This window comes from Mus pahari, chromosome 5, assembly GCF_900095145.1.
Source record: "Mus pahari chromosome 5, PAHARI_EIJ_v1.1, whole genome shotgun sequence".
NCBI lineage: Eukaryota > Metazoa > Chordata > Mammalia > Rodentia > Muridae > Mus > Mus pahari.
In genome coordinates this window covers 144897423-144960640 of record NC_034594.1, presented here as the reverse complement: position 1 = coordinate 144960640, position 63218 = coordinate 144897423, and the positions used below count along the sequence as shown (strand labels likewise).

Sequence of the window (63218 nt, the reverse complement as noted above, 5' to 3'; positions counted from 1 at the left end):
GTGTGTGATGTGTGTGTGATATGTGTGTGTGATGTGTGTGTGATGTGTGTGTGATGTATGTGTGTGAGATGTGTGTGTGTGATGTATGTGTGTGTGATGTGTGTGATGTGTGTGTGATATGTGTGTGATGTATGTGTGTGATGTGTGTGTGACATATGTGTGTGTGATGTGTGCGATGTATGTGTGTGTGATGTGTGTGTGTGATGTGTGTGTGATGTATGTGTGTGTGTGTTTAGGGACATGTGTGTCATGGCATAATTATGGAAGTAAGACAGTAAGACAACATCTTTTTGGAGTCCTTCCACCATGTGAGTCCCAGGGATCAAACACAGGTTATAAGGCTTAGCAGCAAGCACCTTTCCCTCTGAGCCATCCTGCTGACCCCATACTTTATATTTTGATACAAGATTTCTCACTGAGACAATCTTGCTGGACTGGCTAGAAAGTAATGGTTAAATCTCAATCTACCTCCAGACCCACCCACACAGGCTCTAGAGTTATAGAGTTTTTACAAGGGGGTGGGTGGGAGTAGGAGGTTGGAGATCTGAATTGCACCAAGCACTTTCCATCTCCCCAGTCCCAACCCCCAAGAAAGACAGACTTCTTAATGTTAGAGTGCCCTGAGATCATTCATAAACACCCTCGCACACAAGCTCGGCCCGGCCCTTGCATGTAAGTACATCTAGTCTGGTGGTTCCCAGATGTCTATCTGACTGCCCCCTGACTTTAACCAAGATATCAACATCTCAAACTTGGTGGGATCGATTCTAGACTGTCTTCCTCCCTAAATCTATCCCTTCCCGGCTCCAGTTCAGTGAAGGACATCACTAACCATCTCGTTTATCAAACCAACAGCCTTTTTCCTTCTCCTTCGACTGGGCACGAAATCCATCAGCAAGTCCTGATGGTTCTCGCTCCAAAATACACAAATGTGTGCTAAACCCAGCCGTCGCTTCTACTTGAGTTTAAGCCACTGTCTTAGGGACTCTATTGCTGGGATAAAACAGCATGACCAAATGCAACTGAGGAAGAAAGGGTTCATTCCATTTTGCAGCTATAAGTCCATCACTGAGGGAAGCCGGGATAGGAACCCAGGGCAGGAACTGGAGCCGAAGCCATGGAGGAATGCTGCTTAGCGGCCTGCTCCTCTGGCTGGTACCGCTACTTCCTTATATATCCCAGGACCACCGCCTCCCCACTCACAGTGGGATGGTCCCTCTAACATCCGTCACTAAGAAAATGAACTACAGATGGATTTTATGGAGATATTTTCTCGGTTGAGGACCCACCCCCCCCTGGCTCTTCCCAAATAACTTCAACTCGTGTCAAGCAGACACTAAAGTAGCCAGGACAGCTACCATCATGGTCTCTTATCTGGGTATTGCAGTAATTTCCTGTGGGTCCTTGCAGGATCCACGTTCTAGTAAGCATCTACAGTGATTCTGAACGCCGCCCTTCTTTCTTACCTATTTTTTGCAGTGCAAGGGATCTACCCTCAGGGCTTGCACATGCTAGCACACTAGACAAGAGCTCCACTACTGAACCATACCCCATTTTGTTGTCGTGTTGTCTGTTTGGTTTGTCTGGACAGTTCTGGTTTATTGAGACAAGATCTCATTATGTAGCCCAAGGAATCATTTTGCCTCCACCTCCTAAGTATGGGGACCACAAGCATGCAGCATTATACGCAGCATCAGAGCAGTGTGTGTCTGGAGGGTGCTTGCAGGTGCATATGCACGTTCAAATCTCTATGTGTACGCGTGTGTGGGTGTGAGTGTACAGGTGTGCGTGCACACTCGTGTGAAGGCCTGAAGCAGATGATAGGAGCCCTCCTTAACCGATTTGCACTTTATTGAAGTTTCTCACTGAACCTGGGGCTCTCCGATTCCACCTGGTCTAGCTGGCCAGTTTGTTTCAGGGATTCCCAGTCACTGCCTCACAGTGTTGGGATTACAGGTGGCTGGCCACACTCTCCTGGCTTTTTCCTGGGTGCTGGGGGTCTAAACTCCTTTTTTTCAGCTTGTGCAGAAAAAAAAAAATGTGATCCACTGAACTGTCTCCCCAGCCTCCAGAGTATGAGACAACCTCCTGAGTCTGTTCAGTGCTGCTGTTCATACACACGCTTCAGAGGTGAGCACTTGGTATTGGACAGCCGTAAGGAAGTGTATCCAAGGGAAAGACCAATTCTCCCTCTCTCTCTCTCAGCAGACATTAATTGCCTGTGGCTCGTTATCTAGGGGGCAGAGCCTTATGAAAAACAGAACTCTTTTCTATTTAAATCTCTCCAGTGGCTTTTTATTAGGCATGAGAAAAAAATAAAAAATAAATACATAAGACAAAAACAAGTGGTGAATTTCTCACCATGGCCCACAGGCAACAGGGTGAAGTCAAGCCTTCCTTCCACCCCAGGGTTGTCTTCCCACTTCCGGAATGCCAGCCAGGTTCATCCTCCCTGAGAGCTGCTGCCGAAGGGAGAAAGCAAGAAGGGAACCCGAGGGCAGGTTAGTGGTTCTCCACAGCAGGCGACCAGCTCCCATGACCCCACCCCACCCCCAGCTCTCCCTTTCCATCGCTAGGTTTTGTATTTCCAAGAGCAGAGCTAACTATTGAACTGGTCTTCAAAAGAGCAACTCCTATTAATTTGAAGAGTTCTTCCTGGGGTTTGGTGGGGGTCTTTTGTTTTTTGTTTTTTGGGGGTGTGGTTTTTTTTGTTTTTATTTTTTGTTTTGTTTTGTTTTTTTGATGTTCCCTGGCAACTTAGCAGTTTAAATTCAGTCTCCCCTCCCTCCCCCTCCTCTCTCTCTCTCTCTCTCTCTCTCTCTCTCTCTCTCTCTCTCTCTCCTTCCCTCCCTCCCTCCCTCCTTCCCCTTTCCTCCCCTTTCTCTATATTAATTAGGGGCACTTAAAGCAAAACCTTAATTGCACAAAATTCAATATGACATTTTCCTACATGCACCCAGCTGAGCTCTGTGGTTCTTCTGTGTGTAGTGTTTCAGGGAACATCTATGGTTTCATAGTCGCTGGACCGATTTAGGTTCCCACCGACCGTGAATCGGGCTTCTCTTCCCCTCCACATATTCCCCTGTACTTCTGTCTCCTTTTTAGTTTTGATGGTGACAATGATGAGGGGCGAGTAGGGTGCATGTTTGCCGCAGTGTGCGGAGGTTTGTGGAGTTCTCTCCTTCTACCTACACATGGGTCCTGGGGGTCAAGCCCAGGTCATCAGGCTTGCAGTTAGTGCTTTGACCCCTTCATCTGGGACTTTTGCCCACTGAGCCATCTGGCCAGCCCCTATTTTCTTTAAAGATTTATTTATTTATTATATGTAAGTACACTGTAGCTGTCTTCAGACACTCCATAAGAGGGTGTCAGATCTTGTTAGGGATGATTGTGAGCCACCATGTGGTTGCTGGGATTTGAACTCTGGACCTTCGGAAGAGCAGTCGGGTGCTCTTACCCACTGAGCCATCTCACCAGCCACCCTATTTTCTTTATGATAGACAGTCTGACGAGAGTGAGATAGAATTTCAAGGCTGTTTTGATTTGATTTCCCCAATGGTTGAGGATGCTGAACATTCTTTCATGTATTTGTTAGCCATTCACATTTTTTCTATGAAGGATTAAAAAACAATTAGACACCAATAGAACAAATAACCCAATCAATAAGTGGGCAAATGCATTGGATTTAGTTCTCAAGAGAGAAAGTGTATGTGGCTAAAAATTAGGTTTTTTAACTGTAGAAATTAAGAAAGTTCATTAATGTTACCAGAAGAGAGCAAACACCAACCTATCCATAAACCCTTTGATCTATAGTGGTGACCTGCCTACATGATATGCTGGTGCAGCAGCGGTGCAAAAGCTGTGGAAGTAATCAACCATGACCTGACTGGATCCAGGCAGAGATGAGGGAAGGGAAACTATAATCAGAATATATTTTATATAAAAAAATATATTTTCAATTAAAAAAAAAGGAGAAAGTCCATTGAAAACCTGCAATGTGAAGCCCGTAATCTGAAGACTTGGGTCCCTGTATACTGGTCTCCCATCAGTCTCCCAGCATTTTCAAGATAGGATACCAGTAATGGTCATGAGTGTGGTCAATAGCTGGACGGATTCCTCGGCTACAGAGCTGATCTTTTCTGAGACCAGTCCCAATGGTGAGCTCTGTTCTTGAAAATTTAAAGCCTAAGATAGAAATATAGAAACTGGGGATCTCTGGAGCTTCTCCCCTGGTGTGGAAGTCTGCAAACCACCCAATTTCTCCTTTCCACACTTGCTCGTTCACGTCTTTCAAGTTTATTAACTGCCCTGTAGCGTTTAAATACATCCTTTAGCTAAAGTTAGGTTCTGTAATTTATAATCTACAAGGCCTTAGAAGGAACGTCATCTTTTTTTTTTTTTTTTTTTTTTTCCGAGACAGGGTTTCTCTGTATATATCCTTGGCTATCCTGGAACTCACTTTGTAGACCAGGCTGGCCTCGAACTCAGAAAGAAGGAACATCATCTTAATTCCTTTAATTATCTGTCACCTAGAGTTTAGTGTCATGAGCTCTTTTCTTAGCGATGACTATTGGCTACCCCAGACTGTCTATGAAACTCAGCATTAACTTAGCACATGTGGAACAGTTTAAGATGTACCTGTGTGTGCGTGTGCGTGTGCTTGCACTCATGCACACGAGGGCACATGCGCTTCCTCCCCAAGCCCTTCAGCACCTTTCGTCTTTTTCAGCCTTAAGCCTGGATCCCTGCTCTCCCTTGCTGCTCACAATTCATTTTCCCACACACTCGAAGTTTTTGTGAGAGAATTGGGAACTCTCTTTGTATACACAACAGGGCCCTGTGCGTGCAAAGCCAATAAATCTGAGTTCTAAAAAGGCATCTCCTCTCTCCAAGGAGGATCTCTCATGTCTGTGTCTTTCCCTTGTCTCCTGTTTTATTGTCCCTTGTAACTCTAATCATCAAAGCACTGGCTTAACCTCCAAGAGGTCAGGGATTCCTTTGATTAGAGCTACAGACATTTTCCTAAGGGGGGGAAAAAATGAAGCCATGTGCATGTAAAATTATGCATAACAACCAGGATACTGGGATTCTAATTAATAACTACATTCCCAGCTGTATCAGTTCATTTTGGGGCCTGACAAGAAAACACTCAAAGCAAGCTAACTATACAGAGGCAAGAGGTTTCTTTGGCTCGGCTTTGGTGACCACCCTGGCTGGGTCAAGTCAAGTCACGCCAGGAATGTAGGTAAAGGAGAGAAGTCACACAGTAGGAGCCAAAGAGGAGGGAGGGTCCCACAGTCCTACCAAGGGACGGCCCCTATGTCCTAAGACTTCCCCCAATCTCCATCTCCAGGTTCCCACCACACCCCACGGCCACAGAAGGCTGAGGTTCTGACCCTGGAACCTTTAGTACATGGGTGGAACCAACATCTAAACTGTAACAGAATCTAACAGCCCCCTAATCCCTTTTTTCTCTAGCAATACCCCTGCTGATAAAACAAAACTGGTTTCTCCCTCCTGGGGTTTATTACCCTGATAAGAAAGAACAACAGAAAGTAAAGCACTGCAACATTTACAGACAGTCACGCTTAGAAGTCACTAACTGGCTCCCCCATTAATAACCCCAGGACAAACACTTGTAATTTCCTAGATTACAGTTTACCTCACACAAGCTGCATCTTAAATGCGTTCCTTGGTAGGGAGTCATTCTTGGGCCCTGGCTGAGATTACAAAACAGCCAAGTCCTACCAGCAACAGACTTCACAAGAATTTCTTAGGTGGTTATTTCCTGGGAAGATTATCATAGTGATTAATCTCATCGACTTCTCCTTGTCACTTTCGGAGGGTGACATTTTTGGCCTTGTTCCCAGCTTCTAGAGACCTTGTCAGTCTAAAACCTGTGGCGTCTTACGGGCCATCTCTTCCTTCTAATTAGAAAAAGAGTTTTTGAAAACATTGGGGCTCTCTGGACTGCCTTCTCCAAGATAAATTCGAAAAGAAATGGTAGGGAGAAGAAAGATGGAAAGAAAGAAGACTGGGTAGACGAGGAAGAAAAAGAATCATAAAACTGCATACAGGTCAGAAACTGGACAGTTCTGTGGGTTGTTTTTCTTTTTCTTTCTTTCTTTCTTTCTTTTTTATTTAAATTTATGTCTATGAGTACACTGTCACTCTCTCCAGACACACCAGAAGAGGGCATCAGATCCCATTACAAATGCTTGTGAGCCACCATGTGGTTGCTAGGAATTGAACTCAGGACCTCTAGAAGAACAGTCAGTGCTCTTAACCACTGAGCCATCTCTCCAGCCCCCCCCCCTTTTAACCAGTCCTTTAAAAAACAAACAAACAAAAAAACAAAAACAGCCTTTAACCTTGTGGAAGGTAGAATTATTTCCTCTGAACTTATTTATTTACTTATTTTGGCAGGCTCAGTGGTTAAGAGCACTGCCTGTTCTTGCAATGGTCCTGAGTTCAATTCCAAGCAACCACATGGTGGCTCACAACCATCTGTAATGGAATCCAATGCCTTCTTCTGGTGTGTCTGAAGAGAGCAATAGTGTACTCATATAAATACATATAAATGTGTTTATTTTTGTCAACAAATAGTTTTTAAAAAATTATTTTGGCAGTTAAGTTAAAGGAAAGTATGAGACATACATAGGCTCACTCACAAGTGGTGCTCAACAAACATCACATACAAACACTCACACACTCACACACCACACACACTTCACTCACACACACACACCATATACATACCACACACACACCACATACATACCACACACACACTCACACATACACCACACACACACACCACACACATACACATACTACACACACACACCCTCACACACCACACACACCCTCACACACCACACACTCCACTCACACACACACCAAATACCACATACATACCACACACACACTCACACATACACCACACACACATACCACACACACACATACACACACACTCACACCTTCACATACCACACACATACTCACACACCACACACACTTCACTCACACACACACCACATACACACACTACACACACATACACACACTACACACATACTCCCACACACTCACACATACCACATACATACCATACACACTCACACTTACACCACACACACATATACCACACACATACACACACTCATGCATGCACATACATACCCACACACATTGTCCTCAGGAGCTAATCTACTCTGAAAGAAATAAGAGCCCAATGAAATATAATAATATCTCAAAAATATTAGCCTGACACCCATATTTTTCCTTCCTAGTTAACCTCTCCAGTCTTTATAACTGGAGTTTTAATAACTCAAAAGAGGCTTGTGAGTTAGGCCTTGAAGAGTGGGTGGCACCAGGTCTGAAAGCCAGGAGACAGGCAAGCCCACTTGACAGAGAGACAGCACAAATGAGGGCTTCACACTGGGGTCATTCCCGAAAACTGCATTACCGGGCGAGCCAGAGCGAGGCGGAGGGAGGGAAAGCGGTGGGAGACAGAAGGCGGCTGCGATGGAGGCAGCGGTTGGACTTCTTGCAGGTCACGGAGCCTCCCCGGGTGCTTTCTTCAGAATGGTGACAGGAACAGATGTGCCTTAGAAAGCCGACTGTGGCGGCGGAGGGGAGGATGGATGAGAGGTGGGATGAAGGGCAAGAGAGACGGAAAGCGGAAAGCGAGACCAGTCAGAGTTATCGATTCTAGGTGCGGGATAATGAGGGCCTGCGCTGGAGAACTGGCAACGGGCGATGGCAAGATGCCAGCGGGCTCCGGAGACATTAAAGGGTAGATCAGACAGGATTTAGTGACTGATTAGACGGGGGCAGGGTAGTAAGAGAAGGAATAGGAGGTGATTATAAACTCCTAACTTAGAAAACTAGGCAGACCCTGATGGCATTTGGAAATGACAGGCAGTAAGAAAGTGCTTTCTTTCCCTTTGCACAGCTGTCACCATGGACGCCCTGTGAAGAACTCAACTGTCCCCACCTCCCACTTGACATACTCCTGTATAACTCAATTCAACAAACCGGGGAGAGTAGGTGGAGCTCCCCAGTAGCTCAGTGTCGTTGGCTACTCTCCTCCATCTTTGCTTGGGTCTGTGAAACCCCTGGAAAATAAGCAAGTAAGAGACAAAACCAGTCCTTCTAGAACTCAAGGCCTGGATGGCATAGTCACACACTGAAACCACAGGACAAGATGACCTGTACTGTAAAATAAAAGTGCTGTACCAGAGGGTGCTTTGCAAAGGTCACCCTTAAACATGAACTGGCGAGAGAGACAAGAATGGCATTTCACCGCAGGAGCAGCAGATGTTTTCAAAGCGTGAAGAGACGGTAAATTTGGGTAAGGTGGTTGGGATGAGGTAGATGAAGCAGAACAGGGAAGAACCAATCATAAAGGTTGGGTGAGGAGCAATGGCTTAGTTGGTGGAGTGTTCCCCTAGCATGCACAAAGCCCTGGGTTGTAAGTCGTGGATCAGGAGTCAAGATGATTCTTGGCAGGCTGGAGAGATGGCTCAGTGGTTAAGAGCACTACCTGTTCTTGCAATGGTCCTGAGTTCAATTCCCAGCAACCACATGGTGGCTCACAACCATCTGTAATGGAATCCAATGCCTTCTTCTGGTGTGTCTGAAGAGAGCAATAGTGTACTCATATAAATACATACAAATACATTTTATATATATATATATATATATATATATATATATATATATATACACACATGTATATAAAAAGATGATTCTTAGTGATACACTGAGTTCAAGGTCAAGCTGGGCTACATGAAGCTATCTCTTTTTTTTTTTTTTTTAACGGTTGTGGTGATTTGAATAGGTATGGCCCCCATAGACTCATGTGTTTGAATGCTTGGCTCACAGGGAGTGACACTATTAGGAGGTGTGGCCTTGTTGGAGTAAGTGTGGCCTTATTGGAGGAAGTGAGTCACTGCGAGGGCAGGCTTTGAGGTCTCAGAAACTCAAATGCGTTCTCTTCCTGCTGCCTGCCGACCTGGGCGTAGAACTCTCAGCTCCTTCTCCAGCACCTTGTCTGCCTGCGTGCCACCATGTCTCTTGCAATGATGATAATGGACTAAACCTCTGATCTGAAAGTCAGCCCCAGGTAAATATTTTCCTTTCCATGGTTTCTGTGGTCACGCTGTCTCTTCACAGCAATGAAACCTTAACTAAGACAAAGATCATGTTGATTTTGTAAAGGTTTGTTTAATCACCGACATCCCAGCTACGGCTTCCCCTCCATTCTCTCCTGTCCCATCCACACCCCTTATGTTTCTCTTCAGAAAAGGGCGGGCCTAAATGGATACCAACCAGCCATGGCCTATCAAGTTGCAGTAAAGCTTGGCACCTCCTCTTCTATGAAGGCTGGACAAGGCAACGCGGTAGAAGGAAAGGGTCCTGAAAGCAGGTAACGAGTCAGAGACAGCTCCTGCTCCTGCTGTTAGGAGTCCCACAGGAAGACCAAGCTACACAACTGTAACAGATGCACAAAGGGTCCAGGTCCAGCCCATGCAGGCTTTCTGGTTGATGGCTGAGTCTGTGTGCTTTCTCGTGATTTCCTTGATCCCTCTGGCTCCTACAATCCGCACCCCCTCCATAGGATTCCCCAAGCTCTGCCAGATGTTTAGCTGTGGGTCTCTACATCTGTTTCCATCAGTTGCTGGTTGACGCCTCTCTGATGACAATTGGGCTAGACAGCAATCTATGAGTATAGCAGAATATCATCAGGAATCAGTTCGTTGACTTTTTCCCCCATACATGTTTGGTTCTCTGGTGGGTCTCTGAGCTATCCAGCCTCTGGCTCCTGACTCCCTGGGCAGTATCAAGGGTGGGCTCCCTCTCATAGCATGGGTCTCAAGCTGGACCAGACATTAGTTGTCCACTTTCAAATTTCTGCACCACCTTTACCCCAGCACATCTTGTAGGTTGGACAAATTGTAGGTCTAAGGTTTTACGGCTGGGTTGGTGACTCAGTTCCTCCACTAGAAGTCTTACCTGGTTACAGGAGATGGCTGTTTCAGGCACTGTATCCCCCATTGCTAGGAGACAGATTTTAAAAAGGAAAGTTTTTAAAGCCACTGCTATTATCCAGTATTAAAGGAAAGCAGATAACATCTTAGTGCCTATCTATCCCAGGTTCTACACTGGCTTTATCCAGACCGAGGGTGGATTAATTATGTGTACATTTATTTCAGCCATTGAATTGTGAGTTACAATCACTTTCCCCATCAGTTGACTGTATCAGACTATGAAATCCTTGAAGGGAGAACTGTTATTTTTATCGTCTTTATTCCCAGAGCCTGAGTATGTAACCAAAGTTGATACCCAGTACTATCTATTATATGAATGAATAAATCAATGAACTAATTTTTCTTTCCTGCACTTCCAGACTTCTACAGCCTGGTGTATCATTTTCTGTTCACTATAGCATTTTCTGTTCACCAGAAGAAGGAGTGAGAAACGTCCTGGAAGATCTGGGTTCCAGTCCTACTAGACATACTATCTTGGACCTTGGACAAAGCATACATGTTTTTAGTAATTTATTGATTTTTGGAGGGGGGATATATGCCACAGTGCATATGTGTAGGCCAGAGGACAGCTTTCCCAAGTCAGTTCTCTTTGTAGTGTTTGGGTCTTGAGGATTAAGAGGTCAACAGAATGACATTTGAAGTTTCATACATGTGAAGTGCCTATGTCAGTCTCATGCAGGCTCTTTGGTTGGCAGCTCAGTTTCTGTCTGTCCCTATGGGCTCAGGTTAGTTCTGTGGGTTTTCCTTGACCCCTCTGGCTCCTACAATCCTTCCTCCCCATCTTCCGCAGGATTCTCCAAGCTCTGCCTAATGTTTAACGGTGGGTCTCTGCATCTGTTTCCATCAGTGGCTGGGTAAAGCTGAAGTGGAACTTTCTGGTTTCTTTGGAAACTCAGTTATGTCATATGAGGTTTTGTCGGGGCAAATAGGTGAGAGGATGTTTTGCTGAAGCAGACACAAGTGAGAAGATGTTTTGCTGAAGCAGACATGTGAGAGGACACGTGATGCTTAGAAAGACTATAAAGACTCCACAGACAGTGGAAGGTGGCTCTGGCGTTGGTCAACCATGTAGTGTGTCACTGACCTTTGCTTGTCACGACCTGGTAGAAAGTAACTCACCAAAGACCTTCTCGTGATATTCCAGAGGCTTCTGGACATTTCTTCCGACTTGGGCCGATTAACAGAGCCTCTCGGGCCATTGCTAATTCATGAGTGGTGATTGGTGAGTGGACTGGACTGCAACTGCTGATTCGTGTTGGTGTTTTGCTAGAGGATTGGAATCACCCCAAAGAACTATTTCTGAACAGGTCCACAACCCCTGCTTCCTATTAATCTTTCTTTTCCACTACCTCTGGTGGCTGGTGGGCTAGAAGGGAGGTTGAAGCATTTAAGAATCCATATTGAAGAAGGTTTTTGAAAAATCTAAGCCTATGTGAATCATCTCTGGTGACAACTGGGCTAGGCACCAATCTATGAGTGTAGCAGAATATCATGAAGAGTCATTTCATTATTTTTTTTCCCATTTGTGTTTGGTTCTATTATGGGTATCAAAGGAGGAGTGATGGGGAGGAGGGAACATTGGGAGAAAGAGACTGGGAAGAGGGAGGGAAAACTTTGGTTGGGATGTAAAATAAATAAAATTAAAATTTTAAAAAAATCAGTCAGTGATTAAACATACCTTTAAAAAATAAACATAACCTTTGTCTCAGGGTTTCATTGCTGTGAAGGCATTACAACAGCAGCCCTCATAAAGGAAAATATTTCATTGGGGCTGGCTTACAGTTCAGAAGTTTAGTCCATTCTACACAAGTGACATTTCCCTAGGAAATCTGCCATTTTCATGTAGCATTAAGAGAGACTTGCATAATAATCAGAAAATAAAGAACCAGGATCAGAGGTGCCAGGGTCCAACTCTGGCCTTGTGTCAACCAGCTCTTTAGTTCTGGAAAATCACTTGGTTCTGAGTAGACTTTTTTTTTTAATCTGTAAAATAAACATAGGAACATCCTCGCCCAAGCCTTTATCCACCCTCATCTTAAAAACCACAGTATATTTATGGGAGCTTAATGGGGGTCTCACATAAGGTTTTACTAACAGAGTACGTTTCTAGTGTTATTGCTATTCTCCAAAAGCAGAACATTTATTTTATTTGACTCATCTATCACCATATTTGACACATGGCAAGGATCTATAAATAACTGCCAAGAGAATGGAGAGCTAAGAAGGTTAAAATGTTCCTTTGTGAAATGAACTGAACCTCAAATATTCATGCTCCAAATTATTTTAAATAGTCACTGTAAGTGTCATTTCACTTTAGATAGCAGACACTGCAATTAGCAGTGTGTCTGCACAGCTAGAAACATTGCCATTTAGTCTGGGTTTTATTCACCATAATGAATATGAATGCATTTTGACTAAATGAATGGTTCTGCTAGAGCGGTGCTGAATAAAACGTGCTCATGTTATTGTGATACTTCTGACCCAGGCAGAAGACATGTGCTTCCATCCACAAAGCACTAAGCTTTGAACGACAACCTCCGCCCCCAATACAACACAATGGAGAAAGAAGTGCTCTGCAGATTGGAGGCCCAAGTCAAACCTCCACTGATTAGTGCCAGGCACTGGTGGTACAAGTCTTTAATCTCAGCACTTGAGAGACATAGGTGGCAGATATCTGAGTTCAAGGCCAGCCTGGTCTACATAGCTCCAGGACAGCCAGCGACATAGTGAGACCCTATCTTGAAAAAAGTTAATATGCTTGTTGTTCTTGTGTTGGCACTAAATATTGAAGGCAAAAACAAAAAACAAACAAAACAAAACAAAACAGTCAAATCTGATCAGTAAATGGGTTAATGAATTGAACAGCAGTTCTCGAAAGGAGAAGCGAACGGATAATAAACCCTGAAAGGGAAATGCAAGTTAAAAGTGAGGCTTGTCCCCACCCCAGACAAAATGGCTTAAGTCAAAAAAAAATGAACGCAGATGAGGAGACAGACATCTGGGACAGTAACTGGGGCAGCTACTGAGGCATCAGGATGCGGGTGTCTCAAACGGAAATACAGCTGCCAGAGGAACCAGCTATCCCACTCCCAGGTCCAACGTCTTATTCTACAGAGATATGGCTTTATTTTACAGATGGAAAACAATATATCTAGATGTGAAGATCTTGCTCAAGATCTAACCTAAGCTCTTTAGTTTTAGATCCACGCTCTCTTAGGGTCTTAATCAACCTAGAACACTCTTTAAAAAAAAAAATCTGGCCTTTATTTTTTAAATTTATTTATTATTATTTTATTTACATTTCAAATGCTATCCTGAAAGTTCCCTATACCCCACCCCCGCCCCCCTACCCACCCACTCCCACTACTTGGCCCTAGCCTTCCCCTGTGCTGGGTCATATAAAGTTTACAAGACCAAGGGGCCGCCTCTCTTCCCAATGATGGCTGATTAGGCCATCTTCTGCTACATATGCAGCTAGAGACTCGAGCTCAGGGGGTACTGTTTAGTTCATATTGTTGTTGCACCTACAGGGTTGCAGCCCCCTACAACTCCTTGGGTACTTTCTCTAGCTCCTCCATTGGGGGCCCTGTGTTCCATCCAATAACTGACTGTGAGCATCCACTTCTGTGTTTGCCAGGCACTGGCATAGCCTCACAAGAGGCTGCTATATCAGGGTCCCTTCAGCAGAATCTTGCTGTCATGTGCATTAGTATCTGGGTTTGGTGGCTGATGATGNGATGNATNCCCNGNTNGGGTAGTCTCTNNATAGTCCATNNTTTNATCTTAGCTCTAAATTTTGTCTCTGTANCTATATCCTTTCATGGGTATTTTGTTCCTTATTCTAAGGAGGAATGAAGTATCCACACGATGGTCATCCTTCTTGGTTTTCCTGTTTTGCAAAATGTATCTTGGGTATTCTAAGTATCTGGGCTAATATCCGCTTATCAGTGAGTACATACCTAGTGACTTCTTTTGTGATTGGGTTACCTCACTAAGGATGATATCCTCCAGATACATCCATTTGCCCAAGAATTCCTAGAACACTCTTCTAACCACATGGATGCTTGTTATACAAATCAGCATTGCAGTGTATATTTGTCTTCACCCTGGTCAGAATGGCGAAAGCCAAGAAAATGGATGCAGGTGAGGTTGTAAACTGTTGTGACAGTAAACTGGGGCAGCTGCTGTGGCCATCAGGATGCTGGTGTCTCAAACAGAAATACAGCTACCAGAGGAATCAACTATTCATTCCTAGGTCCAAAGTCAAACTAGGACTTTTAAATTCTTCCACAGAGATCCTTGTTCATTTTTGTTTATTGCTGCACAACTTACAATGATTTAAAAAATGGAACCAGTGAATAAGGAAAACGTGATACATACACACACTGGAATTTTATTCAGCCACAAAAGAAACTGAATAAACATAGGGAATTATGATCACATACTACCTGTAGCTTGATTTACCAGATCTAATTCACTGATTTGACTTCTTAGGCTGGGTGAATGGAGGGAAAGAACAGTAACAAAGATATAATACAACTAGGTACAAGAGGATGTAGTGACAATTTGGGATTCTTTAAGATACAGAAAAAGTCTACGCATGTGCTTCTGTTTTAATCTCAGGTGTAAGGATATGGGGCTGCTTCTGACTCCAGCAGCTATGATTTGCCTCATGTAGACCCATGGTTTTGTCAACTACAGATAGTTTCTGAGACTGTGTGACATTTGTTATTCTGGGATCTTTTCAGAGGGTGTATAAATCCTAGGGCCCCAGAGGCAGGGTTGGTTGCGGTTTGTTAGTAGTAGTACTCAAAGAAAGATTAAGTTATCCTCTAATTAGGAAATTCAATTCAGGAATCTCACACACTCTCTCTCCTTCCTCTATCCTTTCTCTCCTATCTAGTGATGGGAGTGAAACCAGGGGCATAAAGGGTGGGAAAAAGAACCCACAAAGTAGCAAAAACCAGCTACAAGAGGATTTGCATGTGAAAAAAATTAGTAAATATCTAGAAGTCACTAAGAGAAATGTTTAAGAACAATAGAAATGGGCTTGAAATTAAGAGCCCTTGCTGGTCTTCCAGAAGGCCTGGGTTCCTTACATTTGTAATCCCACTGCCAGAGGAGCCAATCTCTTCTTTTGGCCTCTGAGAGCATCCAGCACACAGGAACATGGTAGAACTGAACTGTCCCTTACAAGAAATACACATCAGGAAGGTCACACTGATTGGCAGGGCATCTGCTAGTCTTAAGTGTTGAGTCCTATTTATTTTGCAAAAATCATCTGCTGAAGCTGGGCAATCTGGGAAAAAAACGTCTAAAACAGTGAAAAGGGCATGCTATTTTAGTCAGAAAAATTCACTTAAATTCTAGTTCTGCCTGGCTTTATCAGCAAGCCATTTAATCTTTAAACATACTAAGCTTGTCTATAAAACTAAGTCCAAACACCAAATCTCAAGTGTTGTCATAAAAATTAAATTGTGGCAGAGTAAATAAATTGATTAACAATGAAAAACCATCGCCATGATACAAAATCAGTTTAGCAATTATTGTCACTGAGGAAAGGATGGAGATGAAGGATGGAGATGGATATTTCTTCTCATCTTGAAGTTTGCCATAAAACACAAGGATGATAAATTGGTTTTCTTAGGAGGGAGACAGAATTGTCCATAAAAGTTATGTTCAACTCTGGTGAAGGGGAAGGTTACATAGCTGCCAATTCTGTTTAGACTGGGAAAAGTTATATGGCTATGGTTATATGGCTAATCTTTAAAGAAAAAAACAAAAGCCAGGTATGGATATAAAGACAGGCAGGTCTTTAGGGCTTGCTGGCCAGTCAATCTAGCCAATCAGGCCAGCTTCCAAAAAAAAAAAAAAAAAAAGTAGATGGTACTTGGGATGATCCCCAAGACTGATAAACACCTGTGTGCGCACGAGGGCGCACACACTCACCCACCCACCCACACACACACAAATAATAAAGTATGAGGGAAATTACAAGAGATTGCATTTAAAGACCAGACCAGAATTTTTCAGATTTTTCTTTTCTACTGATAACTTACATCATAGATGGCAAGAGAGTGTAGGTAGGAATATAAAATAACTGATGTTAAAAGAAAAATAACAATATATTCAGCCATAAATTAAAGAACAAGTTTTATACAACTTATGAAACATCATTATACAACTTATAAAATCCAGATGGCGAGATGGCAGTAACTGAGATCTACAGTTTTAAGAATCCTTTTGCTGAGTTGCCCAGTAGGGTACATTTATCACAGCTTTTCCAAAGAACCTAATCCACACTAGGCATGGTCCAGCACACCTGTTAATCCTTGTACTTGGGAGGTAGACTCAAGAGGATGAGTTCAAGGCCAGCCTCTGTCACATAACAAGTTTGAGACCAGCCTGAGCTATATAAGACCCTATCTCCTACAACTAAAAAACAAAACAGACAATAATGATCCCAATTCAGGGAACTTGAGACCTTTAAGGACATTTTGGAGATATCAGAAAAGCAGTTACAGAAAAAGAAATCACAACCTATCTGGAGAAACATTCTTCTTAATCTAATAATTAATGCTTGCCTGTAAATCAGTCTGTCCTACACAGTTGATGCTATAGTATGGATCTGAACTCTCCCCACCAAGGTCCAGGTGTTAAAAGCTTGTTTCCTTGACTGTGGTGCTACTGGAAACTGGAAACTTTAGGCCAGCCCAGTATGAGGTTTTAAGGCATTAGGGGTGTGCCCTCAAAAGGATCTTGGAAACCCATGTCTCAGACTGTCTTCTGCACCCACAATAATGTGAATAGTTTGTCTTATCGTGTCCTCATGCTACAATGTGCTACCTCATCACTGGACTGTGGCCAACAAAGCCAACCGATCTCAAAGTTAAACTTTTAATCCATGGCCCCAAATAAACCTTTTTTCTCTATAAATTGACTGCAGGGGTAGGGGTGGAGGCAGCTCCGGCTGGGGTTTCTTTCTTGTTGGTTCTTCTTGAGACAGCAGAGGAAGAAGAGCGTAGGAGGGGGGTGGGGGCTGGGGGGGTTAAAACTTGGTTCTTATGAGATATTTAGGGTTGCTGTATAATAAAAGTTTACTTGTCTAATTCTAAGTTACTATGCTATTGTAGCTGGCCTGCCTTCTGTGATCCTCTGAGGCCAGAGACTGCAGTTTCTCCTCTCTTAGCACCTCCTCCTCAAACCATAAAGGATTAAGCTAATAGCCTTTGTACTATCTCAGCAGGAACTGCTGCTGGGCTCTAACTTTCAGCCTGCAGGAAGAAAAAAAGGACACTTAGAAAAGTGGTTATAGGGTTTATTACTAAGTTGTAAAAAGTTTCTTATGAAAGCTATCTAAGCAAAAAGTGAGGAAAGGGAAAAAAAAATTCTCTAAGTGGGTAAATGCAAAAAAATTCTTTCTCTGCCCTCATCTCTTTGTCCTCAGTACTTATACATCTTTCAGAATACATGATCACATGTTACAAAGTTCATCAAAAGTTCACACATAAAATCAAATCATAAATTAAAATAGAAGTTTACAACAGTGAATATTTACATGCATACTCCTAATAGTTAGGAGTAACTAGCTAGCTAAACATCCATCACCTGTCTCAGCTTCACAGGTTCACTGAAGCCTTAAAACCATAACTTATTGGTGAAGTTTTATATAGATAAGCCCAATAGATATTTTATCTTCTCTCCTAACACCTATAATAAATCGTTAGTTCCCTTTTTATGACCTTTGGTTAATTGTTTTACAACTTCTTGGAATGTGCTCTGAGTAGGATAAAGTCTGGTTACTATCTAAGAGCAATTAACTGGGGACACTTGGGCAGAGTTCTCATTGCAGCTTTGACTATCAGAAAAGGACCGAATAGCAGTCCCGTTATAAAAGAGCTTAATAATCACAGATACGATTTTAGGAATTCTTATAGGATCATCACGAAGACTTAAGTCATCTATTTGTCTATATAGCATCACTACAAGATCTTCGTGGATCTGCAGAGATCTGCTCCAAAGGGGTGTGCTACTTACTACTTAGTGATAGTTATATATGTTTAATAATAGGAAAGCAGCAGGGCGTGGTGGCGAACGCCTTTAATCCCAGCACTCGGGAGGCAGAGGCAAGTGTGGATTTCTGAGTCCGAGGCCAACCTGGTCTACAGAGTGAGTTCCAGGACAGCCAAGGCTACACAGAGAAACCCTGTCTCGAAAAAAACCAAAAAAAAAAAAAAAAAAAAAAAAAAAGGAAAGCACATTAATAGCAAGATTCTTTCCTAAAATGGGTTCCTTACAACCTTGCTTAATAAGGGTACACCTGTCGCAGATTATATAATAATCCGAAACAGACCACTTCAGGATGATCACCTGCTACTTATTAGCTTGTCCCATTATGGCTCCTGACAGTTGACTTATAATAGGCATTTGCTACAGTGACATAAAGATAATGCAGGTAGTATAGGAACAAGAGAATTATACAGAAAATAAATCAAAGAGCTACACAATTTTAAGGTATTATTTAAGGACTTATAAGGAAACAGAAGATATCATAAATGGAAAGAAGACAAAGCGACCAGACAGTGTAGTGTAAAAAGGCACAGATGCCAAGACTAAAAACCCAAGTTTGATCCTAGGCCCAGCATAATGGAAAGAGGGAAACCGACTACCACAAAGTTGTCCACTGCCGTCCACAAGTGCATCTGACCTCCATACACAGGACATGGTATGTGTGCCTCTTCCCCAAATAAAACTTTAAAAAGCTGCAAAACAGAAGTAAAAGCCAAAAGATCAAATCAAGTCATTTCTCCACTTAACTTACTAAATGTCTCTGCAGCATGGGGCTGAAGAGTTGGCTCAGTGGTTAAGAGTGCTAGCTGCTCTTCCTGGAGATTCTCAGGTTAGATTCCTAGTATCCACCTACATGGTGGCTCAGAACCATCTATTCTAGGAAATCCAATGCCCTCTTCTGACCACCTTGGGCACTAGGAATGCACATAATGCACAGACATATATGCAAAACACCTCTACAGATAAAGCAAATAAAAAAATAAAGGTTTGCAGCAGACTAATTGCAAAATATCTTCTGCATCCCTTAAGAAACACTTGCATTTCTTTGATAAAGAATTTCTGAGCCAGGCACAGTGTCACAGGACTGTAATCTCAGCTCTTAGGAGGTAGAGGCATGAAGATCAGTTCAAGTTTATCTTGGGCAAAGTTTAAGGCCAGCCTGAACTAAAACTGTCTAAAAGAACAGCAAAAGTCAGGCCTATACAAACACATGAATATAACTCTCCTTGCTCAAATTTTCAATTTCCAATATTCACTTGGGGCTGGATACATTGCTCAGTGGCAGACTACTTGCCTAGAATAGGGGTTTCAATTCCCATAATAATTTTAAAAGGTTCATGTACCATAGTTGGTAAGCCGCTTCTTAAACTGTCTTAAGCAGCGTGCTGTTAGGAGATAATAAGAAATATAAATCTTAGCACTTGAGAGGCAGAGGCAGGCGGATTTCTGAGTTCGAGGACAGCCTGGTCTACAAAGTGAGTTCCAGGACAGCCAGGGCTATACAGAGAAACCCTATCTCGAAAAAAAACCAAAAAAAAAAAGAAAAAAAGAAATATTTTCTAGCTTGTTTTTTTTTTAGAATTCTCATGTCACCCAAGTACATGCATGGAAGTTGGAATTTTACAAAGAGAAAAACATGTTAAGAATATGCATACACTCACACACATATCCACTCATGTATGTAAACAAGTATGGCAGTCAACTGGTACATTTTTAATCCCAGGACCCAAGAGGCTAAAGTAGGAGGAGGATGAGTTGGAGGTTAGTCTGGATTGCACACTGAGCTGGAGGCATCCTAGGCTATAATAGTGAGACTTTGGCTCCAAAGACCAAACAAAGCCCTTTTCCTTTCCTAAATCCAAAACATAGCTATGTGATTGTTTACTACTACATTTTCTAACAGTCGTCAGACATCATCATTAAGACAACTTATTTTATATTTGAAAACATCTAGACCTTTTTAATGTTTTAAATAGCTTTCTTGAGAGAATACAAACACTCCTTAGTTTGTGTGTGTCCACCCATGTATGTGCACAAGTACACGTCACTGCATGCTTGTGGAAGTAAGAGGACAACTTTCAGTAGTTGCTTCTCTTTCCGCTGAGTAGGGTCCTCGGCGTATAACTCGGATTACTAAGGTTAACACGTGCCTTTATTCCCTTAGCCAACCTTGCTTCAGGAGTAACAATCAGAAAACCAGTTATAGTGGCTCAGACACACAGTCCTAGCACTTCAGGGGCTGTGGCAAGAAGAGTGCAGTGAGCTTGAGGCCAGCCTGTGTTGTAGAATAGAATGCTATCTCAAAGAAAAATAAAAGCAGGAATAAAACAATCAGAACTAGCTGATAAACATTCAAAAACAACATTCTTATTAAAAGTTAAAAAAAAATTAAAGCCTGTTAAAATCTTCTTGCTGAGTGTGGATGCACACTCACTCCTTTAGTCCCAGCAGAGACAGGGACCAAAACCCTATCTTCTCTAGAACTTGCATTTAAAGATAACACACACACACACACACACACTCACACACACACACACTCTCACACACACACACACTCACACACACACTCACACACACACATACACACACACACACACACACAGACACACAGACACACACACACACACACACACACACACACTCATCTATTGCTACTGCATCTGTGAATGTTAGAAAACCCTCAACACAGACAGGCTCTACGTTTTCTAAAAATATTTTAGAATGTTTACTCATACAGTTGAGAAAGTATTTCACTGTGTGATCTGGTGATAAGTAAAGACCTGCCCATCACAGCCTCTTTTCTTTAATTCCTCAAACCCCTTACAACCTCTGGATCTAGGGAGTCCAAGCAACGACACCACACACCACGCGTACTTTACAGCAGTCTTCCTTTCTATACCGGAATTTTCAGTGCAGGATTTATGCCTTATAAACAATGTTCTCCTTTGTAACAATTTAGATGATAAAACCAGAAGAGAGCAAGTGAAGTTATACTCAAAGCTTAGGCTTTAGCATCTAAATTCTACCACTTTTACAACAGACAGCACTCAGCTTAAACTCGAGAGGAAAAGCCTTCCTAGCAGGTAGAAAAAGGATAAGCATATACATGTTAATGCTCCATTTCGTTTTTTTAAACTCAGGTCTAAAGATGGATGAGTTTAAATTTAATCTTTTTGTATAAAACGAATACCACTGGTACTAATGCTGAAAAACTAAATTACAAAACAAATACATGATCACAATTTAAATTCTTTGGATTAGTTCTCTTCTAAGCCCCCACACTTAATACAAAAATTTAAGACTTTCCCAACTGAGCATGGAACTGTTAATACTTTATATGTAAAAATGTTATACTTTAGGAACTTCGTAAACTTCCACAGCTGTCAGAACTGCAGGAAAAAAAAAAAAAGGCTGGGGCTGAAGGTACAACAGTGGCACTGTGTGACAGGAACAAACACTGCTAGAGACCTTATTCCTCTACTGTTCAAAAATATTTTAGCATCTTCTAGCTTCACCGGCTTCTGTGAAACAAGAATGATTTACTTCTCATCAAGCAAATGAGTCCTAAGACTTCTAAAGGATGGACCTCAGTTCTTGGGCCCCCTTAACATATAAGGCCAACACTGGTTTTAATTTCTATTGGAACAAGGGAACTTTCACTAGAGTGCTTAGAATGTTCAGGGAGGAAAAAAAAATTCCAAAGTCTTCTAGTCCATACGGAAAAATCCAAATGTTGCAGAAGGTCCAGAACACATTAGTCGTATTTGATTCTCTCGGTTAGGCGGTCCTCCTTGTAATGGGAAATAATCTGAATCAGTATGGAACAGTTGATCAGAAGGAAGAACAAACCAGCTAACCAAATAAACAGAAAGGTGTTCTTCCCTTGAAACTCTAGAACATACGCAGGAGCCAGCCATAAGGCCTGCCCTGTGAACCAGAACAGTAAGAGGACTACAGCTCTTTTCCAAGGCATCCTCACCAGTGGCATCACCAGAGGCAGAAGGCAGAGGTACCAAAGAAAGTACTGAGAGGTGCAGACTTTGTTAAAAGTCACAAAAATGGACGTATGAAGGAAACAACAGAAGACAAGGTCTCTGTAATAGGCAAAAGACGCGGCTGACAGCAAGATGAACTGTGGCAGGAACGCCGCGATCCCCAGAGTAAAACTCCACTTGCTCTCGGCAGTCAAGTACAGCATATAGAAGTACGGAGAGAAGTTGTGGCGAATATCCCTCCTAGTTAGGTGATAAAGGTAGGTGTGCTCCAGAAACTCCCAACCGTACTTATAGTAAAAACCGAAGCTCAGGGCAACAAACGTGAGCCCTGCAACCGCTACGAACAGCAGCACAGCCCAGCTACACAGCCTCCTCAGGAAGTCGTACAAACGAGCCCGGAAAGAGAACCCGGCTAGCCGGTGACGCTCGTCATCGTCGCGCTCGGGCCGCAAATGGAGCGCTATGGGGAGGATGTAGGTCACCGGGTACATCTTCATGTGCACCGCGAAGCCATAGAACACCGCGGCGCAGGCGACGAGCCGTTTCTCTATGAAGTACAGGGTCGAGAGAACCAGGGAGGCGACGATGGAGTCCGCGTTGCCCCGGCTGGACACCGCCATGGGCAAGGGGTTGAGCAGCCAGAAGACGCAGTAGCCGCAGGCTTGGCGGCGCCCCAGCCCCTTGAGCAGCAGCAGGCGGTACAGGAGGAAGGCGGTGAGGAGATCGCAGCTGATGAAGAGGAACTTGCCGAAGAGTTCGCTCAGGTAGACGTTGGGGGTGAGGAGCCAGCTCAGGAGCGGGGTGTAGCGGTAGGTGGCCCGCAGGTAAGGGGAGCGCCCTTCCGTGACGAAGCGCGCGGCGTCCGTGAACACGTGGTAGTCTATGTCGGTGTACCTCACCAGCAGAGTCCGGTCCTGGAAGACGCCGTAGAAAACCAGGGCGACCCGGGCCAGGAAGGCCACGCCGAACACCCCGGCGGGCGGCACCCGAAAGTTCAGGATCCATTCCCCCCAGTGCCTGGGGTAGCTCATGGTCCGAGTGCGGCCCGGCCCCGGGGCCACACTGCGCCCCTCTCGCTAACCGTCCCCCGGCTAACGCCTCTCGGCCGTGCGGAGCATCTCCTCCGCCACAGCACCGACTGGAAGAACCCAGGGATGATCACTTCCGGTACACCAAGGCCCGCGCCCGCCCCCACGGTACTTCCGGCCTCCAGCTCCGCGCGGGCTCTCAGCTGCCTCGGCGGAACGATTGCCTTCCTCGGCATTGGCTGTCCTCAGCTTCCTCTGGCGAAGGCGGGATTTCCGGTCCCTCATTGGAGATGCTTCCGCTGTCCGGAAATCCCGGAGTGGCTGAGACGTCGCGGAGCTGGGACCTGGGTGAACTTGGTTTTTAGTCACCGGTGCTTCCGCGTTCCCAGCTCTGATCTACGGAGGAGGACTCTTGACACAGTGAGCTGCGACCTGCCGAACTGGCTTGGAGGACTGAGAGTGGGAAATAGAGATGGAAAGAATAAGCCTAAAATAAAATAGTTCTCGTCTTTTTACCCTGATAAGAAGGTTCCTCCTACCGAAATACGTTTAGATTGTCACCCCGGGATACTGTCAACTCCGTTCTTTTCAAAAACCCTTCAACTAGGTCAAAATCGCCCCCTAACCCACTCCGTTTACCCTACCACTATGAGTTTCTTGCCAAAGACTCCAACTCTTTCATTCCTCTTTCATACTTTTCCTGGTTTCTTACTGCACTTATAATTTGACTTTTAAGAACTTCATACTTAAGACAAGAAAAAAAAAACTTCATACTTTATTTTACAATGTTTTCATTTTCAACTGAGTTGTTCGTCAGAGTAGAAAGTATATCTTTATTTCTTTGCACTTTCTTGTAATGTATTACAGTCTCGGACACATGGTAACTGACACAGACTGCCTTGATCTTACAAATTGAGCCTGCTCCTAGGGAATGTCTTCTAGATTACTATAGAAGTGGCTCCATGAAGCCTAGGCCTCTCTCATCCTACACTCCACATTTATCCTTTGAGTGAGCTGTATTAACTTTATAGTCATAGTCTGGTATTTCTGTGCTTTGATATAATTACATGGTGTAGATTAATAACTACCTCTATTCATTTTTTACTATGCATTGCCCATAATATACCGTGATAACACATTACCACTCAAATAAACTTATAACTAAATTGCAGGGTTCTTGAGAGTAGAAAGTATATATTTCTTTGTACTTTCTTGCATTACAGTCTCAGACACATGGTAACTGACACAGACTGTCTGGCTTGATCTTACAAGTCGAGCCTGTCAAGAGTTAGTTGAGTGGTACTGTGTTACTACAGTATATATGGCCTAAATTATCTTGAATCATAATTGTTATTTGGTAAGGACTTATTCCCAATTGTCAGACATACTAACTACTCTTTAATATGAAGTAGATATCCCTATTTGTATTAATGAGCAAAATCAGAATTTATGGAGAGTAAAAAGACACGTAGCCAATTAGTTGCAGAACTGGAATTGAAGGTAGGCCTGTCTAGCCCAGGATAACATAATGATTGTGTGACGAACTTGCAAATAAAATGCCGATATGGAATTCTAATTTCTATTTCTTTTTCTCAATCTCTTCTTTAAGTATTTATGATATTCTCTCTCATCGTTACTCTTTATATCCCTGGTTTGATATTTCTCTTTCTTTGTGAGTTATAGGTAAGTGACGCTCAGTCTCCATAGAGAATATAAGAGAGATGTCTGAATATAAAGTAAAGGGTTCTTCTTGGTAGTTTTGTTGTTGTTGTTGTTGTTGTTGTTGTTGTTGTTTTCTGGCAGAAGAGCCTCAGCTAATTCTCCCTCTATGGCTGGCCTAATAAATAGGAGAGACACTAATTCAGGAAGAAAAGGAAACTATTAAGCAAAAGAGTCAGCCTCTCCCTGGACTCATATGCGTGAGCTGCAGAAAATGGCAGAACTTTTGAACAGATACTATCTCTTGCCTTAGGGTCAGAACCTGTGAAGTGTTTCCCACTGTACTGGCTGGCTGTATGTGTCAACTTGACACAGGCTGGAGTTATCACAGAGAAAGGAAGTGCCTCCATGAGATCCAGCTGTGGGGCTTTTTTCTCAATTAGTGATCAAGGGGAGAGGGCCCCTTGTGGGTGGCACCATCTCTGGGTTGGTAGTCTTGGATTCTGTAAGGAAGCAGGAGCTGATGCAGAGCCATGGAGGGATGTTCCTTATTGGCTTGCTTCCCCTGGCTTGCCTGAATTTGCAATGTATCTGTTGAGGCATCTTACCTTAACAAGGGAAGGAGCAAGAAAAGGATTTCGTGAAACTGTTATTGAAATGTTCAAGTGTGAAGGAAAGTCAGCAGGAAGGGCTGGCCACAGGGTGGGGAGTTCTTCCAACAGAGCCTAGTTGAACCGTCCTCTCCCCAAACTCAGCCTATGAGTTCAAACCTTGATAACAAGGTAAGTTTCCCTTTCTAAAAGAAGACACAGCGAGAACAAGAGATGCATCCAGTTTATTTAGTAGTTTGTTCTGAACAGACAAAAATAAACCAAAGATACCTCACACATCTTTTTTGACCTTGTTTAGTCTTTAATGTAGTGTGTAGAAAAATCATCCCTAGATTCTTCTGCTTCAGTAGCACTGGCCAATGCTGGGCCTGCAAGCCCAGCTAACTGTACAGCATAGGTAATGTGTTATTTTGCAAAGAAACTAGGTTAGCACAGGTAAAGGGTTGTGGTAGCAAGCCTTGGAGAATGTGCAATGTCCCTGTCTAATAGCCACATTATGACTGCTTTTCTTTTTCTGCTGACCTCAGGGAAACCCCTGCATAGTCATGCTAGCTGGTGTGGGTTTCAGAGAGTGGGAGGAACAGTAGGGAGCAGCCAGAATGAAGTGAAACCCAGTTTAGGGATTTCAGAAGCCTCGCATAGAACTGCATCAGCCTCTGGGGAAGAGGGAAGCAGAATTCTGCATTTCCATCAAAGAGCCTTGTAGCCATGGCGTTCACCTGCCTCCACACCAGGCTGAGACTATGACAGAAGAAGTACCCTCTTTAGGATCTTTGTATATAGGCTTGGGCCTCTGCCTTAGAGTATCTTGAGCTCAAGAGCTCATCAGTCCTCATTGCATTCTAGGGTTTGCATTTGCTCCCCCCCCCAAATACTAAAATTTCAGCTTCTTAAGTTTTAATGATGGGGCCTAGACCTACAGCTCCCACCTTGGTGGAAGAAGAGAGGAAAATGGAAGGATGCTTTTGTTTGCCTGCTTGCTCGTTCCCTTACTTGCTCCCTTGCTTGCTTGTTTTAGAACTTGTTCAGTGGCAGGTTGTTGCCAGGGATAGTGTGAGTAGTAGATTTTCCTAGTTCTCCATGGGTGGAGCATCCCCATGCCCCATTTCCTCCTAGCTTTTCTCTTGTCCTGTCAGCACAATTCATCAAACCTTGACAGATGCGCCTTTATTTATGAGAAGGGCAGGGTCTAGCCCTCCCTTTTCCATCAAGCAAACTTAACACCATCAGCTACGGTCACTGTTCCGCAGACCATACACAGAAGATCCAGGCATCCCCCAAACCAAGACAAAGTATTTGTCCCTTTGTTAAAGTCCGAATACTTCCTTTCTGTACATTCCGTATATTTGGGTATACGTACATCTATATACATATCTGTGTATATATTATCTCTGTTTTTCTCCTTAGATAAACATATATATATCATATCCCAGTCTCCCAAGTTTCCACCCACCTCCTGTGTGTCAGTCATAAGTAAGACTCTGGGTTTCATTTCCCTAGGTCCTTTAGCCTCATCGTTCGCATTTTTTCCCACTCTAGATATCCTTCCCCATTGGTCGTTTTGCCCACCTGAAATCTCCCATCCCACTTAGAATCTGCACACCTGTTACTCTCCTGACATTCTAAGTCTCTAGTTGGTACAGACAGGAAACCCATTTCTTGTCCTACATCCTGAGAAAGGATTTCAGGTCAGAGAGTCGGGCTGGGATCTAAAGAACCACTTAGGGTTGTGAGTGGGAGCTGTTCTGCAGAGCATAAGGCTTGTTGGAGAAAGGTACCATTCTGAATTCTGAATTAACAGGACAGATGTTAATGACTTTAAAGTGCAACTTAGAGCAAAGCCTGGGATTGTAGAGGAAGTTCAAAAGGGGTTAAGGCAGGAAATGCTCTCTCACACTGTTATCCAAGAGTCTGAGGAGAGTTGGACCTTGGCAAGGCTCTGGGAAGAGGATAATTCCCTCAGGAGGGAAGCAGCAATGTGAAGAAGAAACAGGACAGAGGATAAATTGCCACCGGATAAGAAGACACACACACACAGCAGTACACTTGGTCCTTGCGCACTGGATGCATCAGGTAAGCGCAGCATTGAATATATTTGAAAGCACAGAAACTGGCTCTTGCCTTCTGCTCCTTGTTTCAGACATTCAGGTCCTTCTGGTTCTTGTTTTTGATAAGAGTTGGAGGATAATGGTGAGCTTTACAGTAAGGAGAGACTGAAGGCTCTTCATTTTCAGGCTACAGTTAATTGAGTTCAAGGAAAGACCAACGTAAAAAGACTGCACAGTTGAGATCCATTCAGCCTTGGAATCTTCTGAGTTTCTCTGCAAGACTTTGCCCAGAGATCGAGGCATACATTCTGAATAGACGTGTAACTTGTCATCTGTCAAGTCCACCTTACATCAACAGTTTACATCATTCCTGCTATACTACCTTGTGAGATTTCCTGGGTACCCATGTGGAGCCAAAGCTCACTAGGACAGGACCTGGTGCTTCAAGTCCCCTTCCGTGCCCCTGCTACAACCCTCACCAGAGAACTAGGAATGGCTTAGGTGTGATCTTAAGCTGTCTTTCTAATTTGCCTGGAACTGGCCCGAAGGCAGAAAAGAGAAGAGATGGGGCTGATTTTCATCATTTTATGCCAAGTGTCAGAATGGCTGAGATCAGAATGTTAAGTTCCTCTCCTCTCAGCATTGCCTCATAAAATAGCTGGCACTTCTCAGAAGGGCACCAGGAGATGGATCAAAATAGTGGCTGTCAGCCAGAGTTCTGCCTCAGCCCAAACCGTAACAAAACATCACAGATTCCCAGAGGCCCTGTAGAGCAATCTGGAAATCTGAGAAGTGGGTTCAGCTTTCCTGGGGAATCTGTGCTCTGTGACCGGTTTTAATAGATCGATGTTAAGAAAGGCAAATGACTATGTTTCCCTCTCTTACTTCAAAGGGTTGAGTTAAGGGAAGGAAGATCTGGAGTTGGGAGGAAAGGAAGCAGCGAAACTGGTACAGTGTAATCTGGAGAGTTTTTAGATATTTCCATGGGGTCTGTGCACTGGACTTATTCAAGAGAACATTGGGGTCTCGGCATAGTGGTTTATGCCTTTAATCCCAGTATATGGGAGATGGAGGCAGGTAGATATCTGTGAGTTCAAGGCCAGCTTAGTCTACATAGTAAATTCAAGGACAACCAGAGCTACATAGTGAGGCCCTATCTCGAAAAAAATAAAAAAGAAAAAAAAAAAAAGAAAAAGAGAGAGAGAGAGAGCATTGGCTAAGGTCTTCCTATTCCCAGGAAACACTAAAACAAATCTTTCCAGGACAGAGCTGCCCACGTTTTGGAGTATTAAACAATACTTCCAAAATTGAATTTCTCAGAATCCAGGATGGGTACAGGAAAGGTAGCTGCTTGTGCTTCTCGGGTCAACCCCAGCTCTACGGAAACAAGCTGAGAGAGAACTGGCTATGCTGAGAAGATCCACTTGAGAAGTGGAGAGGGAAAATTAGGTGGTGACCAAGAGTCCAGGCTCTGTCAGGAGTTACCAGCTGAAATGAAAACGCCATGACAAACTCTGGCTTCTTTCTTCAGGAGTTGGTAGAGAGCCCGGGGAAGACTGATTTCCCATCCCTGTACTTCTGAGGGCAGAGACCATAGCAGTGACTCTCTGAGAGAGTTCTGCCTTAGGGGACTTTACTAGGTGGAAGAGAGAAGGGGGAAGCTCCAGTCTCAAGTCATCAAACTTTCTAGTGGTGGGCGTTTGGGGGGGAGTCTACCCACCCAATCACATGATCCTCTGTATGTGAATCTCCAAGCATGGCTGTGGCCTTTCAAGCCATGTCAGCTTAATCTTCCATCTCCTTCCCCCTCACCGGCGTAAGAGTCATGTACATTGCTGTAGTAGTAGAGGAAGGTGCAAGAGGACAGTGAGAGGAAAAGGCAGAACTCCAGCAGGCCCTGACTGCTCACAGGCCGCCGGGTTAAGGGGAAGTAGAGGGTGGGTGCTTCCGGGGTTCTCCAGCGAACCCAGATCGTATCCTTTTCCCAGGGCACTGGAAGAGGAAAAGGCCAGGGGGCTGGGAAGGAGAGAACAGGATATCAGACGTTGCTGATGCGCACACTAAGGGCACTGCCTTCCTTCTCAGCTTGCTCTCTTAATGACTCCTCCAACTTGAGCTTCTCTGGGTCTCCATAGCGTCCAGTGCTGTCGCGGAGGCCACTGGGAGAGGCCACTTTCACAACCTGGTCGAAAAGGCTGAAGTCAGCTATGTATTTGCCACTGGATGACAGTGAGATCGCAGGCGTGAACTCGTAACCCCAGAGGATCTCCTCAGGAAGGTAGGAAGTGCGAACTTGGCAGGTGGCACTGGTGGACTCCACCGTCCCGCTCAGGATCAGCACCAGCTCGAAGTCCCCCTCCCCGCTGCGGAGCGGGAGATCTTTCAAGGGGCTGGTCTCATCTACCACATGGTAGAAAGTCAGGGGTAGGATGAGGAAGGGGCTGTCAGAGGCTGTGTCTACTTGGAAAGTCACGTTGACCTGGTTGAGCCGAATATTCTCCCCCTCCTTTGTCTGGTGCGTTTGAAGCAGTTTGCCTGTCACCTGGCATCCGATGAGGAGACTCTTACGCATATTGGCAACCCGGATCATAAGACAAGGCTTTCCGTTGTGGGACGCCACAACGGCATGCTGACTGAAGCGGATCGTCTCGGCCCTCTTCTTAGGCCGGGCAATCTTTGCAAGGAAGGTACCTGTGATGAAGATTTCCAGAATGGTGGTGAGCACCAGCTGTGCAATAAGAAGCACGATAGCCAGAGGGCATTCCTCACTGATGTAGCGGAAGCCATAGCCGATGGTGGTCTGGGATTCCAGGGAGAAGAGGAAGGCTCCAGTGAGCGTGTGCACCTGCACCACACAAGGCGTGTGGTTGGCAGGAGGTCCCAGCTCCAACAGGTCCCCATGGGCCACAGCTACCAGATACCACACCACACCAAAGAGGAACCACGTGCCTGCAAAGGTTGCAGAAAAGAGCAGAAGCTTGTAGCGCCACTGCATGTCAATGAAGGTCGTCCATAGATCCTTGAGGTAGAGAAAACGCTTGTCAGCAATGTGCTCCATCCTCACATTGCTCCGGCCATCTTTCGTGAGGACCCTCCTCCGGCGTATTCCTGGGGCCACTAGGGGTCGGCTCTCTGTCTGAGTCGTCTGGCTGTAATAGACCTTAGCAACCGATGTCATCTGCAGGAAGCAAGATGACATATAGAAGGTTATTGCCAAAATCCAGACAATTCCTAGACACCACCCAGTGAGAAGGGAAACTAACTAACGTCCTTTTTAAAATGTGTGACATTTATGTTGGAGGTGGTGGGGTGCTTCAGTGTCACTGCTGAGGACAATCTGCAGGATTTTTGTTTTCTCCATCCACGTGGGCCCTTGGAATTGAACTCAGGTGGCCAAGCCTGGTGACAAATGCCTTTCCCTGCTGAGTGAGTATCATCTAGCCAGCCTCTCGCCTTCCTTTTGATGGCATTGATCTTAGCAAATATTTGCAGAGCCCTTGTTAAATGCCAGCAACAGCGTGAAGTCCTATAAGTCAAACTTGAAAACGACATCAATCTGCTAAGAACCCCCAGGGGCAGACCCATGTGAATTAGACACATAATTGCAATACATGCAATGCAATATAATAAGTTTGTGATTTGGAGAAGAGGTGGAGCAGAGAAGAAAGAGTAAGTGCACAGGTTGCTGAAAGGAGGAATGGGAGGGATGAAAGCTCTACTGATCTCCGTTGAACACAGTGTGTCCATGCACAAGCACACACACACACACCTCCCCCCACCCACACACACAACCACTCCTATGGAGATAGCTAACTTATAATAAAAACCCCTCCCTTTGAATGAACATTAAGGCAAAAAAGTGTATACCACTGAAATCCTTCTAGGACAGTCCTGCTTAAGATGTATATGTGTTTTCAATTTCACTACTATCTCTCTTAACCCCAAGTCAATGGCCACTGGGGAGAAAATGGCAGAAGGAATCCATCATTCCACCCTGCGGTCATCCAGGCTCGTTCCTTCATTGCCACCATTACCGTCATCATTTGTTTGCACTACCAGGGAGACGTGGCATCTGGGTCAGGGTCTAGGCTGATGTTGGAGAGAGCACAGACAGGGTCTGAGCAAAAGCAAGAAGCAGGAAGCAGGAAGGAAGGACCAGGCTGCTGCTTCCTGCCAACCCCAAGGCATCTCTCCATGGGTTATCGGTGATGCCAGGTTGTAGGCAGCCAAACTGCCTTGAGTGAGTGAAGCGAGGGTGGACTCCATAATCGTTAGTAGCTATGTCTTCACCAGCTCAAATTCAAGATGCCCATTTGTCCTGATAGTAGAAAGTGGGACAAGGAGTTGAAATAGGAGACCATTCACGTAATACAAGGTGTCTGGCATTCCTGCCCCAAAAGGAACTTTGTACTTTTCCAGTAGAGAAAAGCTTAGTCCCTTAGACTGAGTCTGACATCTGGAACTCCTGAGAAGGATTCAGATGCTTTCTGGGACTTGGGGATCTTTGGATATCGGAACAGCCCATCGCACCTCCACCTCACATGTCTGAACCATTGCATCTCATCATCGTTCCGTGCTCCCCATTGCCTTGTCTCTGGAAGAGTCTAAGTTATATGAGCCTGTCCATAAACCCCTGCCCATGCGGGGAACTGAACTGAAGATCACCAATGATTAAGGGCCCTGGGAAACTCCAGAACCAGCCTTGCCCATTTTACCAGCCCGGGGACCATTTGAAGTGTTTGTCCACGGAGTCTACTCAGCCAGACTCCAGTGCTCTTCACTGCCCTATGGTCTTGGTTCCTTTGAAGCAAAAAGGAAGCACTACAGCTCTGAATAATTTCAGTTTTGGAACTTAAATAAAGCCCTGCTCAATACTCAAAAGTGCTACTAATAACAACTTTCCACCACAACTTGTCTGTGTGTGTGTCTGTGTGCATGTGTACACCATTGTAGAATCTGCACAAAAGAATGTTTGATCCTCGAACTTTTTTCGATTTATTTATTTTATTTATACGAGTGCACTGTAGCTGTCTTCAGACACACCAGAAAAGAGCATCGGATCCCATTACAGATGGTTGTGAGCCGCCACCATGTGGTTGCTGGGAATTGAACTCAGGAGCTGTGGAAGAGCAGCAGCATAAGATTTTTGACTGCACAGTTAGAGTTGAGAGGATATAATTTCAACTTTCAAAAAATAAAAATGAAATGTATTTCATAAGATATAGACAAACAGGTGATAGCGATCCTAGGAAAAATTCTCAGATAAAATATGGAGATTATGTGTAACTAGACAGAACAAGAAGAAGTTGTCAATAAAAACCCTCTGTGGGTTTACTAAAATTGAGTCATGTCAAAGTAACTTAATTTCCTTTTATGATGAGGTTACTAAATTGACAAACCAACAAAATACAGATAATGTGTAACTAAAGCTTCAGCAAGTTTTGGGACAAAAATCTATCATTATCTCTTTGGGGATAAGATAGAGAAGAATGGCCAGAAGGATAATGTAATTAGGTGGTTTTTAAAATTCAGTGGTGCTGGTGAGTAGACCCCAGTAGGCCAGAATTCACTTTCTATTGATGTAGCAGAAAGGTTTATTCTTTATTTTGCCCTATTCAATGCTCTTAACACTGAATTCATTCAAAACTAGAGAACACTCTGGCTATCAATCATGCGGATGACACAGGCCTAGGACAGTCTGCAAGGGCTGCGCAGAACTGGGATCCAAAAAGAACCAGAGGAACGAGCCAAATCTAACAAAAAGGATAAAAGCTGGAGTATGTGCTCGAGTCCAAAAATTATCTGAGAAAGTTTAGGACTACGAAGATCTAATCTAGTCACATTACCATGGGGAAAAGAAGAGACTTAAACATTTTAGAAAAAAATCCAGTATGAGTTATTCATGTATTTTGGCTGCCGAAAGCAACACAATCGTAAGCCACTTTGGTTGAATGAAGTCTCTGCTCCATTCATCTCAAGCAGCAATCGAGATATGAAAAAAATAAAATAAAAATAAAATCAGGACCAGATCACGTGGGAAGTGGATAAAGGAAATGGGTGGATTTTTGTCAAGAGGTGGTCTGAAAGGAAGAACACATGTGTACAAAATACTTGTCTTGAGAAGTCATCACATGGGCTGGTGAGATGGCTCAGTGGGTGAGAGCACCTGACTGCTCTTCCGAAGGTCCGGAGTTCAAATCCCAGCAACCACATGGTGGCTCATAACCATCTGTAACAAGATCTGACTCTCTCTTCTGGAGTGTCTGAAGACAGCTACAGTGTATAATAAATAAATAAATCTTTAAAAAAAAAAAAAAAAGAAAAGAAAAAGAGAAGTCATCACATGCATGAAGGTTCTGAGCTCCAAGGACAAACAGGAGCAGGGTGTTCAAACTACAGGGAGAGAGATTCCAGGGTTATAGTGGAAAAAGAACACTACTGTACAGGATGGTATAGATGTGAAGAGCCCCTAGAAAGAACATACCGTCCCTGGATGCCCAAGAAGTTATACAGTATTGTCAGAGGGTTCATCTCCATCTATGGACAAGCTCTCTATGGATATAGAAAGATGAAGCTTCCAGCCACACCTATGGGCAGCATCAGGGTGCCTGTTTCCTTCTCCCCAGCTCTATCCCTGAACTTTCTGTGGTAACATTCAGGGATCTCTCACCTAAATTCTCGCTTTGTGTTAAGAGGGGGTTCTACATATCAGGAAGAATGGAGGCTCTCAAAAACCTAGCTTATCATTCCTAAATCAGTAGTCCATGATTATTTACTACTTTATAAAATGTGTAATCTGACACACACCCACACACCCACACACACACAATGAAGTAGACAGGAAAGAAGACAACATTAGAAACTAAGGCTCAGAGAAAATCACTCAAAGCAAATTTAGTGGTCAAATGGGAAGCCAAACCCAGGTCTCTGGCCTCTGATCCAAAACTGGTTCCTTGGACAGAGGAGCTTCACCCAGACAGAGAAGACAGAGCCTGGGGCTTTGAGAGCGCAGGCTGAGGCTGTGGACTAGGTTTGGGCTACTAGTTAAGTTTTTTGTTGCCTCTGGCTGCTGTGTCTACCGCCTCCGACTGCTGTGTCTACCATTGCCAGCCCTTGTATTTGCCACCTCCAGCTGTTATCCGAAGTTCCCAGCTGTTATGCCACCTCCTACAGCCAGGCCACTTTGTTCTCAGGGGTGGCCAGAAGCAGAAACAGATAAACAATCAGCACACTCCACCCCCAAAGCTGGCCAGACCTCTGGGGAAAGAAAGCCAGCCAAAGTTCTGAAAATGGTTTGTTGCTGCCCTACCAAAAACCACACATCCTTTTTCCTCTAGAGGGCACAATTTCCCCAAAACAGCGCCAGCCACGCACTGGGGCTGGCGTTCTACTGAACAGCTTTAATAGTGAGACTGAACCAGGCTATCTACCACCTTTGCCCTCTAAGAAGTGAGCTAATTCGTTTCCAAAAGGACAGTGATGTTCATTTCTCCAGCAAGTTCCGTGCCTATCGTCTGTCTCACACTGTTAGCTCCCCTACAGCTGGGTCTCCTTACCTACAAGCACTTTCTCACACTGTTAGCTCCCCCTACAGCTGGGTCTCCTTACCTACAAGCACTTTCTCACACTGTTAGCTCCCCCTACAGCTGGGTCTCCTTACCTACAAGCACTTTTATTTTGTGCCAGTGACTTGCGCTTCAGAATGAATGGATTTATCAAAGCCTTTCTCAAGTACTTGATCGCTCATGAGACAAGACACAGTTCTTGTGACTAAAACTGGCCAAGGTCCCTCATTGTTTTGAGAATAAACGGCAAGCCTTTGGTATAGCATTCAAGATCCTCCACGATTTAGTCTCTGCTTGCTGCTGCTGCCGCCACCGCTTCCTCCTCCTCCTCCTCCTCCTCCTCCTCCCCCCCCCCACCTCCTCTCCTGTTTTATTTTCCAAGATAGTGTTTCTCTGTGTAGCCCTGGCTATCCTGGAACTTAGCTCTGTAAACCAGGTTGGACTTAAAGAGAATCTGTCCACCTCTACCTCCCAAGTGCTGGGTCTAAGAGCATGTGCCATAAACCCTGGCTTCTACTAATTCCTTGGCCTTACCCTTGACAGTCTTCCACACGTCCTTAGACATCAGCTCTGCAGAAAAGCCTACTGTCTGATTCTTTCTACCTTTGGAGCTGCTTTTGTATCACTCACATCTCTGGCTGTCTGACGACCTCCTGCCTACCTGACAAAGCCTGGACCAAGTGCTAGAGATCCTTTGGATGCCTTCCTGGCCCTCAAAGAAGTAGCTTTTCTCTATACTCCTACTCCTTCCGACACGCATTTTCTAAGCATGCCCTGGCCCAGTTTCTACTTTCTAACACCATAGTGCTTTGCAGTATTTATTTGCCGTTGTTTGCCATCTGTGAACTCTTAATTGAAGGCCAGGGAATCCGCTTACATCTGTTTCACCAGAAGCAAGTATGGGTTTTAAGACCAAGGAGATGACTGAAGGCATCATCTGGACAGGCCCGAGTGAGGCTGCTGCTTTGATGTAGCCCTTCAGGAGGAGCCATGGCAAGAAAGAAGGGGATTCAGGTTCACTCAGGCATGACTGATGCTGCAGAGGCTTGCAGATTTTTTTCAGAAAGTGGAGGAAAGACAGCTAAAAGACAGCTTAAAGACCCCTTGTATGGGTTTGCTGGTTGGTTGTTTGTTGTTTGTTTTTGCAGGAGCATGGTAAGAGAATGGGTCTTTTAGGTTGCTGCAGATGGGAGGTGGGAGGGAAGTTAAATTAGCAGAGGGCTTACATAGCATGCAGGAGGCCCTGGGCTTGATTCCCCAACACTGCACTAACCAGGAATGGTGACACAGTTGTAATCACAATGCTCAGGGAGATGGAGACAGGAGAATCAGAGGCTCAAGGTTATCATGGGCTACGAAGTAAATTTAAGGCCAGCCTGGGCTATGTGAAATCATGTCTCAAAATTTTAATTGAGTTGATTAATTAGCCCTGACATGTACTATGTTCTGTTAGGTGGTTAGGATGGTTTAGCTCCACACCAGAGACAGCAGGTGGAAGGGCAGGGGATGAATGGTACCATTTCCTGAAACCTAGCACGTGGGGAAAAAAGTCCTTTCAACCCAAAGGCAGAGCTTACTCTATAGCAGAAGCAGCCCTAGTGGAGGAGCTTCCCATGGGAGCACCAAACTCACTCATTTCCAACCGCAGCCTCTCACTGTTCCCTAAATCATTAAAGGTGCCTTGGCCCTCCCAGCTCCTCACACTCAAGTTCTAGACCCACTCCAGACTCTCCTTCCTCCTCAGCCCCGTGCTGTGGATGCGTCCCTGTGCTTCCTCCTCTCTGCTTCATTCCCATCCTTCAGGGCCTTAAGGAGCCACTGAGGCGCCTACGATTTGTCTCATATCTCCATTTTTTTTTTCTGTAACTCATCCTACATCGTTAGCACGTTACTGTTTTTTTTAAGTATCTATTTATTTTATGTATATGAGCACACTGTAGCTGTACAGATGGTTGTGAGCCATCATGTGGTTGATGGGAACTGAACTCAGGACCTCTACTCCCTCCGGCCCCACTCGTTCCCCACTCACTCTGGCCCAAAGATTTATTTATTTATTATATGTAAGTACACTGTAGCTGTCTTTAGACACAGCTTTAGAGGGCATCAGATCTCATTACAGATCGTTGTGAGCCACCATGTGGTTGCTGGGATTTGAACTCGGGACCTTGGAAAGAGCAGTCAGTGCTCTTAACCACTGAGCCATCTCTCCAGCCCTACCATGTTACTCTTAATTACACTTCTGATGATGAATCAATGAATGCTGATCTGGTATTTTCCGAAGAGTGCACCTTTCCTGTTCATGGCATTCCTAGGAGAGGGTCAAATCAGGGTCCCAAGGCTGAGGAGGTGACAGAACTGAAAGGTTAGAGTGCCTGCCTCGCATGGCTGAGGCTCTGGGTTTGATCCCCAGCACCGAAAGAAAAAAAAAATCATCGTTCTTATGTTATGATAAAGGAAACTGAGGCTCAGGAAGATACAACTCAGTCAATCATGGAACTGGATTTATGATCAGGGTCCTCTGACTCCAGATGCACCAAGTTCTCATCACACTGTATCTGTCCCAATTCCTTCTCCAGTTCAAAGAAAGTATTTCACTGGTGACCAGAGAGACCGGACTCAGTCTCCACCTGGCGAGTTATGTGATCCACTGCCAACCCTCCTTCCAGGCCTTGTTTCCTACTCCTCCCTTGGGACATACTCAAGCAAACGGACACCGGGTAGTTGAAGCCCTTCTGTGCTCATACGGGCTTTCTTGCTTTCTTGCCTTCACCTATCCTTCTTCTGTCTTCCAGGCTATCTGAGTTCATGACCCCCATTCCATAAAACCTCCCCCTGAAAACCACAGCCTATTCCCGACTTGCCAGGTCTATGGATCTATTGAGTAAAAACAAGTTTACTGAAGGAAGCACCTAGGTCTACCATATCTTTCTAGTATCTTGTGATTGAGATACCAAATATTCTCCCAAGAAAACGCATGTATTGAAGGCTCTGGTCCCCAACACAGTGAGTGATTGGATTCATCAGTGGATTGATTTACTGGCAGTTAAGAGGCGGAGCCTAGTTAAAAGTAGATCACTGGGGCATGACCATATCATGTCCCCCAATCCTCCCTCTGTACTTCCTCGTATCCCTGAAGTGAGCAACTTTCTTCCTCCATAGGCTTCTACCATGATGCTTCTGCCACACCACTGGCCTAAGAGCAACCAAGGTTACCACTGGGACTGAAACAGCTCAAACTACAATTCAAACGTTTCATCCTGTAAAGTTTTTTTGTTTGTTTGTTTGTTTGTTTTCATTTTTGTCAGAGCAACATAAAGTCAACAGATATAGCTAACAATTATGTGATGCATAGAGAGGGCCCAGGAAGCACTTTGAGAAGGGATTAATGAATAGAAGATGGCACAGTCCTTGCTAGGTGTAGAGGTCCATCTAAGAGGATGAGAAGATGCTGCCAGCATTGAAGGGCGGAGGGACCATGGAACCTCTTGTTCTATGTACAAGGAATGGAACTCTGGCCTTGCAGGCCTTCTCCGCTTCTCTTCCTGTTAGTGTCTTCTCTTGATTTTCCCTGTGATTTTTTTCCCTTAAACACATGGGAACCCCAGATAGTTCATTAGAATTATTAATAAGTATAAGAAAAAAAACGAAGTATTTTTATCTATAATGTTGCTGCTCACTGCATGTGCAGTGTGACTTTGGTTTTCAAGCATTGCATAATAAATTTATTTAAGTATCTCCTGGGTACCAGATTCTAAACAAGGCACTGAAGCTACGGAGATAACAAAGATTAAATTCCTTTCTTTGAAGACCTTAGAGCCTAACACGGGAATCAATGATAAAACAGGCAGGACCGGGCTAGGCGTGGTGGTGCACGCCTTTAATCCCAGCACTCAGGAGGCAGAGGCAGGCGGATTTCTGAGTTCGAGGCCAGCCTGGTCTACAAAGTGAGTTCCAGGACAGCCAGGGCTATACAGAGAAACCCTGTCTCGAAAAAACAAAACAAACAAACAAACAAAAACAAACAAAAAAACAGGCAGGACCAGGGATGCACAACTCAGTGTGTGTGAGGGAAGGGAAGGATGGCATGCGATCCAAGGGATGAACATTGGGAGCGAATGAATACAGAGCACCTAGTGTGTGGTAGGTGTGGGACCGGGCGCTATACTCTTAATTATCTTTTGGTTATTAAGAATAATAAATATAACATTAATAAAAACTAATAGTGACTAACGATTTTGTTAACATGATTTCCAAATCACCATATATAACTGTTATGGATTTCATTTGGACCAGGACATGTAGAGAGCAGCCAGGATTGGAACTTTTCCTGCTATGCCCAAATGTCTCTTTGGGAGAAGAGAAGAGAGAGATGACTTGGGGTCTAAAGGATGGGCAAAATTCGATTGGGTTTTGTGTGAAAAAACAAAAAGAGAGTGCACCCAATGAGGGGAGAATAGTGAACAGGAGCATAGAGCACAGGCAATGTCGGAGATAGTGTAAATCAACCTCTCTCCTCCTAAGTTGCTTCTTGCCAGCTATTTGGTCACAGCAACAAGCTCTGTAACGAATACAAGCCCATCAACACAGCCTGTGGGCGGGTCATCTTCAGATAATGTGCATTTTAAACAAATGTCCTAGACATGTGTACATGTGGCGCATCCTGGAGATGAAATGAAATCGTCAGACTCAGGAGGAGTAAGGTCCAGCCTGGGAACTGACCCAGCTCTGCCTGCTGGGAAAACTCACTGCCCTGGGACGCAGATGACTGAGTGCTGATCTTCACTCTGCCAGACGCTGTGAACTTGGATCAGCTCTTAGCCCTCTAAGCCACCACAGCTTTCACTGTGGAAGAAGAAGGTTATAGCAAATCCTCAGTGCCTCCGCCCTAGCACACACCGTCTGCACCCAGAGACACTGGTAGCCTCGGGATTCACCCCACCATAGTCTCTGCAGATCTATGCTATAGAGATCCTAGGAAAATAATATTTAATCTTAATAAGCAGAGAGCAGTAGGCTAACAGGAAACCTTTACATTACTTAGGACCAACGTAGTCCAAAGCATGGCATCTGTGGCTCTTCATGGACACCTTCCTGTCCTCTGTCACTCAGAACAGATTGCTGGGTCCGTTTGGACATGTTGCATTAGAAGAAGGGAAAGACACTTTCTCTTGTAAAACTCCCCATCAAGTACAATGGCGGCAGGTGCCTGTGGTGCCAGCATTCCAGAGGCTGAGGCAGGAGGATGGTGAATTTAAGGCTATTCAGCCTGGGATATACAGAAGGAATCTATCTCAGAAACAAACAAATCAAAAGACCTTGCCATCTGGCTAATGAGGTCTGGTTCCATTCCTCCCACTGGAGAAAGGAAACAGCTACTTAGACCCCTCTTACCACCGTATCATCTCTTCTTTGAATACCAAATCCCACTTAAATAGTGATCTTAGAGACCTCCTGGGGGAAAGTGGCTAGGTCTAAAAAGAAGTATTTCTAGGCTTCCAAGTGTTCTTAGTGAAAGAGAGGAAGAGAAGAGAAAGGAGAGGGTAGGGAAGGAAAGGGTAACGAGAAAAGCTCTTGGGGTTATGTAAGTCCTCGAGGTTAGAAGAATGGACTTGGATGTGGGTTCTTTCAAAGCTTATTGTCGCTATTCATCCATCTCTCCTATCCTTTCCCCAGTGAAAATAGACAAACAGAAATGGAGCCAGATGCACACAAATCTCGAGGTGAGGGAAAAGGGGGCAGTGTGTGTGTCCAGGAGCCTGCCTTCCCAGCTGAGTCACCGCTGCTGCCTCTGTCCCCCACCCTGGAGCCTCCTTCCCCTTGCCCTCCCATCCTCTAGCCTCAGCCTGACACCAGTGTCCTGGCCCAGGGAAGAATAGGCTTTTCTTCCCTTGTGTCAACGTTTGGAAAGTTCTCATGGTTTGATCAGAAGGAAGGCTTAAAGCCTTCAAAGCACTTCCTGGGAGCCCATGACCTCTCACTGGCCCTCCTGACCCCCCTCTGTGCTTTCCAGTCAAGAGTGGGAGGGACAAAGACATGGAGCCATGTCAGATGTTCTCCTGAGTTGAGACACCACCACTGTCTGTCAGTGTGAGCTGATCAGGACCACTGGCCCTTCCTCCAGCCTGTTCCCCAGATAATGCCTTCTGACCCCCTTCAGGAATGGAACCACATTCCCTGCAGGGAACTCCAGAGGGTGGCATCTCAGAGAACCCATTGTCCCTGGCTGAAAAGGGAAGATGACCCGGTAGTACACTACCTCCTTGTGTACCTCTCTGCATCACCTTCCGCAGACTTCCTCCCTGATTTGTGGTCCAGCCATGGTATCTGCTCTTAGCTGTTGTCTGTGTCTACAGAACTGCACATCCTGAGCTCTTCAGTAAACTAGTTCTTTGTGAGGACTTGGCACGATGTAGAGTTCAACTGAGGACAGAGCTGTACCACTGCCTCCTCATTAGCCTCAGCTCCAATGGTCCAGAGAGTCTCCAAACCTGGCCCCGTGTGAGTCTTCATCTCAGGACATTTGCTTAGAGACATTAACCCATCCTCCTTTGCCTCAATGGAAAAGTCAGAAAAGTCAACTAACCGTATGATTTAGCAGGAAACACTGGATAGGAAAAACTCCATTCCCCTAAGACACCCCTGGGGAGAGGGAACAGGCTCTTTGGTAGTCCAGGCTGTCCTTGAACTCATAATGCAGCTAAGGATGACTCTTGCCTCTATCATTCAAATGCCAGGGTTGCAGTTGAGCAGAATCACACTCCACTAATGCGATGTTTGGGGGATTTGAGTATGCCGGGCAAGCACTCTATCAACTAAGCCAGAGCCCAGCTTATATTTTCTATCAGTAAGAGATGAGACACTGGAACCATTCCCAGGGATGCTGGGGGAAAGCTGAAGTCTAGGTTGAATTAGGAAGAAACTGGATGCTAAGCAACATATCTGTTCTAGATCTCTCCTTTGTGGGTCGCCTCTGCCTTAGATCTCAAATCAGTCACAGCCTAATCTTGAACTCCATAAATTCTAATCCAATTTCTGTCAAGTGCTATTGATTGAAATAATAAAACTTATTTATGTATCAGATAACCACACCCCCCCATCTCAGAGATTGGAGAAAACTTCAAAACTACGAACTTCAAGTTTGGGGGTGACCTACCATTCTCCTATGCTGCAGGTATAAGTCCTGGCCACCAGGGGGCAGGGCTCCCTAGTCTGGCAGGCTGCCCTCAGAGTCTCCTACCCTCTGCCCACACACTAACCCACTCCTTTTGCAGCTAGGTTGAACTACATATAACCGCAAATTAAAAATAAACAAATCACAGAGCGTCAATATGAAATGGTTCAATAACACTAGCAATTCAAGTAATAGTAGCAACCACCTCAGGAGAGCAGAAAATTTGCCTTCGGGGAAGCACCTACACAAATTTAGAATGCTTCTGTTTGATCCATGCAGCCACTCCCGGGCCGTCAGTGAAGGTCAACCGGGAAGTTCTCTCCAAGGTCAGATGTGTTCCGTTTGTTAACTCTAAGGGCATTTTCTCAGTTCTCAACCCCAGCATTGGAGACGGAAGACAGGTGGTCCCTTCCTGGCTCACTCTTTGGGTTTTGTTGTTGTTGTTGTTGTTGTTGTTGTTATTGGCCGTTTGTTTGCTTGCTTGCTTCAATTGCAGTGTGGTAGAACCTGACCTGTAGTGCTACTAGACTTTAAGACTCTAGGCAAATCACTTGAGTTTCTGAGCTTCCTTGCCCTTCATCTGCAAAAGGGGGCCTAATGACATGGAGGTCAGGAACGAACAAGCTCTCCATGAGTTCCGGAGGGCTAGATATGCAGTCTTGTTTCTCACTGTCATCACATTTCCTAGGTTCCCTCTACCTCTCTTTTTAAAAGCTTATTACGTTTATTTATCTGGGTGCTATAGCACACAGGTGGACATCAAAGGACAACTTGTAAGGATCAGCTCTCTCTCTCCACCATGTAGTTTCCCAGGTATCCAACTCATGTGGCCAGGCCTGGCTGCAGGCTCCAGTCCCCACTAAGCCAGCTCACCAGCCTTGGTGTGTTTTCCTCTTGTTCAGAGATTTGTCATCCGTTCATTCAGTGCCCAGGCTGGATATCCGGTCTCTCTTGCCCCTCAGCCCATTGGTCACCAGGTCTTATCAATTCTGCCTTTCTGTAAATCTCCCCATTTTCTGAGGTCCCCATCATTCCATCTTGTGCTCTCTTTCTCCTGAAACAGTACAGTGACTCCCCAGACTGTCATCCCCACCCCTACCCCTCAGCTACCTCGGAGCTCCACAACCCAGCCCGGCCCACCGTTCAGCACAGGCTTGAGATCGTTCAAGGAACGATTTGAGCTTTCATGGCAAAACTGTTTGACATGGTACTCGGAATCCTTCACAGCCACCTGCCCCGCCTCTCTCTGGAAGCCCCTCCTTCTCCCTCGCTCCTGTTTCTGCCCTGGAGAACACTTGCTGACCCTCTCCCGCTCCTCTCCTCACCTGTCCCTCTGCAGCTCTCTCCACAGAAAGCCACCAACTATCTCCCACACCCCTCTTGGCTCTAAAATCTTTTTACCCCTCAAGGCCCCGCCCTAGTCCTAGTGGTCTCTCTGCCCGGAGGCTGCTCCAGGCTCCCAGGTAGAAATATTTAGACTCCCACTGTGCTCCAGAGACAATATGCCACAGCTTTTCTAAGTCAGAGACTTTACCTCAGGCACACATATTTAAGCTAGTACTTTTTTTTTTTTTTTTTGGTTTTTCAAGATAGGGTTTCTCTGTGTAGCCCTGGCTGTCCTGGAGCTCACTCTGTAGACCAGGCTGGCCTCGGACTCAGAAATCCGCCTGCCTCTGCCTCCCAAGTGCTGGGATTAAAGGCGTGCGCCACCATGTCCGGCAAGCTAGTACTTTTGAAATTCATCTAATTGTTCCAGGTGTATAAGGACTTAATTTTGGCATGTAGGGACAGATTCTGGGCTATGGATGTCAATGATACGGCCTGCATGAGCCATTTTCACACACACACCAGATATCACTGATTCATAAAAGTACTTTTTTTTTTTTTTTTTTCTGGCTGAGCCTCAGAATCTAACACAGTGATACAGAAACCCATTTTCAAATGGAGTTAGGCTAAAAAATGGAGCCTAATTTTTTTTTTCTCCGGTGTTTCCAATGTAACAGCCAAAAAAATCTTTCTGTCGCCACTGTTTGTCATTCTGGTCTTTGTCAGTCAGGAGTCATGGGAACCTCAGTCAATCTCTTAATCTCTCTGAGGCTCAGTTTTCTAATCTAAGGAGGCAATGCACTTTGATTGTGTGCTCAGGATTACAAGAGATAAATGAAGTATGTGAAATCTGCTAGGCCCTTATGCAAATAAACACATCATTATGATTGCACTTTGCAGCTGAAGGAAAAAAAAATTCCCAGAATTAGAGGAGCTAAGAGTCGGAAAGGTGAGGTGGCTGCCTGACATTTATTTAATAGCAAGCCAGAAGCTCTCTGAAGTCTCCCGGGACTTGTACTCATATTGCTTCTCTGCACCCCTGAGGGCTCAGTGTCACTCAAGCTGAACCAAGACCTTCTTACTGCTTTCTCTAGGGTAACTGTTATTGGCAGGGTAGGATTTACTACAGCCTCTGAATTAGGGGCTTCTAATCCACTGCTCTATTCCAACCCCCCCCATTCCCAACATGGGGCTTCCTCCAGACCCCCCCTCAGCGTGCTGAGAGCCAGGGTGAGCATGCAGCAAAGGATTCGGGCCAGAGGTCCTGGATGTCTGCTTTCTGGCCCCTCCTCACCACCTCACCGACTTCCAACCTTAGAGGCTCCAAGAAAACGGCAGGCTCCTCCAGGCTCAGGGTGCTCAGGCCCTCAGAAGACTATCCTCTGTCACCTGAGACTCTAGACAGGCTCCAACAGAGCTGACAGGAGTTACTCCTCAGGAGTCCTGTGATTCCAGTCACAGTCCTCGCTCTAAAGAGAGAACAGGGCGAGATGGCGCACGCCTTTAATCCCAGCACTTGGGAGGCAGAGGCAGGCGGATCTCTGTGGGTTCGAGGCCAGATTGGTCTACAGAGTTGAGTACCAGAACAACCAGCACTACATAGTAAAATTCTGTCTGGGGGGTGAGGGGAGGGAGACTGGGACTCTTGCTAAAAGTCCCTTCTCTATGCATTCGCTAATCTGTCATCTTGAAGTTAGTTATAATGTCTAGTAATGAGGGAGGGCTTGACCTGGTTGATGGAGAGCCCAAGGGGCAAAAGCAGAGGCAGGAGAACCACTCTTTGGTGTGGAAGCACTGTGCCAGGACACCTCCCCACGGGATTCTATATTGTCACCCTCCTTGCACTAAAGGCCACCTCCATCTTCTCCCAAATGAGAAGCTTGTCTGAATTGATTCTTTTTTTCTTTAATTTTCTAATGCTTATTTTTAGTATATATGTTTTGTATGCATGAATGTGTGTGCCTCCGATCCCCTGGAACTGGAATAGAGACAATTGGGATTGTCACGTGGAGAAGCTGTGAATTGAATCCTGAACCTCTGGAAAAACAGACACTGCTCTTAACTTCTGAGCCATTTCTCCTGTCCCTGAACTGATTCTTCACCTGTACTTTTTGTTCATTTTTTCTGTCTTCCTCAGGGCCTGGTATTTATGGACTTAAAAGAGCCCCCATAAGTGGGCAAGGAGACGGGTCAGTGGGTGGAGGTGCTGAGTGTGGCCTTGAGACCTGCATAGCAGAAGGAGAGAACCACTTCCCACAGATTATCATCTGCCCTTCATGCACACATACCCATGCACAGCACACATGATTAGCTCTCCATACTTTTGCCTCCCTTAGGCCGCCCCTGCATAGTGTGTATCACACTTTATTCTGAAAGACCCTCCTTCTTAGCCCCTTAGAATCTCTGGGCACTTGCAGGGGGAAAGTGGGGGGTGCTGACTCATGCCCCCCAGCCTTTACTCTGGGCTGAGAGCTGTGCTCCAGCTAGTGCTCCGGACCATGCTGCAGGTCATTCTTAGCCTCACCTCCTCAGAATCACCCTTGCTTTCAGAGTGAGGGTGGGCGTACGGAGAAACTGAGGCTGCAATCAGCATGCTCCATGCCAGAAACCCAGTTTTCCACAGGAGGTAGACAACTCTTTCATGGTGTGAGAAGAAAAAGCAAATGCCAAGCCCTGACCTAAGAGTGCTTAAGCTTTATCCTAGATCAAGATGTCCTCCAGGCAGACCCAGTACCTCCAGGACAGTGAGACCAAGGCAAGAAGAGTCCTGAGAGAAAGGGAGCGAGACAAGTTTCAAGGAAAGGGTTGGGGAGCCGCTGGGAGCCCTGTCTCTAAAGCAGGCAAATAGTAGGATGATGTCTCTTACAGTCAGTCTGACCTTCGCTGACCTCCCAAGCATCAATATTAATACTCTCTCTCTCTCTCTCTCTCTCTCTCTCTCTCTCTCTCTCTCTCTCTCTCTCTCTCTCTCTCTCTCTCTCTCTCTCTCTCCTCTCGCTCCCACTCCTCGTTCTTTGCAAAATGGGCCCTCTTCCGATCCCACCCTGCTGCCTAAGCTCTTCTCTTCCAGCAGGGTTCATCTTGGATGCCTTGTTCTCTGGAAATCTTTTCAGAAGGCCNCCAGCCCCCCCCCCNCCCGCCTCTGTGTTCCCATGGACTCACCAACGCCCCCCCCCACTCCCATCTCAGCCTTTCCCACATGCTGGTATCCTGCTGATTGCTCCCTGTGATAGGTGTGCTGCTCAATCCTCCCCAGGAAGCTGGGAACAGCATTACCTTCTTGTTAATGGCATGAAAACTAGACTTAGAGAATTAACTGGCTTCCTCAGGAGACCTTCTAAGGGACCCTGCAAGCTGAACCCGGTCTGTGCTGGTCATCTTGCCCTGAGTTACAGGATGTTGGTGCCAGGAGGACCATTCCTATGGAGTCCCCTCGATGTACTGAAAAAAGGAGACACGGCCTAGAGAAGATGTGCATCTTTCCCAAACTCGCACCGCTTGCCAGCGGGGCATCTCACTTTACATTGGCATCAGAGAAGGACCCCTGGCCCACCTTCATCCCACCTTCTTTCTTCCTGTCAGATCTGACCCTGGGGTCCTGAAGGGACAGGGAGTTTGCACTTGGAATGTTATCCACGGAGCTTGTCCCCCGTCCTCACCCAACCTGGCATGTGTTTGCTCTGACTTTCTTAGCCATCATGGTCACCAACCCAGAAACACACTGTAAGAAGTGAAACAGAAGTTAGCGAGGCTCCTAGAGAGCAGAGGGGACGCACAGGATGCTTCTGCGTTCTCTTCAGCCTATGAAAATGTCTCCTCTGAGGCATTTAGAAATCCCACTGTGGATTCTGAAGTCACTTGGACTATTGCTTAGGCCGCCCATCCTTTGTTGAGTTGGTGATCACGGGGAGATCTTCCTACCAGAGACTTTCCTTCTTTCCTTCCTTCTCCTGTGCCTACTAATACCTCAAACCCACGAAAGGTTTTAAGGCACATGCTAACCCCCTGTTGTTTAAGCAATTTCTATTTCTTCTGCTTCTGTTTTTGCTGCTGCTGCTTCTTTTCCTTTTCCTCCTCCTCCTTTTTCTGATTTTTTTTTTTTTTTAATTTTAGACTTGGTTTCTTTTCATAGCCCTGGCTGGCCTCGAACTCACAGAGATCTGTCTGCCTCTGCCTCCCAAGTGCTGGGATTAAAGGTGCACTCCACCACTGCCCGGCAAGCAATTTCTTCTTCTTTGCATCCTTGATGGCCACAAAGACCCTTGAGTACTCTACCTACGACTAATACCCAGGGAATTGAGCTACCTCCAGAAGGTCCTCTCAGCTCCATCTCCTCCTCAAGGCTACTGTCCCAAATATGGAAAGCAACCTCTGACTCATAGAAGTTCCAGGAGGTCAGCCTTCACCCTGGGAGGCAGTCTCTCTACTTCCGACTTTTCCCCATACTCTTGAACCATATGCCACTTGAGAAGGATGGGATAGGGTGAGGGTGGGTGGCATGCAGATTCTGAAAAAAAAATCACAGAGCTGCATTCAGACGGGGGTGTCTCTTCGTAGCCACCCACGCCCCCCCCTTCAGCTAACTGCTCTAGCACAGCAGGAAGGGTTGTGGGCAGGTTTCGTTCACACAAAAGGGACATTTAGAGGCCCAAGAACACAACTCAAAGGGACAGAGACTGGTGTGTAAGGTGATTTAGGCTGAATCCGGTAGCCAGAGGGGAGCATCTAGATGGGTGGGGGGGGCGGAATAGAGGAGCCTGCAGTTCTCTCGAGCACTTCTTACTTACATAAGGGAAGCATCACGGAGATCAGTGTGCAGCAACCACTTTTGGCTTGCTCTCTGCTGAAGCTACTGCAGCGGTACCCTCTGGGTACCCAGCGGACCTCAGAAGTCAGCTCAGCCCTGAAGTCCTTAAGTGCCAGAAGGCCTTCCTTTCTCCCCCTCTGCACAGCATCCACTCTAAGCTACTAGAGAGGCGCCCCAGGTCAGGATCCTAGCGGAGGCACAGAAGCTGTACAGACGCTGTTCAGACAGGGATAGGAAAGGGCAGAGCTGAGCACCACAAAGCCTTGCAGAGAACAGTGGTCTTCCAGCTTTAAACCCAGCTAGGAAGCGGAGGGATTGCTCTCTCTCCAGCTCTCCAGAGTCACAGCGGGAGTAGGGCTGATAATAGAGTAGGAAGTGGAAAGAGGTGGGTTCACCCTGCCCAAAGTGACCTTCTGAGACCCTTTCTGTACCCAGAAGCCTGGTGAAGGGTCCTTTACCTGCTGTTCTCTACTCCCAACTGTTATTGTGGCCACAACTTCTTTCTGAAAAGGATGAGTGAAAGACAGCTCTGGTAAAATTCCATAGGAGCAGGGGACTGTCTGAGTAGAACCAGAAACAGCCAGTACAATGAATGAATGAATGAATGAATGAATGACAAAATTAGAGGCAAGAGACAGCCCTAGGCTGGTCACCAGCTACCCCTGGCACTTCGTCTCACCTTCTATTCAGTCTTGCTTGGAAAATGATTATTGTCCTGTCTACCTCTCAGGCCCATGAGTGATTGGATTGTTCCGGAGTGCCCAGGGGAAATGCAAAAGATGGACCCTCCAGGGTCTGTACCAGATCAGGCCGTGTTAGCTACCCACATATATACATATCTGTGTGCTTGATTCAGAGCTCTGGTGGGGGGCCTGACCCACTAGCCTCACTCCAGGGCCAGGGTAGAGGTAAGAAAGTTGTACTCAAAGTTTGGCGGAGGCAGTGCCCATGGTTAACGTATAAGCAGGCACAGTCTGGGGCAACAGGACATTCCCCGCCCCAGGGCCACATTCTTGAGGTCACAACAAGTGCAAACTTGTTAAAACCTGTGTCAGAGCAGCAGAGGGCAGCGAGGGGTAGGGAGGGGGATGGTACTGAGTTGCCAACAGCTGCTGGAGGAGGGTGGAAGGGAAAGGGGTGAAGCGGGGAGAGGAGGTGTGCAGGTGCATACACTGATGGAAAGCGGTATGGACATGTGGTCCTTGAGCCCAGGTCTGCACGTTGTACCGGGGCACATCTGCTTGGCTGTGGGGTTGGAGCGGGTGTGGGGCCGCATAGATGAGTGTGTGCCTGTGTGTGTCTGCATATATGAGCCATGTGTCCAAGAACTGGGATAAGAGAGGGGGCTGAGCAGTCACCATTCCAGGCTGGGATATAGAAGGAAGCATGGGAAGGCTGTATGTACCCTCTTCTGTCATGGGCCTCACAGACTTGCATTCCATCTCCCTCCACAGACCGCCCCCACCCCTGTGGTCCAAGCTTTGCCCTCCACAGTCAACCCCGTCAAATGCCCATCTCTCCAGCCCGTCCAAAGGGGGAGTGTTGTACTGCCTACATACTCGCCCCCCCCCACCCTGGGTGCACTCCCCCACGCTCTCTGGACATGGGGCGGGTGAGGGGTGGTGGGGGGAGGCTCTGAAAGCAGGTGACTGTTTGGGGGAACTTGGGGACAGAGCCCCATTGTGCCCTCCCCGGAGCCGCCTCAATGGAGCTCTCTGACACAAAGGGGCTTTGACAATGGGCAGGACATTAGTATGCAGAGCCAGCCCCTCAGCCCTCTCACTGTCCCACAGCCCAGGGGCGGGAGCTGGAGGGCTGCTGGCAGTGGGAGACAGGGTGGGGCAAGGCTCAGCCCAGGGAGATTTTAGCCCCTAGCAGCTCCCCGGGGGTCGCTGGCCAGGAGCCGGGGAAGGAGGTTTGACTAGGGTCTCCAAACCTGCCGCTGACCAAAGAGGACGGGCTAAACAGGGAAGGCCTTGGGGGCAGGTGTCCGGAGAGGGGCTGTGGGTGGGCAGTCTGAGTCCACCCACCCTAGCTCCGTCTTTCCCTTAGTCAAGGGAACTGTGTGGGTAGGGTTATGAACACCAGCACGAGAGGGTAAGGACCCAAGCCAGAGGCCAGAGCCACAGCTGGTGAAGGCTGTGCGCCAGGATGGTCAGGCTTCTGGAGGAAAGGGATTCGAACCTCTGAAGTTCAGGATGCTCAGATTTAGGAGGTGGCCTCTGGTCTGTTTTGTTCTGCATGGATGGGTGGGTCGCTGGTGTGTGGAGGCCCACGGTTGACGCCAGGCTCTCTATGCTTGGAGACAGAGTGTCTCTCTGAACCTTCGGGCTGGTTGGCCAGCAAATAGGAGGGGTCTACCTATCACCACATCATGCCATGTTTTCCATGGGTGATGGAGATCCGAACTTGGGTCCTCATGCAGAGCGAGCACTTTCCCACTGAGCCATTTCCCCAGTCTAGTGCTGCCCTCTTATAAGACTTCTATGCTGCTGCTGCTGCTGCTGCTGCTGCAGGGACAGAGAAAGCAGGTACAGTAGCCAAGAACAAGCAACGGCCATCGCTCTTCCAGGGAAGTCAGGCTGAGCCCACAGAGTAACATCACCTGTTTAGCTAAGGGGAATTAGCCACAGGACCAGCAAGCCAGGACACTAGGCCCAAAGCTGTGCACACCTGTTTCCAATTCAAATCCACCTCAACAAACGCCAGCTAGATCTGGGGCAGGGGGCGGGGGCGGGGGATGGGGGGCGGGGGCAGGGGGCAGGGCAAGGGCTTTGAGGCCTGGGTTGATGGGAGCTTTTAGGAAGAGGGTGAGAACCTGGCAAGAGACTGCAGGCAACATGCAGAGAAGGATAACACCCAAGCTGCTCTAGAGTTTAATCAGATTTCCTCTGGTCTGGACCAACAAGCCCTAAGAGAGAGAGTGGGGGGTACTTTATAAAGATATACCAAAGTTTGAGCTTAATATCATCCCACTGGGTAATGACGGAGTTCACCTTTAATCCCAGCACTCCAGAGTCAGAGGCAGGCAGATCGGAGTTAGAGGCCAGCCTGGTCTACAGAGCTACAGAGCGAGTTCCAGGAGAGCCAAGGCTACCCCGTCTCATAAACAAAAACAAGACAAACAAAAAGATATCCCCAGCTTTCTTTGTAGCTGATACCTGAAAGCCCTCCTCCTGGGTTCTATCTCCTGCACGGCTAAGGGGAGGTAAAACCTGCTTCCTTCCTCCTCACTTTGAAAACTACCCCTCCCCGCCCCGCTCATGGTGTGATAGACAGAACACAAGGCTAGACCTAAATCAGACCAAACAACCCAACTTTCCCTGGAACCTAGCATGGGTCACTTCCTCTCTGAGCCAAGGGATGTCCTCTGTGTCACGGGAAGACCTCATCTGGGCCTTACCACTTCTTGGTTCGCTAGGCGGTGAACTCAGAGAGAAGACGCTGGAGTGAGCAGCTCACAGTACTAAGTACCATCCTAACCGCCTTTCTAGCATTGGGTCAGGGGCTCTCTAGACAGTAGATGTCTGCTTAATCACTCTCTGTCAGAGGAATTGAGCCTAGGGCCTCTGCCACTAAACTGTATCCCAGTCTTTATTTCCCCTTTTTATTTTGAGACAGTCTCACCAAGCTGATCAGACTGGCCCTGAATACACTGTGTAGCTCAGACAGGTCCTGAATTTGTGATCCTCCTGCCTCAGCAGATTAAAGGCACACACCACCACGGCTGGCAGCAGACGCATTTATAGAGGAGGAAATAGAAACATGGGGTGTTAAGGATTTACCTGGGGTCACATAGCTAGTGGATAGAGGAGCTAAGGTTCACCCTCAAAAAAGGTAGCGCCCTCCAGAGCACACATAAGCCAACCACTGCCCCCATCCCATCAGCCCAGTGAAGACCCTATTGAGGGGGATCAGCCATGACACCCAGATCTTTATAAATGTCCCCTGCAGTCGCTCAAACTGGCAGTTCTCAAGGGATGGCTCAGGGACCCACAAAGCTTCCTGAGTCGATTTCTGAAGACTTCTGAGGTCCGACCCATCCCTGTCATCATGCTAACATTGCATTGTTTATCCTTCCCACTTTGATTATTTCAAGGGTGATCAGCTGAGCTTCCCAGGGTAGGGCACATGGCACGCGATATTGCAACATAGTAAATGCAGAAGCAAATAGAAGGAACCAAGTGATTGTTTACTGAGCTAGACATTAAAAAGATTTGTGTGAATAAACGCCAGCAGCACTCCTACTAACCCTTAGCTTTATAAAGCGTAGCTGGTTTCACTTAAAACTTCACAGTAACAGGCAAAGTTAGCTTCGAATGGTCTTCAGTCTCCTCAGCATTCGTTTCTAACCTACCGAAGATCAACAGATACAAGCTGAAAATAATGCCCTTTGGAGCCCTCAGAAAAATTTAAAGTTAAAGGAATACTGAGATTTTAAAAAACAAAAAAATGAGAGCCACCACCCCAGACAGCCTCAGACACTTCACCTTGCATATGCTGACCATGTATCTGTTTCAGTCATAAGATGAGCCAGGGTTTAGGCATGGGGGTGAGATGTGTACCTGGATCTCAGAGTTAAGACTGGGAAGAGAAGAACTGAGGCGGCTACCCTAGGGAGAATGTGACCTTAAGAGGCCAGACCGACGCCCCTTTTGAGTGGTGTCTACACATCTCTTGCTTTGCACATCCCCGCTCAGAAGTGTGGACAAGAGGACAGTCCCAGACTGTCCAGCTCTGACCAGCTGACAAGCCTAGCTCCAGGCTGGAGTCCGACCTCCCTCTGAGGGACCAACCATGCTTTGAGGACAAGGAACTGGATGGAGTCCAAACATCTGCTGCTTTTGATCTTAGGGTGGCGCTGTCCCCACCGGACGAAATGGTGGGTCCACGAGGAGTCACTTGGAAGCTCCCCAGAGAGTTGGGGTCTGTGGTGTGTGAAGAATGCCCCACGTAAGTCTCTAAAATCAGAGTACTCTTCCTAAATGAGCGAGCACAGAGTCCTGCCTACAGGTAAAGGGGACGGTGCCTCTTTTCATTCCTGGGACTGAGCCCTCTGCTGGGTCCCCAAAGGCCAAAGGTGCCTTTGCTTCAGAAGGTGCTCAGTGTGACCTAGAGGAACTCCTAAGCAAGTAAGAAGGACAGGATGTCCCCTCTGACATTGGCCATGTGTGAGGTGTCCCGGGAAAGTCAAAGTTGGAAAGATAAAACGAGACGGTTGCACAGAAAGAGAAACAATAGCGTGGTAGCTTTCAGGCAAGTGGACCTTGGAAAGGCTTGCGATGGCCAAGAGCTGGTAGAAGAGAGAACTCGGGGACAAACTGCCCTTGCATGTGTCCCCAGGATCAGACCCAGGAAGAGAGGGAGTTCAGGAGTGGAGGTGGAAAAGGCAGAGAGTCACTTTAATATTGTCACTGGAGATCTCCATCTGATGCTAACAGGCATGGGAGGGGCAAGATAAAAACCACTGCTCCACGGTGACAGGGCCAAACACGGAGCAGCGAAGGGAAGGAATCAAGGAGAGAGGCCAGAGTTGGGAGACGAGACCTCCACGGAGGCCACCATTAGCAACTCCTGAGGAGATGGACAGGCTGATCAGAGGCGAGAAGCCGAGAAGGGCGTAGGAGCCAGCTGAAAAGGAAGAGATGCTACATGAAGAGGCCAAGAGACAGGTGGGCAGGCTAGGGATGAAGCTCGGCTGCAGAGTGTGTTCGCCAAGCACCCTTAGCACCACATAAAAACAGGACCTGAGGGAGATGTGGCATCACCTCCGTGACTACAATCACAGCACCCGAGAGGTAGAGACGAGAGGTTCAGAAGTTCAAGGCCATCCTTGCAGTGAGCTTCATAAGACCTCTCCCCACCACACACATACACACACACACACACACACACACACACACACACACATATGCAAACACACTTACATATACGCACATACACAAACACACACACACACACAGTGCTGCTGAGAAGGCTCATTAAGTGAAGTACTTGCTACACAAACATGAATGGATACTCAGCACCCACGTAAAATGCCAGGCACAGTGAGCATGCCTACAACCCCAGTACTGGGGAGAACAGAAAGATCCCTGGGGCTTGCTGGCCAGTCGATCTGGCCAAATTGTTGAACTCTAAGTTCAATGAGAGATCCTGTCTTAAAATACAAGGTAGACAAAGATTGGGGAAGACACCCAACATCAACCTCTGCCCTCTCCATTCATGCATATGTACATGCACACATGTCCACACATGAACACATATATACACCATACAAAAGAGAGGGGAGAGACAGGGCCATGTTGGGGAACAGAAATCCAAGATTATAGATACCCCTAGATAGAGGGATAGAAATTGGTATCATTGGCCAAGAAGCAGAGGTTGTTAGGAATGGGAGATTATCTAGGGGAGGGGGTGGTGTTCAACAGATCAGTTATTCAATCTGAAGACAAGAAACTTGGCACAAATTTCATGGGAAGAAAGAGCTGTGGCATGAAGGCACCGCTTCTGGTAACAGCTGGTCTGTTGGCATGAAATGGGACCCTGTGTTTAACTTCTCAATCATTCTTCTGCCCTCCCAGATTGAGAGCGAAGTCTCAGAAAACTGCCATAGAGGCCAGGGGACTAGTCCCAGGAGCCAGTAAAGATGACAGCGTGGAAAGACTTGGAAGGTCTAGAGAATGCCAGCCGCCAGCTACACCTCTATACGCACCACCCACCTCCTAAGTCCTTTACAAATATTGACTCTTTTAATCCTCACAAATGTTGTTAGCCCCGACAAAAGCGTGAGGGAAACTGTGTGGTTATTAACTAGTCAAACCAGACTTAAACCCAGCAAGCAGCGCTCCAAGGCTGTGCTCTGAACTGCTGTGTGTATCATCTCTCAGAGTGAGACCAGGGTGACAAGGGTTCCACCGCCATCCGTGAGAAGCCACATGTCGTCACATAAGCTCTGCTTTAGGAGCATCGCAGCTCCTCTCAGAAGTCTTCATGGTGGGCTGTTTGGTTTGTGACTACTTATTTTATTTTATTTATCATGGAGGGCAGGGTCCCATGTATACCTGAGAGCACACAACCCATGTGTACAGGTGGCCAGAAGAGGGGCATCAGATCCCTTGGCACTGGAGTTACAGATGGTTGTAAGCTGCCATGTGGGTTGGAGAACTGAACCCAGGTCCTCCATAAAGAGTAGCAAGTGCTCTTAACCACTGAGCCATCTCTCTGGACCCTGGAGCAGACATGCGCGCGCACGCGCACACACACACACACACACACACTCACCAGAAATAATGTGTCTCCTTCTCTTTCCCAGTTGTCATTTTTATGGGGTGTCTTTCCTACTAGAGCCTAATTTCTTTCCCTGTTTTTTTTCTTTGTTTGCTTGTTTTGTTTGTTACTGGAAGACCTGCAGAAGTGCCATGTATTAATCCAGTCTCCTGGACCCCCCACTTCTCCAAGCTTCTTCTGCAGACCACACAGCTCAGCTCTGACCTCTCTCCCACATTCCAGAGACAGCCCCTCCCTTCCCCACCACCTCAAATCCTGGGCTCCAAGGCTGGCAGACACCCACAGGAGGGTTGCTCCCACAATCCTTTTCTCTTTGCCCTTTCAAGGTTCTGATGGGGGAAGGGTGGAGAGGGGCCACCCAGGACGTACTCTCTCTATGAAGAATGGTACAACATGGGCACTAGTCTCTGATGGGGGAGAAAATATCCCTTGGCCTTGGGCTGAGGTGGAGAGATGAATGCAAAAGCTCCCCATTCTCAGGAGTGGATCTAGGCAACTGACCTTCATTCTGCGCTAAGATATTTGGAGTCCAAAACTCCCCTTTCTGGCCAGTCTTCCTGCAGCTTCATCCCAATGGGGTGCCTCATGTTAGTCTTTCTCTCTGCCCCTTCCAAGGCCTCACTACTGTCCTGGACAGCTTGGCCCCAGCCCGGACAGTAGCACCAGTCAGGCAAGGGAAGAATCTAGGCCGGAGAAGGGAGGGAGAATGAAGAAGGGAGGGAGGAGAATGAAGGTTTTTGTTTTTTGGCTTTTTTTTTTTTTTTTTTTTTTTTTTTTCTTTTCTTTTCTTTTCTTTTTTTTTTTTTTTTTTTTTTTTTTTTTTTTTTGCAGGAAAATGTAGGGACTCATATCTCCCTCCCTCTTCACCAGTGCTTCGGCCCTCAACCCATCTTTGCATCTTGTCTACACAAACCCGGCCTAGGATGCCCAAAGATCTCCTTCATGGAAATGCACCTTGCTACACAACCCACCTACCAAAACCTTTGAAACTTTTATCCCACCTGTCCCAGCACAAAGGAGAAGAACGTCATACAGGTGCCAGCTTCCCTGGTTCCTAGGGGAAAGAGGGAGAGGAAGGTATCTGGGTCTTCTGCCAGTCACTTCCCTTCTGGCCCAAGCCAGCAAAGCTGGAGTATAAATGAGCTCATGCAGAGAGAGTACAGGGGGCCGTGGAGAGAATTTGGGAAATGTCATGTATCTCCCATATAAATATATGCTCCCCCAGGGTATATGGGCACATGTTGGAGAGATGCTATCCCCACCTCCGGGGTAAGGGAAAGCAGTTGGGTCCTGCTTTGGAGCTACACAAGGAATGGGACCATGCCTGCCCCCCCCCGTCACCCCCAGTCGGTGGAGTCATTGCCATCTGATATCCACTGAGACAACTTGGCTGCTCTGGGCTCTGGCTGGGGGTTGGGGGGGGGTGGCTCAGAAAACAGCAGGTCCTTTCAGGACCCAGGTTGGCAAGGGCTTTGGGAGGCTGGACTGGCCCAGACCACCCCCTAACTCCCCCTCTTTTCTTCCCTCCCTTGCCACCACCACTAAAGACCGGGCGGGTGGGTGGAGGGATTGGCACCGCCTGGGTCAAGCCTACTGCCTCTGCAGTCCAGCCCTGGACCCTCTCCCTGGCGCAGTGCCTTCCAGGTCCCCTCTTTCCCTTTTCCTCCTTCCTGAAGAACCAGCTAGAAGCCAGGACACCTGGTTCCTTCTAGACTTGGTCCCCATACTCAGTCTACCCCCCAGGGACCTGACAAACCCTGCGTTTTGGCAGAAGCTGGAATCTCCATCATTCCAGGAACATATTCAAAACTCCTTGGAGATCAGGGGAAAAGTGTTCACGATGAAACTCAACTGAGCTCATGGTAACTGCCGGCTCATGGTGCCAGTCTCTCCATGCCCACTCTGTGTCTTCCATGTAACCCCAAACAGGAGGCTCCTAAAGCCTCTTTCACCATCTCCTGTCCTCTTGGACTACCTAAAGCTGCCTGTCCCATAGGGAGAGAAACATTTCCAATACCACAGCAAGGGCTGTCTGGCCAGGAACCTCTCATCAGAATTCGTATTGATGCGCAACCTAAGCAGGCCTAAGCTTTGCCTCCCCTTGGATCCAAATCTGTCTTTATTTCTGTGCACCCTCGCCTCTCCCCATCAGCCTCAGTCTGCCCAGGGCACTTCAGTTACTGGAATGAAATCCCGAGATACCAGAAGTCCTACCCTTACATTTTTTTCTTTCACAGGTTTGTCCTTCTGGCCATTCTGGGCCTCGGGTCTCCCCGCTAGAATCAGTACCATCCTAACACGACTGCCCTTGACCAGTCCCTGATGGGGCAAGACAGAGAGTAGGAGAGGGGATCCCTAGAGGATGAATTCACAGGCCCTAATCTACCCCGACTCCAGAAGAAACAGCTTCTCCTTCTGAGATTGTCCTTGCGAGGCAATTTCAAGGATTGAGGGGTGTCATTTGGCAGGGGTGTCTCAAAGTGGGAACCCAGAAGGAAATGGAGAAGAGGGTCCCAGGCAATCAGGTTGACTGTGTCTTCAAATCTAGTGCTTGTCTTTCTCCCCATGTGTAAACAAACTGGTGCTTAGAAGATCGTCAATGAGTGTCACTGTGTGAATGTCACTGCAAGGGGGAAGGGCCAGAATCAGGAGTAACCTATCTCTACTGGGAGCAAGGGGCAGTGTCTCTATTCCTGGGTGGGTGGGTGCAGGCTTATGTGTGGTAATTAATTGCTCTAGTAACGGGATGAGCCCCATGCAACTGCAGGTCTGCCAAGTGTCATGAGGAGGGGATATCATGGAAGCCCCTTTCTTAGATGGAACTGCCAAGACTGAAGGAGGGAGACCCGGATTGTACAGCTACGGTCCAACCAGCTTCCGTAGGGACCAAAGGGTTAGGGGGACCCGAAGTCGCTAAGTGGATAGGACCCAGCACTCCATCAGAGCCAGAGTCTTACCTTGGCTCGGAGGTGGAGTGGCTGCTCAGATGAGTCGCGGGGCAGCGGGACAGATGAACAGACGGGGAGGGCAGGAGCGGCGAGCGGAGCTGTGCGACAGGCAGGACCAAGACTCTTAAACCCGGAGCTGGAATCAGATAAGGGTTTGTCCGGGGGCCGGGGCCGGGGTCGGGCCGGCCGGGGGCAGAGTTGGGCCGGGCCGGGCCGCCCCCTCCCTCTGCAGTGCCGAAGCCAAACTTTGTGTGAATGGAGGGGCCCGGCGGGGGCCGGGAGGGCGGAGGCGGGGGAGTCGGAGCCGGCCAATGGCAGATCCGAGCGCCAGATCCGAGCCTAAGGCAAGGGGCGGGGCTTAGGGAATAGGAAGCGCAAACCCAGACGGACTAGGGTGCAGAAACACCCAAAGAACAGAGACCCAGACAGAGTCCCGGAGAAAGAGAGATGAAGAGACGATACGCGTAGCGATAGAAGCCGAGCTGGCAAGATGACAGGGGGAAAGAGAAAGGAGAAAACTGAGGCGGCCGTGTCAGAATGGAGGAACCAGGACGAGGGCCGCGGGGGCGGGACTGGGCCCCAGTTAATGAGGTGGAAATGAATTCAGGACGGGCTGCGACTGGGACCGAGACTGGCAGACTTGGCCTGGGTTCCTGGGGCTACAGGGCTCTGGCATCCCGTACAATTTCTAAGTTATTCGCTGTTCCCTGTGTAGAGAGTGCGGCGCGGGGTGCAAAAGAGGACCAAACATCATCTCCACCGGCAGCAACTTCTCCTGCAAGGAAAAATAAGCCGCAGTACGGTGCAAAGTGTGGGAGACATCCAAAGCTGTGGAAGAAGAAGGAAGGGTCACTATTTAGGGGGTTCCCAGCAAATGTTCGAGGAAAGAGATAACGTCTACGTAGGTTCTAGGTATGCAGGAGGCCCAGGTCCAAGGAGATGGCGGGAAGAATACGGATAGCAGAGGAACTGCCATTGTGAAGACCTGAGGAAACACAGACACGTCAGCTTAGGAAATAGCGTCAAACTCTTCCCACCCACTGTGTACCCTCATTATCTGAATGTTTTGAGTGATTTGGACCCACTATCTGATTCATGGCATACACTAAAGAAGAAAATAAAGACGTCCCACTTTTATTCATAACAGACATTGAACTACATATCAATAAACTGTATTAGTTACTGTGTTAATATAAATTCAGGATTGAAATCGGGGAAAGTATATATTTTAGTTTAGCTTAAAACTCTCAAAATGTGTAAGATGAAGAATACATGTGCCTTTCGAAAAGCCCTCTTTGGGGCTGAGGGTGTTGTAGGTGAGTGGTAGAATGCTTGTCTTGGGTTCCATTCATCACCAGCACAGAAAGAAGAATGGGAGGGAGGGAAGGAAGGAGGGAGAAAGGGAGAGAAAGAGGGAGGGAGGGAAGGAAAGAGGGAGAGAGGGAGGGAGGGAGGAGGGAAAGGAGGGAGAGAAGGAGGGAGGGAAAGAGGAAGGGAGGGATGGAGGGAGGGAGGGAGGGAGGGAGGGAGGGAGGGAGGGAGGGAGGGAGGGAGGGACGGAGAGCGGGGGGGGAAAAACAGAGAAGTAGGCAAGGAACTACTTGACCAAGGAGAGGACTGCCTAAAGGGTAGTTCTTAGAAATGAGGCTTGTTCAAGAAGTAGGGAAGACCCAGACCAAATATATGATTGGTTGGTTGGTACATGATTATCCTGGAGTTTCTATAGATAATGGAAAGCAACTGAGAGTTTTTGGATAATGAAGATTAAAAAAAAAAATACAGAAGATGGAGGGGATTAATCTGGAAGTGAGCAAGATGGTTTGAGTCTGAGAGGAAACAGGAAACAATTATATTAGATTGAGAGCAATGGCAATAATGTGGGCATGAAGAGACCCGGACCAGGGTATCAAAAACCAAAAGAAAACAAACAAACAAACAAACAAAAACAAAACAAAACTCCATAGGACCAACTTGGCATGGTGAGCAGAGAGAAAGTCTTTGGAGATCACACTGGTCCCAGACCCTACAACACACCAGGAGAACTAAGCAATCACTGAACCTCCAGGAGCACCCAACCTGTTGGAGAAACAGAGGCAAAGATGGCGAGTGAGGAACCAAGAGGGAAGGTCAGAGGTCAGAGGGAAGAAGTCATCAATCAACAGTTGCTGCCAAAGCAGCTTTGAAGCCATGACAGCCAGGTCGTTCTCAACGAGGACCATGCATGCTGGAAAGATAAGACTGACCCAGAGCGAGGAAGACCTGCGCTCCAAGGACTACAAGGAGAAGAACCCTGATGAAGTCATAGTGGATGGGCAAAAGAAAGTGGGTTAAGAGAGCAGGCTGTCAATGAACCAAGGAAGGAAGGATGGACAAAGAGAGGAACTTAGGACAATGTCAGCTGATGCAGAAAGGGAAGAATTGGGTTTGATAATGAAAAAGTCATTGGTAGCATCTGAGAGCAATTTCTTTTTCTTATCTTTCTTTTCTTTCTCTGCAGCCCTGGCTGTCCTAGAACTCACTCTGTAAACTACACTGACCTCGAACTCAGAGAGATCTGCCTACCTCTGCCTCCTGAATGCTGGGACTAAAGGAGTGCATCACCCCTGCCCAATTTCAGAACAGTGACCCAAGGGAGGACCAAATTGCAAGGTGCTGCACTAGAAAGTGAGAAAATGCTAGCAGTTACCCTTTCAGAACTTTGCTTAGTGAGGAAAAAAAATACAATCGTAACCAAAGCAATGGACCAGGAGCTATCTTCCTGCTTGTTTTGTCTTTTCAAATTTCTGTCATCTTCTGCTCCTAGAGATGAACGGCTACAGTAAGATGGTCTGAAGACCTGGTAGTTTAAGCCTGCAATCCCAGTTGCTTGGGGAGGGTTGCAAGCTCAAAGCCTTCCTGAGCTACAGAATGAGTTCAAAGTTAGTGTGAATAACTTAGCAGGTCTCACAGTCTTGACATTCAGAGATGGGGAAGGTTATGGGTCTGAGCTCAGACTATAATATAGAATGAAGAAGGAACACAGAGAAGCCAAACAACTGTCGTGGTTTATGAAATCCTTATAAGACACACAAATTTATATTTTTTCCAAAACTGTTACCCAAGCATTTGGCATCCATCGCCACCCACATGTCAGCGACTCTAATCCACCTGGACAGAAATCTCAAACTTAGTCCAGCATAGAACATCTTACCCACAGAAGCACTCCTCTTTATTCCAAACCACGTGACTATAGTGTCGCCATCATCCAACTAGAAACACGGCCTCCTTAGTCTTCCTTACAGCAGCAGCTCCATCCTCTAACCAGAGCATCTCCCGCTGGGCAAGCCCTCCTGCCTCTCTCTCCCATTATCCCTGCTGCAGTCTACAGCAGATGCACCTCTCAGCAGGGATCCTGGAGCAGCCATCTAGTGCCTTATCCCCTCCAGTCTTTCTACACTCGAATAATGCTTCAGGTCACGAACTCCTTTATGTAAAAACAATTAAGGCCAGCAAGATGGCTCAGAGGGGTAAAGACACTTGCTGCCAAACTTGATGACCTGGGGTCAATCTCCAGTACTGATGTGGTAGGAGAGACTCAACTACCAAGAGTTGTCCTCTGACCTCTATACCCACAGACACAAAGACACAGACACAGACACAGACACACACACACACACACACAGAGAGAGAGAGAGAGAGAGAGAGAGAGAGAGAGAGAGAGAGAGAGAGAGAGAGAAGCAGACAGAGACACACACACAGAGAAATGTAACTTTTAGAGAAGAATTCATCCATATCCTTTAGCATAGAACAGAAGGCACATTATAACCTGGGCATTCTGCCCTGTCTTCCTCACACCCAACTCCATAGCTGCTTCCTCCTCTAACATCCAAGGTTCTTAAGTCTTGCGTTCTCTTCCTGGATCTTGCTCCTTGCCCTTTGGTCACACAGTGACCAAAGTCACTGAGTGTTGTGCAAACCTCTTCTTCTTGACTCCAGTACCTGCAAGGCCCCAGACAGAACCCATCCTCTTTCCCCCTCTCCAAGACTGGGAGGCAGCTCCCTGGTTTCTGTGTAACTCCTGTCAAGCAGATTGAAACACCGACATTACATCTTGCTCTTCATGCTTGCCTGTGTCCCATTCTGTGTCACGACAATTCAGCCGCCAAGTTCTGTTAACTCTCCCTTGGTTGTATCTCTCTAGGACACACATTTTCATTTCTACCGCCAGAATAAAATTACCACTAGCCCAGGACCTGAGCCATCCCTCACCCTTCTCTCCAGTATCAAAAGGAGACAAACTGTTTTCATTAAGGATGGCCTGTCTATAACCTAGGATCAAGACCTTGAACAAAGTGGGATGTGGTGGTATACACCTTTAACCTCAGCACTCAGGAGGCAGAGACAGGAGGGTCTCTGGGAGTTTGAGCCTGGTCTACGCAACCAGTTTCAAGTCTGCAATAGTCAAGGCTACATAGCAAGACCCTGTCTTAAAAAAAAAAAAAAAATCAGCAAAGCCTCCCGTACTGGTCCAGGCTCCTTTGCTACACATTTAGAGTTCTCCTTTGAAGGGGTGGAGGAAAGCGAGACCCAAAGGGCAGACAGAAAGCTGATACCCTGAAGAAGAAAAGGTCTCTGGAGCCAGGCAGTGGTGGCACACACCTTTAGT

At 46.6% G+C, this 63218-nt stretch overlaps 2 protein-coding genes across 2 annotated transcripts; both read right to left on the bottom strand.

Moving 5' to 3' along the window:
* Positions 1-21327: 21327 nt before the first annotated feature.
* On the bottom strand, positions 21328-23308 carry Pigm (phosphatidylinositol glycan anchor biosynthesis class M). Its single transcript, XM_021198374.2, has one exon. It carries the CDS (start codon positions 23152-23154, stop codon positions 21883-21885), a length of 1272 nt encoding a protein of 423 aa, XP_021054033.1. The 5' UTR covers positions 23155-23308; the 3' UTR covers positions 21328-21882.
* A 2319-nt stretch (positions 23309-25627) lies between these two features.
* Kcnj10 (potassium voltage-gated channel subfamily J member 10) lies at positions 25628-58820 on the bottom strand. Its single transcript, XM_021198907.2, has 2 exons — positions 58583-58820; positions 25628-30647 (listed from the first exon to the last, which is right to left on the bottom strand). Exon 2 carries the CDS (start codon positions 30645-30647, stop codon positions 29508-29510), a length of 1140 nt encoding a protein of 379 aa, XP_021054566.1. The 5' UTR covers positions 58583-58820; the 3' UTR covers positions 25628-29507.
* Between the last annotated feature and the right edge of the window lie 4398 nt (positions 58821-63218).

Bases quoted from the DNA above. Each gene is read 5' to 3' on its own strand.
- Pigm (XM_021198374.2), bottom strand. From the start codon at position 23,154: ATGAGCTACCCCAGGCACTGGGGGGAATGGATCCTGAACTTTCGGGTG.
- Kcnj10 (XM_021198907.2), bottom strand. From the start codon at position 30,647: ATGACATCGGTTGCTAAGGTCTATTACAGCCAGACGACTCAGACAGAG.